The sequence below is a fragment of the Ailuropoda melanoleuca genome, chromosome 3, assembly GCF_002007445.2.
Source record: "Ailuropoda melanoleuca isolate Jingjing chromosome 3, ASM200744v2, whole genome shotgun sequence".
NCBI classification, from domain to species: domain Eukaryota; kingdom Metazoa; phylum Chordata; class Mammalia; order Carnivora; family Ursidae; genus Ailuropoda; species Ailuropoda melanoleuca.
In genome coordinates, this window is record NC_048220.1 from 106,567,996 (window position 1) to 106,639,932 (window position 71,937).

The window sequence follows — 71,937 nt, forward strand, 5'->3', positions numbered from 1 at the left end:
CACACATATTTGATAGATGCACCTAACACGCACACATACAATATGCATAGAAAAAGACTGGATAGTTATACACAGCAAAATATTAACATTTGGTGATTAAGTCTCAAGAGATTTTTGTTTTCTTTTTTTTCTGATTTATCTAAATTTTCTAAATTTTTCAAATAAATATTTGTCACTTATTAAAGTTTTTATTTATTTATTTAAAGAGCATGTGTAGGGGTAGTGGCAGGGGGAGAGGGAGAGAGAAAGAATCCTAAGCAGGCTCCAAGCTCAGCACAAAGCCTGATAGTGGGCCGATCTGTCGAACCTGAGATCATGACCTGACCTGAAATCAAGAGCCAGAGTTTTAACCAACTGAGCCACCCAGGTGCCCCAAATATTTGCCACTTATAAGAAAAAGAACAGTAAATGTTTTATATGTATATATGATTATTAAAAAGTCATTGGGTAGCATAAAATGAAACTTACCAATCTTCAGAATCTTGAAGCCACATGGGTGGAAAGCATAAATAAGTTCAAAGAATGAAATTAATTGAAATAAATTTATGTTTAATGACTCCATCGAAAGTACGAAATGTTCACAGAATGTCTCAAATGTGGTTGAGTAGCTATTGTAGATAACTACCGGAGACAGCTTCTTCATAGCTATCAGACGTGCAGCAAACCACTTGTACAAAACCTCATCAACAGGACATTTCTGATGGTCTTGCTTTCAACCAGTCCACTAAGTCACTTATCTTATACTGATTGTGCACAAGGCAGTAAAACAGTTGAACAACACCTAAGACAGTGGTTGACATCTTCTAAGACATTCCATTTTTTCTATCTATTTGTACCAAACAACTCCGAGATAGGCAGACCACCCTTGTTTTCATTTTCCTCCTTACAGCATTTTTCTATAATTGTTGTGCTTGTCTTTACCATTTTACTCAAAATGCACTCTGGTTACCAGTGATTTTTCCTTGGGTGAATACTGTGGCTTTACAAAAAATGTTTTCAATTCATCTTGACCTCTTTAAGAACATAGAAGTAATCACTAGGGTACGATTGTCCCAATTTTCATTCCACCCCTTTTTCTAATTCCTTTGGTTAGAGGTTGGGGTTCTTGCCCTTTTTTTGCTGCTAAGACCTGTGTGATCTTGGACAGACCTCTTGTGTCCCTGCAGACACAATTGGTATGTGCGAAGCCACTCTGTATATCGCAAAGCATTTAAAAATATGATTATTGAAGTAGATGATCTCTAAATTTCCCTCAAGTTCTAAAATTTTTAGTCTACATTTTTGGTTATATTTTTAGTGAATTCATGTGATCCAAGAATTGCATTTTGGCACATTTTAGAAGACTCCTTCCATTACACCAAAGCTGCTGCTGATTCAATAAGTACAGAATGATTTGTAGCTTTCATAGTAGCACCAAAAACAGGTAATTCTTCAATTGCTGAGGTTGAAAATTACCAGAAATGATGCATGATTTTAAGGAAAAGGCTGAGTCATAGTCAACGCCTAAAAACTTCATTTTCTACGTTAACCCCCCAACTTTTGCATTTCTTAAATCTGACAAATTTAAATCTCTCTCTCTTTTTTTTTTTTTTTGACAAATTTAAATCTTAAGATGGAAGCAACTGAAATCACATTTGAAAAGGGTACGACTACTCATACAGCAGTTGGAGCATTTTGCTGGGTATTATCGGTGGTGGAATAGTGAATAGTGACTACAAGAGGCAGGAAACAAATGAGGCAGCTCACCACATATATATATAAAATCATCATCAAGTCTTAGAGTTGGAAGGGCTTCTAAAAGTCATTTAGACTGGTGGTTCCCAGAGTGTTTGATTTCAAAAGCTTTTAAAAGTTCAAAATAGGGGCGCCTGGGTGGCACAGCGGTTGAGCGTCTGCCTTTGGCTCAGGGCGTGATGCCGGCGTTGTGGGATCGAGCCCCACGTCGGGCTCCTCTGCTGTGAGCCTGCTTCTTCCTCTCCCACTCCCCCTGCTGTGTTCCCTCTCTCGCTGGCTGTCTCTATCTCTGTCAAATAAATAAATAAAAATCTTTAAAAAAAAAAAAGGAGGGCAAACGTGAAAATGTCAGTGTTTAACTTTGACAAATACGGATATAAACAAAAGAACAAAACAACCATCTACCATCAGCACCATCTTATAAAAAAGGTCACTTTAATGACGTGTAGGATGATAAAAATCTCAGAATAAAGTACAATTTGAAATTAAATAAATGAAGAAAAAATGCATTACACTGCTTTTATTTTTCTAATATCTTTATGGAAAACTGTTAGACTTGCCCCTGTCCATACACAGACCTTTGTGAATCTCTAATACAGTCCATTCCATGCACACCTCTACCCCCTACCCCATCCCATCTCCCACAATGGAGCAATTGTACCTTCACCACACCAAAAAATCCCTTTAAATGTATACCCCACCTACTGTAGGGAACTCCTCAAGCTGCGGAATCCATTAAATTTTGGAGTCTGTGATAGAAAATCAGCAGAAGAGCTGCTGTCTCTGGGAACTTCAAGATGCTTACACTGGCTTTTTTTTTTTTTAGACCAGAATCCAACAGCAGAGAATTTTAAGTAGGCCAAACGTGCTTTACAGTCACTAAACGAAAATGTCTAATAGTGCCGATTTGGGAGTCAGGCAGCCCGAGTTTTGGTAATGTATCAGAACTTCATTCTAAACCTCAGGGGATCTGTTTTCATGTTCAACACACTTGGATTAGAGCTTTATGAATAGAAGTATTTAACTCGTAATTAGAGTAACATGGAGGAATTTTAGTTAAGATATCTTTCAGGATGAACTCCATTACTAATTACTTGATCAGCTTTCAAAGTTGCAGTTAATTCTAGATTTTTTTCCCGTTTTTATTTTAATGAAATTATTTTGAGAGATTTCGTTTAAATTTTTACAAATGAGGTTTGATTCATTCATCAGGGTTTGATTCATATCACAGATGACAGCATCAACCACGGAGCTTTCTTTTGTGCTCATTACTACCAAGTCGCTTCCTCAGGTCAAATTATGAAAACCAAAATGTGATCAAGATTTGATTTTTTAATCAATCTTTAGTAAAAATTCTACTGTATAAAGGTTAACAATAACATTAACGTTTACTATTTTGAACGCTATCAATTTTATTTTGTACTAGTGTCCACCCTGTGTTTTTTGGGTCAGTAGTGCAGTTTTCAACATGACCAAGATATGCCCATGGAGTTTTTTTGGGGGGGATAAACACTTCTATGTGCAATTTTTTCAGGGTTGTAAATATTCTCCGTTGACGCTTCTGCCACTATAATTATGAATCGGGTATTAGGTTTTTTTTTCCCCGTGGGGACCAAATGTATCAGTGGAGCAAGAATACAAAGACAGGATAATTCCTGCTTTCCCTCTTTTCCCTTCCTGTAAAACGAGATTCTCTAACAGTCCGTAGAGGGCAGAATCCTAATCCTTAAGACTTCATCAGGTAAAACGGGGAGTCCTGACCAAACCCAGCCCCGCCAGAGCTGCTTTTCTCTTCGTTTCCACCAGAGGCGATAGCCTCTCGCAAAACAGAATTGGGCAGGCATAGGCCGGAATGAGGGAGTGGCCGAGGGAAAGATCAAAGGTTAAAAAAAACCCCAAACCCTCCCCAAAGAGCAAAGGTCAAAACTCCCAAGGAAGACAGAAGTTCCGAACTTCCACGAAGAAAGAAGGTGACTCCACCCTAACACGTTCTCGGGCCCCGGGGCCGCGCGGCCTTTCAGAGACCAGGCGGGTCCGAAGTGACTAACAGGTAGCTAGATGTGAACAGCCAACAACCGGAAGTAGAAGTGAGCCCCGGGAGGGGGTGAGGAGAGGCCACCGCACGCCTGCGCAATCAGCAGGGTTGCAGTACGCATGCGTGGTTGGGCGGTGACGGGGTGACGCTCGGAGCGTGGGCCGCGACTCTCACGGATCCGGTTCCGCCCTCCCTCTCATCGCCGACCCTCCGGGGCTAGCGCCCGAGATCCCTTTCCCAGAGTGCTCTGCGCCGTGAAGAAGCGGCTCCCGGGGACTGGGGGCATTTTGTGTTGGCTGGAGCCGGAGTAACAAGATGGCGGCGTCGGCGGAGTGACAGGGGTCCTTCCGGGCGGGAGCCGGCGGCAGCGGTGGCAGCGGTATCGCCGCCCTAAACCACCGCGCCCCTTTTCCAGCCCGCGACGTCGCCGTGAAAGCGAGCCAGGGGCGGCCGCCCAGAAACAAGTGGCCCAGCCTGGTAACCGCGAGAACCCCCTCACAAACTGCGGCCTGGCGAAACGAAGCCTGATTGAGCGGCGGTGATCAGGCTCCCCTCGGCCGATTCTGGGCCGTGTAACGCCTTGAAAGAGCCAACGTTTTCCGTTTCCTGCCGCCCTCCTCCGCAGCCTTGTTCCGCGGACGAGCCCCAGAGGCCTCCGTCCTCCCCTCAGAGGTGTCGGGGCTTGGCCCCAGCCTCCATCTTCATCTCTCAGGATGGCGAGCAGCAGCGGCTCCAAGGCCGAATTCATTGTCGGAGGAAAATATAAACTGGTACGGAAGATCGGGTCTGGCTCCTTCGGGGACATTTATCTGGCGATCAACATTACCAACGGCGAGGTAATCAGTCGGGGTGGGGTTCACGACCACGCTGCGCCAGTCCTCACCCCCCGCCCCAACCCCCGAAGTGCTCGGGCTTTTCCCCACCACGCGCACGTACTGGGGAGGGGAGTCCAGAGAGAGGGAGCCAGTTTTCCTGGCTTTAGGAGCCTCCCCCGCTCTCTTTCCCTAAAAGGCAAAGAACCCGATAGAAGGGTTGGGAGAACCTATGAAGTTTCCCAGCTTGTTAAAAATGTACCTTAATCGAACTTTTTTAAGCCGTCGTTTAAGGCGAGATCGGCAAAATCGTGTATCTCTAATCCCCAGGTTTTCCCCACTCTATGGATTTATTCTATTGGGGTTCTTGCTTTCGATCGTCAGTTTCCTTCAAAACCTCTCATTACGTTTTCTGGATGAATCATTTTCCTGCACCTTCGAGGACGTGCCGATTTCGTCACTACCCCCTGAAGAGGCTTTTGAGGCTGGTTGCCTCGTTTTATAATTACAAAGAGAGCTTTCTCTTCTGAGCCTCACTCGCTTCACCTTCTAGTCTCGAGTTGGAGCTTTGCTAATGTCTTCCCTCCTCTCCCAAGTGACATTGAATCCTTAGGGATGTTGATGCCATCATCCCTTCTCTCCCCTGCAGGAAGTGGCAGTGAAGCTAGAATCTCAGAAGGCCAGGCATCCCCAGTTGCTGTACGAGAGCAAACTCTATAAGATTCTTCAAGGTGGGGTGGGCATCCCCCACATACGGTAAGAACCCGTGAGCAAACAGGCGGTTCACCGAGGGAAGTACGGCATGGGGCAGATGGGTAGAGGCAGGCAAGAGCACCAGCTGAATCCAGGCCTTGGTATCTGAGTTACCTGGGGTTACTGTGGCTGGTGGTTTCCTGAGAACCATAAGATACCACAGTCACTGAGTAAATTTTTAGTTTGCCAACTTCGTTTAGAATTTCTGTTTGTTAACACTCTGCTCCATTTAGCTTCCGTCATTCTTCTCGAGGCGTTCGTTTGCAGTTAAGTATGACGGTCATCTTTGATCCCTACGCGGCAGGGTTGTCTGCTGCTTTCTTTACGCCGGCACCTCTGATGTTCTTAGGGTTATCCAGTGAAGTGGATTTGAAGGTGCCAAGTGACCGGGTTCGGCCAGTTCGCGTTGCTATTGGAGCTGGCTTGGGAAATGGCTGCTCTTTTGTTGTGTTTTTGTTCCAACATGTCTTCCTCCTCCGCTTAGAAAATGGCGGAACGACGTGACTCAACCGCATATTCCTGCCCTTTTCCAGGCTTGGGTTCACAAGTTACTCTTCCTTGATACCCCTTTAGCAGCTCTGAGTGGATTAAACCTTTGAAAAGCCAAGAATAAAGGTGCGGGCGGCGGTGGGGTTCAAGGAAGGAGATGGCATAATGACAGTCGGTTTGTGATTCCTGCAGCAGATGCGACGGGAAATTGTTAAATTATGCTATGCAGAATCCCTCATAGACCCTTTAAAAGTGTTCATTATTCTTTCACGAAGGGTAGTGTTGGCTACATTTCAGCCTGTGTACTAAATTATTGTGAGTAATGGCCAAGGCAGTTTGACCACTACTGTGTTGAAATTGACTCAAAATCAGTTGTATTAAAAAGAAAGATTAATCACGTAACCACAGTGTGCTAAGTAACTTTAACCTGTTGAGTTACTTGGTCAGTAGCTCCTCACATCAGGGAAATTGTGGCCTTTTGGGGGGATGGGATATTGGTGAATGTAAACAGAAATAGTAATCGGGATAAAAGATGACCACATAAAGACATCCGGGTTTTTTAAATGGTTAGTTTTAAAGGTTGTTAGTTTGACTTTGAGGTTAAAAATCATCTTCCTTGAATAGAGGTTAAAACGCAGTGTAAAGCCAAGCCATTTTTCAAAACTCAAAAATAACATCTGTAAAAAAGAACCAGAGACAGTTAAGAATTAAGTGGAGTGATAGTAACGGTAATCTTTTTCTATTCCAGTTTATATTTCTTAAATCTTGAATTAAGGACTAAACTGCATACATTAATTCAGATGCGGAAACAACCAAAGTAATACTGTCCTTAAAAAATCTCCAGTGCTGATAGACATTTTTAATGGAGAAGTTGAATGATAAAGTATTCTATTGGTTCTAAGTGATAAATTATTTAGAAGAAACTTCCAGTTTTATTTTATAAGGTAGATTAATGTGAAATCCAAGATGATGGGAGATTTTAAATGATTCCTATCCCCTCCCCCCCAAAAAAACCCCTCCTACCAGGAAAATGAACGTTATTCTGGAAGAATGAAAAAAAAATTTTTTTGATCAAAGTCTTTATTAAAATGTCTAGCTGTTTATTCTCTCAAAATAAAAAGTATATTGCATTAGCCAAAAAATTTAAAATGCCTTTCCTTTTGCCTTTAAACATACCTCTCCACCCAGGCCCCACCAATTGGCTTTCCATCACTAGTCTTTCTTAGAATTACACGTAAATGCAATCATACAGCATGAGGTCATTTGTGTCTGACTTCTCTCGCTTACCATAATGCTCTTGAGATTCATTCATGTTGGGAGGTTTTAGAAATTTCACAAATTATGTCGAATATAATGTATTTGAAATAATTTTCAAAAAGATTAAGCATCTGGCATTTTCAGTGCTAAACCCTTTTATCTGATAGCTTTTATTTAAAGGCAGTGCTGATACAGACCAACAAGAGCCATAGTTAATATACTGAATAAGCACATAAATAAATGAAATTAACTTGTGAGCAAAATAATAGGCATCTGTTATAAGATGTTGAGCACAGAGAGAGTTGTAGTTATAAACTGTGGGTGGAGCTAAAGAGAGATTAACCTGGCTTTCAAATTAACGCTTCCTGGGAGATGAGATGGAATTTCAGCATCCAGCTGTAAGTAAGAAAGCTTGGTTGAACTGGTTGCGGAGGGCATCCAAGAATACATTGTGGCTTCTGGGAGTAGCCTCTAATGCAGAAGGTAGTAATTGGATGAGGGTGGGGAAAGAGTAAATTTGTTTTAGGAGTGGTAGTGTCTGGTACATAGAAACAATAGTGGTTCATTGGTTGTAAAGTGTGAGAGAACTCTTTCTCTGCTGAAGTAAAAAGGGTAAGAAAGACTTAATATAAGCATTCTTTATTTGGGTGGCAACGTCATCCTGCCCCCTTAGTGTATTCCCCACTATTTCCACATCACCTATATATAGCATATAGGTAAATACTTATTTGGTAACTATTGAACTAAATTGACTTTATCGAGATTAAATGAAGCAGTCTATGTGTTATCCATTGTTTCAGATGGATATAAATATAAAAAATTGAGATTTGGGGTGTCTGGTTGCCTCAGTTGAGGCATGGGGCTCTTAATCTCAGGGTCATGAGTTCAAGCCCCATGTTGGGTGTAGAGATTACTTTTAAAGAACAGATTGTGCTGTAATTACACTTGATTCCATCTTCTCCCCTACACCCCACAACCCCTTGAATTTACTAAGATACTTTGGGATATCCTAAAACAAGGACCATAAATGATCTAGCCCGCATAGCAGACCTGACTAATCTTTACTTAGTGAGGAATCTATTGTTATACAGAAGCATAGCATTCAGCGGAAAGAGCAAGATGAGGGTGGTGTTCAGTCTTCCTAATTTTAAGAAACTAGCATCATTCTTTAGTTAAGAAACTGAAATTGTTAATTGACTTCTGGAAGCTCAAAAATTACTGTATTTCTGTTATAACCTTCTCTGTCTTTGTGGTACTCAGTTTGAATTGAATTAACGTGATCTCTTAAAGAAGCATTTATGATACCAAGCTCTAGCTCTGTCATGTGGTATTGACAATGATCTTGGGTCATCAGTCCTTTAACCTCTTCGGGCCTATCAGTTAGTTTGCTCATCTGTGAAATGCAAAGAGGATTTTACCATGCTAGTAATTTTCTAATTCTTTTGGAATAGGAAAGAAGAATACTGGACAGAAAGGTTTAGGGTTTCCTACTCTTCTAGAAAAAGTTCTGCATACTGAGCTTTTGGGTAGGGTTTTATTTGAACAGAGTTCCCTACTTAAATAAGTCACTGGCCTGGTTGATCTCAGAATTCTAGCTCTGCAATTTTGAGACTTCTTTTTAGATGATAATAGCTAGAAAGCATTTCATCACAGTTTGGTGTTAGGGTCTAGATCTTACCTTTGAATCTTATTTTAGTACAGAGACCCCTCTCAAGACTCTTAAAAATTCCATCTGCTGGGGCGCCTGGGTGGCGCAGTCGTTAAGCGTCTGCCTTCCGCTCAGGGCGTGATCCTGGAGTTCTGGGATCAAGCCCCCACATCAGGCTCCTCCGCTGGGAGCCTGCTTCTTCTCCCACTCCCCCTGCTTGTGTTCCCTCTCTCACTGGCTGTCTCTGTCAAAAAAAAAAAAAAAATCCCATCTGCTTCCAGTAAACTATCAGTTACCATTTAGGAGGAAGTAAATTAACGGAATATATTTTTCTATGCAAATGAATAAAGAAGATGGGAGGGGGCATGGGAGAATTGTTGCCTTGCTCTCAGCCACTTTTTTGCCCTCTCTGAGTGTCAAGTATTATAGAAGATATAAAGTACTAGTTAATCCTTACTCTTCAGTGTTAAAAGTAGATTAAATTTTAATCTTAGCTTTTTGGCATTGAACATACATCTTTCAAATAAGTTCTGATGCTGTTATCAGAGAACAAAGATGAAATCTGCACTGGGTACATCTTTATTTTTACAGATCTCTGGGTGCATGAGAAATGTAATTTTTAACTCAGGGTAACTGAATCCACAATACACTAAAGGTGCTTTATATCGGCTTATAATGGATTTCTAGTTATGGAATAATGTAATGATGCTTAAGTAGCATTTGTGAGCTAAATGAAACCTGAATACGGCCTAGTATCTCACAAATGAGACTACTGAGTCTCTGAAGGGTTACTCGAGTCTCCTAACTCCTGTTATTCTGAGCCATTTTCACCTTTATGTCAAGGTCAACATGGCTGCTCACAATACCCCACACCTTTTCATTTGATGCTACAGAGCCATACTATTCCTCCTTCACTTTATGGCATTTGGCCTCATTCAGAGAAAGTGAAAAACTCTTCTATAAATGTAAGTAACTTATTGTTTGTGTTATTATTTAACTAGATGCTTACAATTTTTTTTTAAAGTTCATTTGTTTTTTGTTTTTTTTTTTTTAAAAGATCCGTTTATTTTACAGAGAGAGCAGGAAGGGGCAGAGGGAGAGGGAGAGAATCCCAATTAGACTCCCTGTTGAGCAGGAAGCCCAATGTGAGGCTCAGTCTCACAACCCCAAAGCCATGACCTGAGCTGAAACCAAGAGTCAGACACCTAACCGACTGAGCCACCCAGGTGCCTCACCTTAATAGTTTTCAAAATAAAAGTGAATACCTAGTTAAAGTGATGGGTTTTGTTACTTTTTTGTTTCCAAAACAATCTCAGGTGGCTCTTGAAATTTAAATGACCGGTAGTCACATGACACGGAATAATGCATGTTGTAATGTTTTTTTTTTAATGAGATGTAATTTATATAGAGTGAAATGCACAGCTTTCAATGTGCCATCAAATGAATTCTGACAAACGTATACAGTGGTATAGCCTACACTACCTACTGAGATGAAGAATATTGGAGTTTTTTGAATGCTGCTAATCCACGATAAGCTACATTTTGTGACAAGATAGGTTTTATTTTATCTTAAAATAAAAAGACCAACTTAAAATACCAAAATAAAAATACCAAAAATAAAATACCAAAATAAAAGACCAACTTAAAGTTGGTCTTTTGGATCATGTTTACATGTTTTTTTTTTTTTCTGGATACGATGTTGATTTGTCCTTATACAAGACTATAGGTTAATGTTTTTATCACCATAAAGTATACTATACAGCTTGCCTAATAAAATAATCAGAAGGGGATGGTGAAGAATGAGTGGCAGTTGAGATCTTTGCCTCATTCTCCTTTGAAGAACTGGAATACTGCCTTTTCATTGTCTAAACGTCCTCAGTGGGATATGTTTTAATGGGGACTTTGGAAGTGTTGTACAAAAAGATTGAGCTGGAGGGTACAGGAAGGAAATGGAAGGAGCATTATATGAGAGTCAGGAGTTAGGGGTCCATCTGCGATGTCATCTAGATTTCAATCTAAAATGAATTCTGTAATTTGTAATGTCAGCTTTCATTTATAAAGGGATTTCATAAGATTAATTAGTCTTAAAAGTGTTTTGGGTTTTTTTTAAAGATTTTATTTATTTATTTGAGAGAGATCACATAAGCGGGGAGTGGGAAAGGGAGAAGCAGGTTCCCCACCGAGCAGGGGACCCAACTCTGGACTCAATCCCAGGACCCCAGGATCATGACCCAAGCTGAAGGCAGACACTTAACCGGTTAACTGAGCCACTGAAGCGCCCCTTAAGAGTTAAAAAAAAAAATTTTTTTTTAACGCATTATATTAACTGATGAGATCAGGGGCAACTGGATGGCTCAGTCAGTTAAGCATATGCCTTCAGCTCAGGTCATGATCTTGGGGTCCTGGGATCGAGCTCTGCATCAGGCTCTCTGCTTGTTCAGCTGGGAGTCTGCCTCTCCCTCTCCCTCTGTGCTCTTTCCCGCTCTCTCACAGATAAATAAAGTGTTTTCTTGGGTTTTGGATTTTATTTATTTATTAGAGAGCATGCATACAAGCAGAGGGAGGGGGGATGCATGCTCCCCGCAGAGCAGGGAGCTGGATGTGGGACTTGATCCCAAGACCCTGGGATCATGACCTGAGCCGAAGGTAGACGCTTGACTGAGCCACCCAGGTGCCCCTCAAATAGATACAATCTTTAAAAAAGTAATAATAAATTGATGAGATCAGTAGGATAAACGGTGGCTCTTCCATTCTTTGATATGGTAGTAATTCGTTCTTACTTCAGTGTATAGTTAGTTGTCTTTTATTTATAATGTTAGTACATACTACTGAAATATGTGAGTGGTTGAATACAGTGTGGCTAAACATTCCTTTTCCGTGTTGTGCAAGAAAGAAAAGTAGAATTGACCATTACTCAGACATTGCACATTGTCTTATTTAATCATTACAGTAATTCTGTAAGTTGGGGTTTCATATAAAGCTTGAGAGTCAGAGTGGTTAATTTGCCTAAACTCAGCACATCTTAAATGTTTAAATAGATCTTACTGCATCTTCAGACTATGCTGGTGGTTCCCAAACTTTGCTGCCCATTGGAATAACATGGAGAAGTTTTAAAAATTTGACACTCGGCTCCTAACCTTTATATATTTTGATTTAATGGGTTTGGGGTATGCCTTAGGCGTCAAGAGTTACAAAAACTCCCCTGGTGATTCTGTTATGTGGTAGAGTTTAGGAACCATTTTACTGTGCCATATTTCAAGGTTCTTTCCTGCCCACACCCACCCACTCCCATCTTTTCTAGAACTACAATTTGGTAAGGCTGGTTTCTTAACTTACTCACCTCCTCCTATGAATTAGGTTAATTCAGAAAATCCTATACCAGGAAACATGGCACTGGAAAGTACACTGTAATCCCATATAATCAAATGCTTTGATTTCTGGAAAGTATCTAACACCAATATTTGAAACCATTTTTGTACTCCCATGTCCCAGATGCATTCCTGTAAGAAAGCATTCTAGAAATTCCTTGAGGGAAAGAAGAACCATGTCTTGCTGATAGAAGTATCTTTTATGTTTCTTAGCAGAGTGTTGGCTACAAAGGCACTAATGATTCGTAATAAGGAAATTCTGCCTTTATTTTATCTACATTTTATTTATGTATTCATTCTTTAGAGAGAGTGAGCAAGCAGGGGGAGAGGCAGAGAGAATCTTAAATAGACTCTTCCCAGAGTGGGGTTCCATCTCATGACCTGAGCCGAAACTAAGAGTTGGTCACTTAACTGACTGTGCCACCCAGGTGCCCCTATCTGTGTGCATTTACTTTTTCATGGAACCCGGTAGAGAGTTTGGCTTCTACACATTTATAGAAGTTTGGGAGTACCTGATGTATGCATAGTTCCTAATGAGAATATTTATCATCTCTGTAGTACTTAGTATTTCCTGAGTATTCAGCTGAACTGACTAGCTGGCAGCCAATTTACAAATGGAAATGTGGCTGTACTAGTTCCTTCTGCTTTGAAAGCTGGTGTAAAAATACAACTGTATCATTAAATGCTGATGTCCATTAATTTCACAGTGAAGCCTTGCTATTGTGGATATTATCAGCTGAATCTCTTAGTATCTCTTAGTAGTGTTGGCCTTTGGAATTTCTTTTGGTTCTTGTTCAGCAACATCAGGAAGTTACAACTTTTGTACTGGAGATTTTTTTCTTAAAAGAGACAAGATGGTGACAGTGGCTAAGCATACATATTCATCATCCATATGTTTCATTTGCTATCATTAAGTGTATAGTGGAGAGGTGTGCAGGTTACCTGAAATTGAGGTTATCCTGTGTTTCGCTCATCTGGACGCTGCTCTAAGTACTTATTTGTTAAATTGGCCTACTCTGCCAGACTATCCTGTCCTTAAGGTGACTTTTATGGAAAGGGGAGTGTGAGATCTGATTTATAAACTGCTTTGTTAGAAAGTAATAGCCTGAAATATTTATAAGTTTTAAGTTTCAAATTTTCCAAGTCTTAGTTATATTAGAAGTGTTCAATGTGTTGTTCTTGGTAACAACTAAAATAATGAAATTCTAAGGAATCTGGGATTTACACCGTTAAATATCATTCTTTTCCATTCCTTTACTATGCTGTTCATTATGTATTTAGGTTAGATTGTTTTCTTTTTGGCTGTTCTCACTTGATTAAAATTTTTTTTTTTTTTTTTTTTTTTTTTGAATAATTGATGTATTGGGCAGAGGCAGAGAGAGTCTTAAACACACTGCTGAGTGCAGAGCCTGACACGGGGCTTAGTCCCATGACCGCGAGATCACGACCTGAGCCGAAACCAGTACTTGGCCATGCAGCAGACTACGCTACTCAGGCGCTCCTTGATTAAAATTATTCTTAACTATCAGTCTCCACTTACTGAAGTCCTGGTGTTCCCATTTTTGAGCCTTCATAATACGAATACTTTGTATCTCTCTGAGAGAACAGAGTATTGTTAGCCTCTGCCCTTCAAATGAAAGCTCAGATGTTCAAAAGTGTCTTGGAAACTTAACGTACTTTACAGTACCTCCTACAGTACTTTCTAGAGGATAAGCAAGTATTTCTTTTATTCATTTAACAAACCTATATGAGTGTCTATTATGTGCCAGGCATAGTTAAGATCTGGGCATATTTCAGTGAACAGAGAAATTTTGAGAGATTTTGATTGTTTTTGAGCATATGCCATGCATCTGGCATATAGTTGTGATTTCGTCTCTCTTGCTAAAAATTAGGAGGAAACATGTATAAATCTCAGACAGCGTGAGGACATGTTTCCTTAACATCAAAGGGATGGTATCCTGAGTATAAGCCCTAAACAGTACCCTGAACCATCTAGAGACCATCTTAATTGGTCAGGTCAGTGGGACCCCATTATGGTTCCCTCTGAATCATACTTAGCATTTCTCAAATATTAACCATGCGTAATAATTACCTACAGAGCTTGTTAAAGGTGCCTGTAGCACTTATCTGCAGTTTCAGGGACATAGTAGGTTCAATAAATATTGAATCAGAGAGTGGAGAAACAGATTGTGGGAGAAGTTGTTTTGTTTTGTTTTTTGTTCTTAGATTTTGTTTTTGGAATGCCTGGGTGGCTCAGTTAGTTAGGCGGCCGCTTTCATCTCAGGTGATGATCCCAGGACCGGTCCTGGGATCAAGTCCCACATGAGGCTCCTTGTTCAGTGGGGAGCCTGCTTCTCCCACTGCTTAAGTGCACGCGCTCGCTCTCTTTCTGGCAAATAAATAAATACAGTCTTATGTTTTTAAGTAATCTCTGTACCCCCATGGGGCTTAAACTCAGAACCCTGAGATCAAGAGTCTCATACTCCACTGACTGAGCCAGCCAGATATCCCTGGAAAAGGATTTTTTTTTTAACAGCTTTAAGGAGATAATTGACATACATAAATTGTCACCTTTTTAAAATATACAGTTCATTGGTTTTTGTTTTTGTTTTTTTTTTTAAAGATTTTATTTAATTGACAGAGAAAGAGACAGCCAGAGAGAGAAGGAACACAAGCAGGGGGAGTGGGAGAGGAAGAAGCAGGCTCATAGCGGAGGAGCCTGATGTGGGGCTCGATCCCATAACGCCAGGATCACGCCCTGAGCCGAAGGCAGACGCCCAACCACTGTGCCACCCAGGCGCCCCACAGTTCATTGGTTTTTAGTGCGTGTACAGAGTTGTGCAACCATCACCATAATCTGATTTTAGAATATTTGTTAACTGGTAAACAAGAACCTAACGTGATCTTGTTTCACTGTCCCAACCATGCTGGCTTCTTTTAAGCTTGTTGTGAATACCAAACTTCAGGCACACTAACTCCCATCCAACCCTTTACCTGGCCATCTCCCATTTTATACTTCTAAGAATTAACCATGCTTCTTCATCAGAAAAGCTTTCCTTAATGACTCTCTAAAAGATAGATTGGGTTGTCATAATTGGACCCTCTCAGCACTGGTCTCTCCTTCCTCACTTCTGTTTGTTTGTTTTTAAATAGGCTCTATGCCCAGTGTGGAGCTGACTGTGGGGCTTGAATTGAGGACCCTGAGATTGAGACCTGAGTTGAGATCAAGAGTTGGACACTTAACCAGCTGAGCTACCTAGGCGCCCTCATCACGTGTTATTTATTTGCAGGCAGCCACCGTGCTGTAAGCTATGAGAGCAGGAATTATTTATTTAGTTTTGTCTTGTTAGATACCATAAATATTGAATGGATCGATAAATAGTAGCTTTAGTACTGGATAAGGTTATGCCCATATATAAAGCACATTATTTTGGTTTTGTGTTTTTATAATTTTTTGGGTTAAGGAACAGTTACATATCTTTGAAGGCAAAGGGCAAGAAACAAGGAGACCTAAAGAACTTGAAAATGTTACAAGCATTAATTCAAGGCTGTATTGTGGCAAAGGATTAGTAGTAGCAGTTTTGGAGGATTAGGGTGAAGAAGGAAAACAAATTTTATTAGTTGATGGTAGTATTGCTGAAGAAAACATATGTTTGTTGCCCAACTTTCATATCTTACTCTGTGGTCTCTTCACCTTAAAAATTAGTTTCGAGGATGGGTAAGTTGATGGGGATTAAAGAGAGTGCACTTACCATGATGAGCAATACACAGAATTGTTGAATCATATATTGTATACCTGAACCTAATACAGTATTGTATGGTAACTAACTGGAATTAAAATTAAAAACTTATTAAAAAAAACACAAAAAAAATTGGTTTCAAAGGAGGGATTCAATATCCCTGGTAGGGATATCCCCATTCTAACCTCCCAAGGGGGTATAGGGAAAAAATTACATCTTTTTTTTTTTTTTAAAGATTTTATTTATTTGATACAGAGAGCACAAGCAGCCAGAGTGGCAGGCAGAGAGAAAGGGAGAAGGAGAAGCAGGTTTGCTGCTGAGCAGTGACCCAGACGCGGGGCTCGATCCCAGGGTCCTGGGATCATGACCTGGGTTGAAGGCAGACGCTTAACCAACTGAGCCACCCAGGTGCCCCTACATCTTTATTTTTATGAATTTCTGAATGAATCTAGTAAGATGGTCCCAGACTTACTTAGGATGGTTCAATTTATGGTTTTTAGACTTTATGATACTGTGAAAGTGGTATGCATTCAATAGAAACCATACTTTGAATTTGGATCTTTTCCCAGACTAGCAGTATGCGATATGACACTCTCGTGATGTTGCTGGGCAGCAGCAGTGAGGCAGCTCCCAGTCAGTCAGGTGATCACAAGGATAAACAACTGGTGTATTTACAACCATTTTACACCCATACAGCCATTCTCTTTTTCCCTTTCAGTACTGTATTTAATAAATTACATGAAATATTGAGCACTTATTATAACATAGGCTTTGTGTTAGACGATTTCTCCCAACTGTAGTTTAAGTGTTCTAAGTACAATTAAGGTAGGCTAGGCTAAATAATGATGTTCAGTACATTATGAGTATTAAATGCATTTTTGATTTAGGATATTTTCAGTTTAGGATGTATTTAACAGGATATAACCCCATGGAAAGTTGAGGAAAATCTGTATTTCTATTATAAATGTACGCAACAAATCTCCACTAGTTGAGCAGTACCTATGGCTTTATCACTAGTAGAAATAAACAGATATTTCCATAACACACTATTGTTGCAGATACCTCAGAATATTGTTTACACTCATAACTACTTCATAATTAATAGTCCAATTAGATCTGCCCCTATATCTCATTAATTAAAGAACATGTACTTTACTGTGTCAAAATTAAATAATCTTAGTGTGGCTGAATTTCCCTGTAATTGTTTTCCTTTATAATGCTATGTGATCTGTGGCACCAAAAATATTTAGACATGTTGGTGTAGGAGTTACTCCACCTCCACTCCCCAAATCATTTAGACAAGTTCTTTGTCATTGTGGCTAAATACATTTGATGCAAGGTTGGTCAGCTACTCAGTAGATTTCCAATATTTATTTCCTTTTCCCTTCCTAGCCATGTTTAAGTCTCAGTTACTTCCATGCTTGTTAATGCCCCCCCCCAGGCATGTGAGATTGTAAAAGTGGGAAAATCAGCCAGTTAAAAAAAGTTGAACAGTTTGAGGAAAGAATTAAAAGTGAATTAAAAGATTGAATTAATGTATCTAAAATTTCTTGGTATCACATCAGCATTACTTTGATTGCCATCCCTACAGCTAAAATTGTGGTCTTTTCTCAGTTATTTCATGTCTGAAACAGTTGTCAGTGTGGAGAAATCAGTGTAGTCTGTGTTTGTGTTTATAGTTCTAGGTATTCCACGTGTCTGTTTATTAAACCTGATTCTCCTCTTCCTTACAGTAGCCAGATAGCATTGACTGTCTTGTCTTTAATGAAAATGCCCTGAATCTCAAACCATTTCAGAGGTATTTCTGCAAGTTATAAATCCAAAGGATTATGGATAAAAATCCTGTGTTACTGGCCTTTTAAAGTCTGAATTTTTTGCTTTTTATTTATTTTTTTTTAAGTAGGCTTCATGCCGAGCGTGGAGCCCACTGCGGGGCTTGAACTCGACACTGAGATCAAGAGTTGGATGCGTAACTGATTGAGCCACTCAGGCGCCCCTGAATTTGTATCTCAAGTGTGAAGTTGCAAGAGAAGAAAATAGATCGATGCTCTTAAATTTTTGATGGCAGGAGAAATCAAGTTTAGGTTATTAAATTCTAGGTACCTTGTATTCAAGTAAAATAGAGGCCACAAATCTAAGGAGCAATTATGGGCAAGAAAACTTAAGGAGAACGAGAGTTACACAGCAGTCTTGTTTATCAATAATTAATAGAAAACTAAGAGGTAATCCATTTTTAGTCCTGTGTCTCGTTCTCTTTCAAAGGGGCTGGAGATTTACAGTGAATCAGAATGTAGTTGAAAGTGTCTTGCATTACTGTTTTCGTAATGAATGCCATTAATAAGATGGAGCTTAATAAGTACTGACAGTTTTAGGTTAGAGGTTACAGTTAGATGTCTACAGCTTCCAGGAGTAATCAAATGAATGCAGTACCAGAAGGATTTGAGACTCAGGTATTTAAATTGAGAGTAGAGGGGTGTTTGAGAGTGCCCTTCTGTTAAAGTCTGGTAATTTAGGAGTTGGGGGGTGGGTTGCGGCGGGGATCAGCTAGATTGTACTAGACCAGATCTTATTTTCTACCCTCATAAAAAGGAACATAAAGATTGGATGATGATGGCTTGGCAAGTTTGAGAGACAGTGTCTTAAGAATGGAGGTGCTGTTAAAGCGCTGATTCAGTGCTCCTGATTTTTAGTTGTTCAGTGAAGACTTCGACATTAATGACCTAAAGATGGGAAGATAAGCGGCACAGGAAGAAACACATGCCTGTTAAGAATATCACTTGTAAACTTTCATAATTATTGGGCTAATTTGAATCAAAGATGAGTAGATGCTTCCTGATGATTTCATACTTGAAATACAGAGTGGTTTTGTTTTCCTTGTTTTGTTTTCCTTATGTGCCAAATCAAGCACTCCCCAGTTTGTTAGAGCCTCTAATCTGGCTTTTCATTCTTTTAATTCAGCAAATGTTACTGAGCATTTCCTGGGGGTAAGGCATTGTGCTGAATGCTGGGAATACAGAGTTGTGAACAAGACAAATACAGTGGCTGCCCATGTTGTATTAGTCAGGATTCTTCAGAGAAACAGAACCAATGGATGATTTAGAGATAAACAGAGATTTAATATGAGGCATTGGCTTATACCTGTAGAGGCAAAGAAGTACCACAGATTGAGGTGTGCAAGCTGGAGGCCTAGGAAAACCAGTGGTGTAGTTTTGGTCCCAAGCCTGAAGGCCTGAGAACCATAAGCATGGATAATTGAGGGCAGAAGATGGATGTCCCAGCTCTAGCAGACAGAGTTTTCCCTTTCTCTGCTTTTTAGTTTTATTCCCTTTTGTTCTATTCAAGCCCTCCACTTTGGGGAAGGTGATCTTCTTTATTTTGTCATTCAGGTGCTGATCTTGATTCAAATGCTAATCTCTGTAGACACCTTCACAGACAACCCCAAATAATGTTTTAGCAGCTATCCCAGCATCCCTTACCCCAATCAGTTTGATAGATAAGATTAACCATCACACTTCTCAAACTGACAGTCTGAGGGGGGACCTACATTAAACAAGTCTTCGTATTATTGTCCTAGTCATAGAAATGAAATACATTTGAGTGCTTTAATCTGAAGTGCATACTTACTATTTATTTACTTATTTATTTGTGAGAGAGAGAGAGAGAGCATGTGAGCACAGGCAGGAGGAGCAGCAGGGGAGAGGGAGAAGCAGGCTCCCCTCTGAGCTCAATCCCAGGACCCTGGGATCATGATCTGAGCCTAAGGCAGATGCTTAACCAGCTAAACCACCCAGGTGCCCCGAAGTGCATATTTATGATGATTATACTAATTTATGGTTCTTGGAAGTCCTTAGGTCTCATTAGCATTACTTAAAATATTTCAGTCATCTGTTGCTTTTCTAAGGTTTTTTTTATTTTCATAAAGAGATTCTCAGGGAAAAGAAATCCCTAGTGTCAAATTTCTAACTATAACACTTTAAAAAAATTATTTATTTGAGAGTTTGCAGAGCACTAGTAGGAGGGGAAGAGGGAGAGAATCTCAAGCAGACTCTGCTGAGCATGGAACCCGAAGCGAGGCTCCATCTCACAACCCTCAGATCACAACCTGAGCCAAAACCAACTTTGGACCACTCAGCTGACTGTGCCACCCAGCACCCCTCCAACCATGACACTTCTAATTGGTCACCATGTCATTGTCTCTTCCTTTGCCCACTCCCCGATTTCTACATTGCATATTGATGCCAAGGCTAATCTTAAAATGTTGATTGAACTATATCATGTCCCCCACCACACTCTACTGATAGTTTGCCCAGTTATTTATAGAATTTAAAGCTCTTTAGCCTGGCTTTCAAGAGTCTATAATACTGCCCTGAATTACAAGCCTCCTCGACTTTACTCTTAATAGGAGCCTGGAATTTATTCTTGCCCCTGTCTAGTGTGCCTTTGTCAGGATGTGACATTTCACAAGGCTTCTTTGGATAAATCTAATTACTGTTGATCTTTTGGTTTTCTGAATTCTTTTAGCCCTTTAGCGCTTTTCGTCAGCCCCAATGACTAGTGCATGTGTTATCTTACATTCTGCTTTTCATGTGTCTTAATTTTTTAACTAGGTTTATTTTGGATATGGGTTTAGAGGAAGGGGAATGAGAGCAAAGAGGTGGACCTTGCCTTCTCTTAGCATCTTCTTTAGAACTTAAGGTAGCTTTCTTATGCTTTAAGTAATGACAGTTACATAAATTTCAAACCCATTCTTCAACTTATGACTTACTTGATTGGTCAGGCATTGCTAGGTCTGAAAGCATTGATTTAAAACAAGTAAATGGAAAATGAGACCCTTGCACTTTTTTTTTTTTTTAACTTTCATCCATTAAATTACTTTCTTTTTCTGCTTGTTTTGAAACTTAGTAAGAGTAAGGTCCAAATCAGAGTTCTTTATTTAATCTCATAGATATTTGAGTACCTGCATTGTGTATGTACATTACTTTATCATTGTGTACTAGTATTACTAGCAACACCTATCATACTCAACATAAAAAAGGTCTAAAGATAATACATGAGTTTTTGTGTTGGTTGGTTTCAGATTGTCTGCAGATTTACATGATCTCAGAGCATCAGGTTAGTGCTTGCTCATTATCCAGGTTCTGTAAAGATATTTCAAACAAACAGTAAGGTCTGTCCTACTAGATGTAGAGACAGCACAAAGTGACAGCACCTGGATATTGTATTGTCAAGGGGTTTGATTGTGGATACAAGCAGTAGTCAGTGGCTGTAGGCATTCTGTGAAATGGACCGGTGTGGAACAGGCTACTTAAGGAAGATTTCTTTGGTGTCTGGGTATTAGGACTTTGGGGTTGAAAGTAGAGAGTTAGAAGCTCATTTGGAATAGAAGTGGAAAACACAGAGGTGAGGGTAGGATTTGGATAAGTAGTAGACTGTTCCTGGCTCCTAATCTGTGTGTACTAATGTCTGGATGAGTTTGAGAGATGGAACGCACAGATGGGGAGAGTGAGGTGTTAACTTTAGAGAAATAAGCTATATATTCCTTGAGACCAAAAGGAGGTATGAAAGATAGAAACACCTGTCACTTAGGTTTAAGGAGTTTTGGTACCAATCTCTATACAGCAGGAAGACCAAATTTAGAAATGCATGGTTTTTCTGTGGAGAAAAGTGGCTTTGAACATTTCTATTTTAGTTACTTTTTATGGACTGTTTATCTTTTTGATGTTGAGAATAGCAGATCTGTCTTAAACACTTACGCAATGACTCGATTCTTTTCTTTAGCGTGTATCTGAAATTCATCTAATTTTTTCCACTTTCTAATTATTATGGGAGTATTCTGTTAAAGGCTTATTTTGCAGATGACTTCTCAGAAAGTTCTTTATGAAGTCCTGTGTAATTGCATGAATATAGGAAGTACGAATTTGTGCCTTTTACATTTCAGGTTTGTATTTGGGTTTAGATGGATGGTTGTAAAATTTGCTCAGCTGTTACAGTTTTCTTAGTGAGGCATCCAGTGGAAATCTGTCCCTGGAGAGATGACATTTGGTCTGAGGAGAGTTGATTTTTGCTTTCCTTTTTTCACCTTTGACTTTTGGTGCTTTCTCACTGCCTTAGCTCTTTCTGGATTTGGTGGTTTTTTGAGTTTTGTTTTGTTTTTGGTTTAAAAAGATGGTTTATTAAAAGCATGGCGACAGGACCCGTGGGCAGAAAGACCTGCTGCCTGGATTTGGTGTTCTTGTATAGAATATTTCTTCTTCTTTAAAACCTAGATATATAAGGGATGCCTGGGTGGCTCGGTCGTTGACCATCTGCTTGAAGCTCAGGTCATCATCCCTGGGTCCTGGGATTGAGCCACACGTCGGGCTCCCATCTTGGCAGGAAGCCTGCTTCTCCTTCTCCCACTCCCCCCTGCTTGTGTTCCCTCCCTCTGTTTCTCTCTGTCAAATGAATGAATAAAAAATAAAAAAATAAAACCTAGATAAATTAGATGTATATCAAAAATCTCCTAATTTTTGTATTGGGTATTTATAATGGCAAGGATTGGTTTTGAAGTTCCTGAAAGCTCCCTAGCACAGAAGTACCTCTGCAGTTAAGAAGAAAAATGTGGGGCGCCTGGGCGGCTGAGTTGTTGTTAAGTGTCTGCCTTTGGCTCAGGTCATGATCCCAGGGTCCTGGGATCGAACCCTGCATCAGGGCTCCCTGCTCAGCGGGAAGCCTACTTCTCCCTCTTCCACTCCCCTTGTTTGTGTTCCCTCTCTCGCTGGCTCTCTCTCTGTCAAATAAATAAATAAAATCTTTAAAAAAAGAAGAGGGAAAATGCAAGAAAAAGAAAGTAAACAAAAAAGGAAAGAACATTATTACCTATTTATTTTGTTCATCTTTTATCTTTTGATATTATTATTTGTTATATTTATCCATCCCTTCCTATGCCTACCTCCAGCCCCAAAAACCCACCACTGTGAGTCTTTCTTTCAAGTAAATGCTTGAATGAAGGTGAGGGGTGTTAATTCCTATTAGATGGAAAACATAGGCTGGAAGAGAGAAAATAACAGCTGCTTTGTATACAGTTTAGGTACAGTAAGTTCTAGACCAACTCTGCCATTGGCATTTCTGTTTCTTAGGGTAGTGGGTAAGATCTCTGAAAGGTTAAGCAGAAAATTTTCCCATCAGGATACCTTTTTCTGCAAAAGGGTGTGAAAATTGATTCCTTTTTGTGTGTTTGGTGGCAGTTATTTGTTAATCGTGTTTGCAAAGTAGTTCTCAAGAACAGTTGGAACAGAAGTATAGGAAGGAGTAGGATTTTTTTTTTTTTTAAGATTTATTTATGTACTTCAGAGAGACAGAGTGAGCCTGGGGCAGGGCAAAGGGAGAGGGAGAATCTGAAGCAGACTCCACATGCTAAGTATGGAACCCGAAGCAGGGTCCATCTCAGAATCCTGAGATCCGGACCTGAGCTGAAACCAAGAGTCAGATGCTTAACCAACTTGACACCTAGGCGCCCCGAGGGTGAACTTTTTATACTAGTTCCTTTTTTTTTTTTTTTAATTTTTTAAAAGAATTTATTTATTTATTTGACAGAGACCACAAGCAGGAGGAGAGGCAGGCAGAGGAAGAGGGAAAAGCAGACTCCCTGGGCCCAACGTGGGGCTCAATCCCAGGACCCCGGGATCATGACCTGAGCTAAAGGGAGGTGCTCAACCTACTGAGGCACCTAGGCACCCCTGTACTAGTTCCTTTTTAATCTTTTACTCTCATAACATGATTTTAGAGAGCATATTCCTTGTATCTGAATATGGGATCACCTATGTAGTAGTTAACTTTGCATTTCCTAGAAAAATACTAAGTTTTAACCCCACATACTCTTTTTTTTTTAAGATTTTATTTATTTGAGGGAGAGGGAAAAGCAGACTCCCCACTGAGTGGGGAGCCCATCGCAGGGTCTATCCCACAACCCTGAGATCATGACCTGAGCCACCCAGGCGCCCTACACACACTCTAATTTTTTTTTTTTTAAGATTTTATTTATTTATTTGACAGAGATAGAGACAGCCAGCGAGAGAGGGAACACAAGCAGGGGGAGTGAGAGAGGAGGAAGCAGGCTCATAGCGGAGGAGCCTGATGTGGGGCTTGATCGTGGGGCTGGATCCTAGGACTCCGGGATCACGCCCTGAGCCAAAGGCAGACGCTTAACCGCTGTGCCACCCAGGCACCCCCACACACTCTAATTTTAATCTTGATTTTCTTTTAAGTAATTGGCTTATCAACAAAACAACATACTAGAGCAAAATTTTAAAAAAGAAGTAGCACTAAAGAGTTTCCCACTGGACTAATGATTGTTAATGCTTTTGCCACAGATTTTTTTAAGCCTTTTTCCCTTTTCTGAATATTTTTAAAACATAAAGTTGTCAAAAACTGGTAAATCTTGTATCAGTTTTTGTTGAAGTTAACAAAGAAATTACTCCACTGGCTTTTAAAATAACTTTTTCTTAAATTTTTTTTTTATTGGCCAATTTTATTATCAAGCAGAATCTAGTTAAGTTTGAAATTTAAATGGTAGTGGTTATTTTTAGGGAAGTACCCTTACCAGAATTTTAGGCATATAGAAACTTGAAGTCATTTATTATAGTGATTCCCAATCCTTGGAATGTCTAAAATTAAAAGTTAGCTATTCTTGAGTTTGGGGGGGGGGTTAAATAGTATATTTACCCACAGTAATAAAGCATTGGATAATTAAAACAGGGCTCCAATTAAAAGCACATGTCATCTTTGTAGTAATATTGGTTACTTTTGGTAGTCAAATTAAGCAAAACTGTGACTCCTTTTTTAAAAAAAGAACAAGTAATTATCGATTAAGTACAAGTTGGTAGTAAATGGGACAGGAGTTCTAATAAAAGGGGTCTTTGCTTTGTAAGATTAGTATAGTCTCCTTCATTTCTTCAGTTAGGAAGTGTAGTATCAGGTGAGATTAGGGAACTTGCCAGAGGTCATGGAATCAGTGGCAGATGGATATAGAATTCAGATGCTCTGGTAAGAGGAGTGTTAAGGTTACTGTGCAAGTTCTATTTTAATATGACAGTGGGGCCACTTGATAGAAGAAACTCTCCTTACCCTTATTTTATGTTGGGCATTATAGTCAGTCCGTGGATTCATCATCTGAATAGAGGAAGACTTAACCTTAAATAAAACCTAACTGGGGCACCTGGCTGGCTCAGTCAGTGGAGCATGCCAGTCTTTTTTTTTTTTTTTTAAGATTTTATTTATGTGACACAGAGTGAGGTGTAGCACAAATAGGCAGAGAGAGGGAGAAGCAGACTCCCCGCTGAGCAAGGAGCCTGATGTGGGGCTCGACCCCAGGACCCTGGGATCATGACCTGAGCCTAAGGCAACCACTTAACTGACTGAGCCACCCAGGCGTCTCGAGCATACTGCTCTTGATCTTGGGGTTGTGAGTTCCAGCCCCGTGTTGGGTGTAGAGATTACTTAAAATGTAGCTTAAAAAAAAAATGGTACCCTTATTTATTTATTTATTTTTAAAGATTTTCTTTATAAGTAATCTGTATACCCAGTGTGGGGCTCCAACTCATAACCCGGAGATCAAGAGTGGCATGCTCCACTGACTGGTCAGCCAGGTGCCCTTATGGTAACTTTGAAAAATAAATAGATTAGGAAAACTATTTCATTATTAGAGCTTAAGAATTTTAGAAATCTAGTGATAATTAAATGATAATAACCTTTTCATAAAGCTCTCCCTTTTCCCCTTTTATTCTGTTAGGTGGTATGGTCAGGAAAAAGACTACAATGTGCTAGTTATGGATCTTCTTGGACCCAGCCTTGAAGACCTCTTCAATTTCTGTTCAAGAAGGTTCACAATGAAAACTGTACTTATGTTAGCTGACCAGGTATGTGAAATTTTGATGAAAATAATAAATTAGGAATACTAATAATTCAGCTGTAATATAAATTTTTATAAACCAGAGTATATATAATCCTGTGCTATGTAACCTTATGTTCAGCAAAAATAAAAAAAGTATAATAGTAGGTTGTACTCGTTCAAGTGTATTACGTTAATACGACTTAATACAGGTTTTCCTGTGGCATAGGACAGAAATGGATTATATTGGTTAACTCACCTGTAGTCTAGTTTTCAAGTTGTTCATCAGATGGAGTCTGTTTTAGTGAAGAATATAGCAGGTTTATTTTTAAGATTTTTGAAGAAAGGCTCAATATATAAACATGCTATGGGAGAGAATAACATTTTAAAAATTTTGATTGGATGTCGAAATAAAATGAGATGATACACTGGCATTTGAGGTAGAATTTTTTAAAGTATAAATTCAAAGGGTTAGAAAACTCTTCATTCTCTGATCAGCACCTGATATTCTAGTAAGATTAACATAAAAACTGGCTCAAGCAAATATTAGCAAATCACACTGTTTTATTTGTGGTACGTTAAGAACTCAAACATTGAAGGTTAAGATCCTCCTAATATGTTTTAACTAACATGTGACTGAATCCTAATCAGAGTTCATATTCTGTAGATTCTGTAACACATAGGTACTCATAAGTGAACATTTACTCAGGGCCTTCTGCTTTACTAAGCACTGGAGGGTGCAAAGAATAAGGACTCTAGTCCCTTTCCTCTAAGAATGTACAGTTTAGTAGAGAAAAATGGAAAAAATACGAGGTGCAAGGTTTTGTGATAGAAGTCTATATTGGGTACACTGGTAACATAGAAAAAATGTAGTTCTGGGAGGGGGGTTGCGATAAAGCAGTGGTTTAAGGAGGTAGCAGCTAAGTCTTGGTGTTGTAGATGGTAACACTTGAAGGTAAGTAGTGTGTGCCATTTATTACCTTTTGCCACACCTTTTCCCAATGAATCGGTCCTGGTTTAATGATGGCTATCACTTAGCCTAGGACAAATAAGTACATTAAGTTAGAGAAATGTTTTGTTTTTCTTCCTTTACTAAAGTACAAGTTGCTGCTCTAACTAAAGGTGCTATTTGGACATCGTACACATCTACTTCCTTGAAAGTATAAATAGTTTAAGCTAGAGATTATAGATTTGGCTTCAAGAGACATTTGTCAAAGTTCAGAATCTGTATGGTAATATAAGCTCTAGGGAAAGTGGGGACAAATAAAAAATAGAATCCTGACACATACTACTGAGAAGAGCAAGAACATATGGGTAGAAAGATAAAGTTAGTCTCTGGATATTGAAAACATTTTCAGATACTTATAAGTATCTTATAGAAAAGATAGACATATTTGATAATTATAACTATTCAGGAAGTGATGGAAAAAAGTGATGCCATAGTAATGATGGTTTTTTAAAATTTGTTTACATAACAAATGACGTAATAATTGTTACATGCAAAGAATTCTTAAAATCGATAAGAAAAGGACAAGCCAAAAGAATAATGGACAGAGTACAATTGACAGTTCCAAAACAGTAAATGAGCAGACTTTTAAACTGTTAGTGAAGAAGTGAGGTCAGTACTTGTCATACTGGCAAAATTTAGAAGGAACTAATGTAAGTTTGCTAATAGGAAAAAAAAACTCTTCATGTACTGTTGGAAAATGAATTGTTAGAGCCTATTTTTAAAGACAATCTGGTGCCACCTATCAAAATGATAGCTGCTTCAACCCAGCCACTCTCCCTACAGTTGTATGGGGCTTATAGCCCATAAAAATCACTGTAGGTAAGGATGCGTTTAATTTAAATATGTTAATAGCATTATTGTTTACAGTGGGAAAATGTTGAGAACAGTGGGAATAATGGTTGGGGAAAACTTAATCTATACCATAGAAAATTTATGGCCATTAAAAGGAATGCTAAGACCTATACCATTTACTTGGCAGAATTTCCAAGAAATTAAGAAAATGTTGTTAGAATGACACATTTAACTAGTTAGGTTTTGAATGTGATTACTTGTGTGGAGAAAAAACATGGGAGACTAAAATAAAACCCAGCATGTGTATGTCCCCATGTTTTATGTTTATGTTGTATGCTATTAACTTTCAGGAATGTTTAGTTAAAAAGAAGCAAACAAGAATGAAATGAATTACGATGCTTTTATTCCAGTTTAAAACAGTAACGGCTTATATCTTTCAATTGGTCAGTATTCCCATTCCCAATTATATGTGTGTCTTGAGTTGATGAGTGTGTGTAAATAAGAGCATGGAAATGGGTAATGCCAGGCTGTTGTAACACAGGTTACCTTGGGCAGAGAATTGGGTGTGGAAAGTTGATGATTTAGCTCTAACTGAAACAGTTCTAAATTTACTACTTTTGTAATTGAAAAATTACGAACACCAGTTCTTCCTACCAGGTTAGATGTTGTTAGATTTATAATCAATACTAGATCATGCCAAAGAATGGGGCAGGTTTATGCTTCAGTATCCATCAAACTAGAGATAAATGGAGAGCCTGGTTGCCCTTTATATTTAATTTTGTCTAGCACTTGTCTTTGTGAACTCTAAATGAAGTTGTTAAAATATACCTGTGATCTTGAAAAATAATTGAGATGTTGAAATAATTGAGAAATAACTATATGTTGCTTTTTCTTGTGTCACAATTCAAATTACATAATTATCTCTCACCCCCTCCTTTTTCTTCCAGATGATCAGTAGAATTGAATATGTGCATACAAAGAATTTTATACACAGAGACATTAAGCCAGATAACTTCCTAATGGGTATTGGGCGTCACTGTAATAAGGTTAGTCAAATGTTTGCATGAAAGAGCAAAGAGTAAAAACTCCAAGAATTGCTTTGATAAACTTTCAGTCTTTAAAAAGTCATAGGAAATTGTATTTGCTGTTGATGATTGCTTTAAAAGATTGTGCTAGAAGGACAATCAGCTAACTCTATTAACTTAGTAACTTGAAATAAATTTTCTCCCAACTTACCCAACCAAGGTTAATTATAGTATATGGAAAAAGAAAATTCCCAAGGGCTTTATAATGAAATGTAGTCATCTGTTATTTAATTATTAAACAGTTGTATCTGTTTTTCACTCATTCAGGTAATAAAAAACCCCATGTACTTTTTCCCTGAATGCTAACATCAGATTTTAATCTTTGTCACTGAAGTGTGGGTTTTTGTAATATATGTGCTTGTGCCAGCGTGGGAACCACTGACCCATCTGTCACCATGGCGTTAACATTTGCTGACTGATCATGATCATAATGAAAATTCTTCAGTCCTTGGATTTGTGTATTCAAAAGGATAACTTTTGGGCCTGCTTCAAAAGTAGTTGACAGTTTCTTACTTGGGTGCCAAGTTGGGTGGATTTTGCACCCCTCCTTCCCCTTTCAAAGGAAAATAAATAGTCAAGTGAAATGAACATTCATACAACAAAATTAGTATTCATTGGGGTCTCAGAATGGTTAAAATACTATGGGGTGATTGGGTTTTAGATAGTGACGCATGACTGCAGTTAGAAACTAATTGTGTTGAAATTTTTTCTGCAATGATTAGTTTTATTGAGTGAATTGCTTTATTTATCGATTCAATGTTGAGCTCGGGCAGACAGGCAGCATTGGCAATGCACTAAGCATGTTATGATCTGATGATCTGATAGAAATTCTCAACTTCAGGACAACTTGGGGTTTTTTGGTTTTTGTGGTTTTTTGTTTTGTTTTGTTTTTGGAAGGAAGATTCCCATTTGTTTTATTAAATCATTAGGAAATGTTTGGTGTTTTTAGGTCTGGCTATAAATGTTTACCTTTGTTTGCCTGTATGAATGCCAACTTGTAGCCATTACCATTAGAACTGGTGTTACTTGTTAATGCGTGAGACATTAATGTTGGTCTGACCAAGTTTTAGGAAATTAAATTTTTTTGTTGAAAGCTAAACTTCAAATAATGAAAGGTGTGTATATCTACATATAACTTACCTTGCCATTCCCAAATTGCATCTTTTTTTTTTTTTAAATATTATATAGCTTCTCTCTCTGAAGCATCCAGGTTCTTAATTGTTATGCAAAACCTGGTAATTTAATTGAAAAAAAAATTACTGGTCTTAATTTTTTGGGCAGTTTTGTCAGTTTGACCCTGATCTTTTGGCCATTTCCCAGCCCTCCTTCCCCATTTTCTTCCTGCCAAAGACCCATTATCCTCTTGCGATCTGTGTTCTGCATGTCAACATTGCAGTACATGGTTTTTGTCTTAAAATTAAATGATGACCTAGATAATAGCTCTTTGCTCCCCCCTCCCTTTAAAAATAGCTTGTTCATTACGTAGTTGTGTTAGGATGTCCAGTTTGCCCTGTGATGAAACTTTTTTAGGATCTTGTGTCCTCTCTAGAGATAATAATAATAAAAACAAATAACTGTGGAGCTGCTTGCTGTTAATACAGTTCAGAGAGACCCTAGGGTAGAAGTGCAGTGTTTCACTTAAGATTCAAATTCTAAATGTTGTTCTTGAACATTTTAGATTAGTGTTTTGTTTATGTAGTTGGTTTTTAGTGTTTTCTTTCTGTATTGTAGTTTGAAAAAACGCCAGTTTTCTGAGACTGGATTCTTTGGTAGCTTGTTCTAGTAGTTTTCTATTCACGGGGAAAAAAGAGTGGGGGGGCTTTTGAGGTTTTCTTTTTTCTTTTTTTTTTTTTTTTTTTAAGTCAAATTTCTTACTTGGAAAATTGTTCTGAATTTGATATTTAGGAGTGACCACTCCAATCTTAGTGAATTTGTTCATCTCTTCCAGTAATCAGCCCTGCATGCTTATGAAAACCAATTTTGAGGTGACTAAATGCCTTCTACCTCTTCCTTACTGAAGATTTTTTTCCCCTGTACAGTCTTTCTTGGGGGAAGGGCAGATTGTGATACCAAATACTGCAGAGCCAAATTCCCCATTTTTGATATAAAAATTGAAGAGCCAAATGTCACCATTGCTATCCCTGATTCAGGCAGTGACACAATATAGTGGCATTAAAAACTTGAGTATTTTCCAGAATTCAAATGTTCTTGAGCATGTGATTCTTATTTGGAAAACTGAGAAGCTACAGTGCTTGGTGGAAGAAGGATGGCATTTGGCTACCCTGTTCTTTCTCTAATGCCTCGGTGTTGCCTGTCTGCGCCGGCCATTGTTGCAATGTAAGCAATACTGTTTGATGCACTGCCACCCTCTATTGTCTGTTTAGTGTTTAGAATCTCCAGTGGGGAAGAGGAAAAGAAGCATGACTGTTAGTACTTCTCAGGACCCATCTTTCTCAGGATTAAACCAGGTCTGAAACTGTCTCCTATTCCAACCTCAATCCCAAATTCATGTGCTTTTCTTTTTTATTGTTTTATTTTGATTATTTTTGTTCTGTTTTAATTCTGGAGAATGTAGATCTTGCTCGAGCATCTCTTACGTTGGCATTATTCAGACATACTTGGCAAACATGTAACATTACTAAGATGGGTTTTTTTGTGGCTTTTGCTTAAAATTTGTAAAGTTTAGAGAAAATCTAAATGAAAACAGGATTATGTTGAGATCTCTAACATCCACATGAGGAAATGATATGTTGGTCGAGTATTGAAATTCTTTGTCTAATGGTAAACTTGAGAATAGACTGTTTAGTTTTTAAAAATGTATTTGGAGTTGCAGAACTTAATGCATGAAATATATCTAAATTCAGTTGCATCAGCGCTGTATGATGAATATATTCTGCCTCAACTCTCTTCCCCTTCCCTAGTGAACTTCAGGTAAGTGTAGATCAGATTTGAGATCTAGTGTTTCTAGAATTGATTTTCCTCAATCTGTGAATTCTCCAGCTTCAACCAAACGGCATGAGATGCTGAAAGAGCATTGTTTGCTCTGGCACTAGAAGACATTGCAGTCTAACAATATAACATTAACATTGAAGCACTTACCAATTACCAATTAATAACACATTAGATAAATTAAAGGAATGCATAACCTGATGATTTAGTGTTTGGCAGGCTAATAAGTACCCCAGTAATTTTCTTAAAAAATTTTTTTGTGTAGGTGGAACTCTTCACGTTTTCTTTTACTTTCATAGAAGTTAGTGAGCTTCATTAAGCTCTTGAGCAAATAAATGAATCTTCATCATTCAATTTAGTATATACTGAAAAGGAAGTATTGGCATGAGTAATCAAGAGAGAAAAGTTGTATTTGGTGTATGAGCATACTTTGTAGTTTCAAAGTGTGTTCCATACTTTGTACCACATACATCATCTGGGTGATCAGTTGATCCTTTTCCATACTGCCCAGCAGTATTCCAGGTACCATCTTCTCCTGCTGTTAAATAGATTTCCGAAATTCAACCTTACTGAAGAAATAACAGTTGTAACTGATTCTTAGTTGGGGGGTGGGGAGGGGGGTTGCTGGGTGATTAGGTACATTATCAAGCATCTAGTGCCCCATTTTGCTTATCCATTCATTCACACATTTATATTTTGTAGCATAATCGTTTAATAATTTCCATAAATTTTCTCTACATAAAGGTTAGCTGGGTTGTGAAGAAAAGTGATGTTGTGAATTTTTTTGGAAGGGCAAAGAGATGTGGCCCCTGGTTAAGAGAAAAATTGCTAGATACACTAACAACTAAAATTAGTGATAGTGTTTCTGAGGGAAGTGCACCGCTGCTGGATGGAGTTACTACCCCAGTATGTCCCACATTAACTCATTCCCACATGCCTTTGAAGAACAGGCTGCATTCTGTGAAACAGGCACTAATTTTACATGGAACACAAGATACAGATCCACAGGAAAGCAGCTTGACCCACCAAAGAAATGAGACTTCTTTTTGCATATGCAAACCTATAAAAAATACATTATCTTATGACTAACTGAATATTGACTTTTCCTTGTTTGGTTCTTCCTTTATATATTTACAGCTGTTTGGTTGTATCTTTGGTATCCTGTGGTGTCATGTAAACACTTCCATTATGTTTATATTTTTAAATTCAAAGCAGAGAGGGCTACTACAGAAGCTTGATAGGTACCAGAAGATGATGAACTACCAAGAGATTTAGATTTTTTTTTTATTTTGAAAAATCTTCCTCTTCAGTTGTTTGCTCTTAAAATAAGGTAGCTTTGTTTAGCAGTGAAATTATCTTTCCTGACTCTGTTTTTATAAGAGAAAACTTAAGAGTTGATTTGTTTTGTAGTTTTTTGTTTTGATATTAAAGTTGGAGATATTCGAGAAGTTCGTTTTTGTTTTCTTAATAAACTAATTTCATCCCTTAGAGTTGTGGAAGGAAAGAACTCTAGTGAACACTGAGTTTTTATAAAATAAATCTTTTAAAAAGGTTGTGAGAAAATGTCTGGTTATTGAGTTGCACATGGAGCTACTGAATGTAGACTTAGACAGGAATGAAACTATCAGTTATAATCATGTCAGAGTTGTTCCTATCTTCTCTATTTTGAAGTATTAAAAGAAGCAATCCCAGAAAATACCCTTTAAAAGAGGAGAGTCTGTGTCCTAATCTCCTTTTATTTAAAACCCACATAATTCTTAGGGATGTTTTAAAAAATACTATGAAGCTGGGTGTCCTTTTATGTCTGTTTTTGCCTTGTTTTCTTTTCAGTGTGACTCAGATTTTTGGTTTGCTTAACAGAAATGTATATTGCTCATTTTAATATTTGTATGCTGAGCCCATTTTCATATCAAGAGAAACTTAAGAGTGTGAGCTTTATTTCTCTTTGTGTTTTATAAGACTAACTTTCTCATAGACGTATAATAATGTGATTGCTGAGGAAGTGAATTTAATCTTACTAGAGAGCTCTCATCCAGTTGCATTTTACAAAAAATTTGATCTTCATTCTTTCATAGTAGACCAGGTGAAAATAAGTTACCTCGTTGTTACGTTGGTGACACAAGCTCAAACCTCTATGTCTTTCCCATCCCATGTCCAGTTAAGGTTAGGGTACAGTGCCTCCCTGGTGATAAGTGTTTTTCTTTTTCTTTTTCTTTTCTTTTCTTTCCTTTTTTTTTTTCTTAAGTACTCTCTATGCCCAACATGGAGCTCTTAATTCACACCCTGAGTTTAAGAGTCTCATGCTCTTCATGCTCTTACGACTGAGCCAGCCAGGTACCCCTCGATAGAAGTGTTTATCCTCCTAAGAGAGGCATTTGATCACATCTTTTCACCTAAATCAGTCTATTTATTCTTATACAGACCCTAGTAGACTAGGTGACAGGTTTCCTAGGACATCACAGATTATAAACAGGGCAGAAGAGACCCAAAGTCTACTTAATGGAAAGAAGAACTACAAAATGTAGGCATAACGGGGAAAAAAGTCTAGGGCTAAATGCTGTAAGTCCACATAGACCTGCCTTGTTGGATAATCTTTGTAAACTTAACTTTAATAAGTGAATTTATGATCAAGACTAAAATTTGAAGATTATTTTGCTTTAGAAGGTAGGTAAATATGAATATATTTTGGATTTTTTTCTTTTTCTTTTTTTTTTTTTTTTAAGATTTTATTTATTTATTTGACAGATAGAGACGGCCAGCGAGAGAGGGAACACAAGCAGGGGGAGTGGGAGAGGAAGAAGCAGGCTCATAGCGGAGGAGCCTGATGTGGGGGCTCGATCCCATAACGCCGGGATCATGCCCTGAGCCGAAGGCAGATGCTTAACCGCTGTGCCACCCAGGCGCCCCTTTTTTCTTTTTTTGATCAGAAACAGGTTTTTCCTTCTTTTAAGTGTTAATCTTGGAGAATAAACCTCACTCACTTTTAAAAATTAGCTGCATTATAAATGAATATCTTATTCCCTGTGACAGCACTAAACAGTATTTTGTTCTAAAATACTAATCTGGTTTTTAGTTAGCTCCTTTGAACTGCTATTTTTAAGTTATCTTGATATAAATAAATACTTAGTACTTTTTAAAGATTTTTTATCAACTTACTGTATTTCCCAGAAGTTTAACCTGATACATGGATAAATGTTAGTGGGAAGTAGTAGAATGTAATGCATGCTTTTTTTAAAAAAAAAATCCTCCTTTTTTGTTAATAAAAATCTTGGTTTTGTTGTCAATATCAAACTCTCAGAGTTATTTTAAATAGTGAACATTCTGTTGGCATACTGAATGAAGAATGACCTTTGTAAAATGGAAGAATTCCAGATAGTTTGCTTAGTTTTTGAAACCTCATGCTTGTTTACCAACAGTAACAGGATGTCAGATTTCATCATGGCACACAGCACACTTGTCACCTCTTGCTATCAAGCATGTATATATTTCTCCACTACTTTTCTAAGGACAGGCTCCTGAGTGTATAGTAAACTGGGCCTGTGAAGTTGGTTCAGCTCACAAGGATCAACCACTCAACTGTATTTTTTTTTAACTTGATTTATTGATGAGGACTGGTAGAAGCTTATTAGAGTGTTAAGTTTGTTCATGTTTTCTGCCTATGATACTTTATTTTGATATAATTAAACAAGATAGTAGAAATGCCATTTAATGAATAAAAAGCAGTTCAGTTGAATAAGGTTGGAAACCTAATATCCCTTTATTTTCTTTTAAAGTTATTCCTTATTGATTTTGGTTTGGCCAAAAAGTACAGAGACAACAGGACAAGGCAACACATACCATACAGAGAAGATAAAAATCTCACTGGCACTGCCCGATATGCTAGCATCAATGCACATCTTGGTATTGAACAGAGGTGAGTTTGAAAAATGAATGTGTTTATCGGATCCATAGCAAGAGTCGCTAAAGGGTTTTTTATGATATATAAAGACCTCTCTTGGCTGAGGATTTGAAGGACACTTGTTAATCCTTTTACCTGTTGGCTTTAGTCAGTGCTGAGAAGCCAATTAAATGAGAGATCTTTTATTTTCTTTGTTGAAGGTTGTCTCTTGGGGAGAAAATACTGCATGATGGAAAGTTAGCATACATGCAGTTTTATCTTGATGTTTATTTTTTTGCAGCTGGAGACAGTACTTATTTTCTTAATGCTGATCTTGGACTTTTTATATTTTAGTAATTTAAGTTTTGGAGAAGAATGTATTAGTTATTTATTTTCACAAGGAAAATGGTGTCTGAGTCCTGATGGACCAAGAGGGGGTTGGTGGGCCATCTCATGTTCTACCCTTTCACTCCTACATGAATTAATAGGATCTGGATTGAGGTAAACATTGTCATGATCTTTTTTCTTTTTCTGTTTTCCATTTTTTCTGGTTTTTCGTCTTCCTTCATCTTTTATCAGTCTGTTTTTGCTCCATAAAACAGGCATAGAAATGATAAATGATATGGTTTCAGGTTAGGGAACTTCAAGAGAAGAATTTTTTTTTTTTTTAAAGATTTTATTTATTTATTTGACGGAGATAGAGACAGCCAGCGAGAGAGGGAACACAAGCAGGAGGAGTGGGAGAGGAAGAAGCAGGCTCCTAGCGGAGGAGCCTGATGTGGGGCTTGATCCCAGAACGCCGGGATCACGCCCTGAGCCGAAGGCAGACGCTTAACCGCTGTGCCACCCAGGCGCCCCTCAAGAGAAGAATTTTAAGCTTGGAAATGTTATAGATGTTTAATTAGCTTTAACATGTTAATATATTTCAGCATCCCTCAAGTTCTTTTTTTTTTTTTTTTTAAGATTTTATTTATTTGACAGAGAGAGAGAGAGAGACAGCGAGAGAGGGAACACAAGCAGGGGGAGTGGGAAAGGAAGAAGCAAGCACATAGAGGAAGAGCCCGATGTGGGGCTCGATCCCAGGACCCTGGGATTGTGACCTGAGCCGAAGGCAGACGCTTAATGACTGAGCCACCCAGGCACCTCCCCCCGCCCCCGCCATCAAGTTCTTTTATAAGCTTCTGCAAAACTTAAAAGTATCCTACTACTTTGTTCTTCCATCTTCATTAACTTCATTTAGAAAGTTGTTGAGCTAAATCCTTTTTGCTCTTTAGAAATTAAATTGCAGGACTGTGTTGAATTTTATAATTTCGTATTCTGGGAGAAATTTTTGTTTAGAAGTACAACTCTTTATGAACTTTTTTTTTTTTTGAACTTTAAGCACCTTTCACAAGCCACCAAATTGCTCTTTCCCCTCACTTGAGAAAACTTCTTGTGTACCTGCCTTTCTTTCACGTTTTCCATAATAATTCCAGCTCATAACTTTACATTTTCTTTTGTAGCCGCCGAGATGACATGGAATCATTAGGATATGTTTTGATGTATTTTAATAGAACCAGCCTGCCATGGCAAGGACTAAAGGTAAATGAGACTCCCGTTACCAGTGTTTTGTTTTAAGAATAAAAATACATATTGGAGATGAACTCCTAAGATCACTTTCAAATGAGGCTTTCTGAGAGTGAATTTATTTTATTTTTTACCTTTTTTTTTTTTTTAAAGCTTTTTATTTATTTATTCGACAGAGATAGAGACAGCCAGCGAGAAAGGGAACACAAGCAGGGCGAGTGGGAGAGGAAGAAGCAGGCTCACAGCAGAAGAGCCTGATGTGGGGCTCGATCCCATAACGCCGGGATCACACCCTGAGCCGAAGGCAGACGCTTAACCGCTGTGCCACCCAGGCACCCCATATTTTTTACCTTTTATTAGGGAAATAAAATCTGATCATTTTAGCAAGAATTAAGTTAATGGAATCCCATAGTCAGGCCTAAAGAACAATTTCCTTTGGGACACTAAGTAGGTACCCACTGTAACCAGTAGTTTTATCAGAATGGAAATTGACATGGGCTAATTAAAGGTGGAGGCTTTCTCAATTTGATGTATTGCCAGTATGTTGAAAATGTATACTTTTATGCTTAGTAAAACTGGTTCTTCTAGAAATACTAGCTATCTTACTTAATTATCCTAACATTCGTTTCTATTAGGAGTTTCACCTTGACTTTTGTGTCTGTTAATGATAACTCACCTGTTAATGATAACTCACCGTCCTAGAATTTAAAGGCTATTTTGATACTTTATTGGTCCTTTAATGGAAAATGGTCCCTGTATTTATTATCTGTGAACTAGACAGTTGCTCGGTGCTTGTGTGGATAGCTCTATCCAGTATGAATTATTTTTACATTGGAAAAATTTTGACTTCCCTTAATAATGTTACTAAATGATGCACACTGTTTTTGGTATTGATCTACTTACACCTTTGCGCTTGTGTCGAATATGAGTTGTGAAAACTCATTTTAAATTTAACTTGACCCATTTTTACTTAAATCATGTTCTTGATAGACTCACCCATTCCTAACAGGTGAACATGTTTTTAAAGTAGAAACTCATATAAAAAGCTAACAGTTTGAGGGCGGGTATATTTTGGTATATTGTACTTTGATTTATTTTAGGTTATGATTTCTCTTGAATCTCAAGTTTACATTTATGACTGGTGGGTTAAACTAACGAGGTTCTTCTCGGTAGTATTGAATATGTCTATGTGGTTTGATTCTTATTTTCTACAGGCTGCAACAAAAAAGCAAAAATACGAAAAGATTAGTGAAAAGAAGATGTCCACTCCTGTTGAAGTTTTATGTAAGGTGAGTGTGCATGATGGCTTTTTTTTTTTTTCAATATAAATAATCCAAGAAGTTTGGAACTTTTTAAACATCCTGTTAGTTAGCTATTTACCATTTTAAATGTATGTTTTGATAATTCTAAGTATCTTTAAGAGTGGCTTGAACTTATGGGTCATTTTAAATAAGCATTTTATGTTTCTGGTTTGTTCGGGCCCTATAATTTGTTAAAACTTAGAGGAAGAAGAAGAGGGCAGGTAAAGTTTTCTAGTGGAGCCTTACCAACTCATGAAAAAATTAGGAAATATTCTCCTTATCCTGAAACTGGTGCTGGTAAAGAAAGGATATTGACAGTTGTCAGATCACAGCTAATCCAAAATAACCAAAATAACCAATGTCCAACAATATAGATGACAGTTTGAGTCAGGCTCATTTCCCTGAAATCTCAAATGTTGTTCAAGAAGCCTGTAAGTTGAGAATGGAGAAGTAGCCGTGTCATGATGGATAACAATGGTCTTTTCCATTGAAAGAAAACCACACGGTCATCTCTGAGACAATTGTGTACTTGAAATTATTAGGAAACAATATATAATTATATAGTTGGGTGTTAGAAGAGGGAAGTGAACATGGTGTTGAAATAGTACTTTGTGGAAGGGGGAGAGGTGATGTTTTTATGTCTCCCTGTCACAGATTAGATCTACAGTAAAGGAGGGTTTGGGTTGGGTAAGAGACTATCATCTTTTCTGAGACTCTCTGGGGACTCGTTTTAAAATACAAAATACATTTTAGGTCAATGAATAAAATGTTTATGTGTTGTAGTGTACCCAAATAACTTTAAAATCTGTATACTTCAGGAAGTAAAACATGTTTTCTATACACTACTATATCCATGCACCATAATGGTTCATTTGGATTACTGGAAAAGTCAGCCATTTTTACAGGAAAGGAAAGGGAGGGTTAGTACATTGTCTGCTTTGTGGTCATGTCTTAATTTTGACCTAGAAATAATGAACTAGGTCTTTCTGGATTAGCCATATATAATTGATCGAGGATGTAGTGAACAAGGAATATTAGTATTACTATAAGGTAGTGAGATTGTGTCTAGTCACCATGGTCCACTGGTAACTACTTACTTGATATCTGTAATACTCATGATATTGGTAGTTTTCTTTTGTTAATAAGGTTTTGCCTGTTCTCATAAGGTAGCCATTCATGAAGTAAGCTATTTGACTTTTAGTTGTAGTTGTTTAGCTCCATTTGTAATACACATAAAAGCAAGTTCATTTTGGTATATGCTGTTTACTATTACTACAGACCATGAATGTATATTAAAAATTTTAAAGTTGTGTTAAGCATTTAACTAAAATGTATAGTGTATTTATCACTTAAAAGGTTTTAGCTGTCCACTCTTGAACAGTGAAGTAGCATGAAAATTAAATCTGTTTTTATCTGTGCAGTGAGTAAAAATAAATTTTGCAAGTATGTCAATTCTATCCCACCTTAACCTCCTGCATGTGAGAAATTCCTCAAAATTTGAAGGTTGTGGGAAGAGACTATTTCTTATAACCCTTCACATTCATATATACTCGAGGCAGTGTATAGGGGTTTTTGTTAAAATTTTTTGCATTTCTACATTTTTGCTGGCAAAATCTTTTGGTGGTTAATATCTGTAGGCTTAAAGATGTTTTATATATAGTTTTGAGAATCTTTCCTAAGAAACTAAGCATGTAAAAAGTTTATGCCCACAGGTGTACTTACTAATATTGTTTATGAAAGAAAAATTTTAAACGCTTTAATGTCCAGTTATAGGGAACAGGTTAATATGGTGTATTCACTGGTCTGGATATTATCCAGCCATTCAGAAGCTTATGAAGAGGTTGGAAATAATACAGAGGGATAATTGCAATATAATGTTAGTGGAAGAGCAGAATACGTTAATATGCAGTATAGTAACAGTTACAGAAAAAAGAAAAGGCAAACTCTGTTCGTAGGACAAACCATTGGATTGATCTGTATCACAACAGCGGTTGCACTGTATGTTTGTACTCTTGGTGATTTTACTTTTCTGTTTGAATAGGTATATTCTCTTACCCCAAAAAAAGTAATTACAGAGTTGGGGGAGAAAGTGTCAGTTCACTGTCCTGTTGCGGTAAAGAACCTTACTGGCCTCCATTTGGTCATTTGTTCATTGTTGCCATTGAATTATTTGCCATTGATAAAATGATAACAGGTTGGATATCCAGATTATTTAAGAATATAGTGCTGTAGGGAGAGGATCCACGTTTCCTCTGCCAATATTAAAAAATATACATGATGAGGTGGTCAGGATTTATGAGGATACTAAGTCATATTATACTTAGTTGAGTTCTCAGATCTTATGGCAAAGTAGTGAAACACTCTTCTCAGAAACAATTTTTACTTGTATTTAAATACATTTATTTTTCTGCCTTAAATAAATTTTTTTGTTTTTTTACTTTGTGTTTTAACTCTTGAACTTGTAGGGGTTTCCTGCAGAATTTGCCATGTACTTAAACTATTGTCGTGGGCTGCGCTTTGAGGAAGCCCCGGATTACATGTATCTGAGGCAGCTATTCCGCATTCTTTTCAGGTCAGTTCTTCAGGTGTTTTTAAGACTGTAGTCTCTAATGAGGGAAATTGGTTAAATCCATCCAACACATCTGTTCTGACAAGTAGCAAATAAAAGCAGGTCTAACCCATATGAATAACATATTAAGAAACTGAGTTTGGAAAAAAAATAATATAAAGAAAGAAAGAAACTTGAGTTTGGCATGTTTTCATTGTGGTGCAAATGTGCTTGAAATTATTTTAATTTGGGATGGAGAAACAGTTGACTCAGACTCCAAGTGGAATCTAACTTTTCCACGATAGTTGCCATTCATATTAGATAGAAATGATTATTGGTGGCACTTGTAACTCTCCAGCTTTGCTACAGAACCCTATTTAATAACAAAATTAACAGCAGTTAAAATTGATAGTTATGGGATCTGTGATTGTGTGGAGGCAGGCCTCAGGCTCTAGGGTTCCCAAGGTGCAACCCAGAATTGGTCTCGAACAGAGGGGAAATAAAGTACATGTGGCCCAAAATCTTAGTTGGAAGAGGATACAAATTGGGGGTAATTCTCTAACCCCAGAAAAGTCTTCCTTTCCAAGCCACCAGCTTACACATCTCCCCCACAGGCTTTCGTTCATATGCTTACTCTGATTTGTTCTTAGAAGGTACCTCCTATTTGGATGGTTCCCTAAATAATTGACCACTTGACACTTCATTGTTTTTGTTGTTCATGCTGCCGTTCATTCCCACTCCCCTGCCTCTTTCAAGAAAGTATTAAAAGCAGCTTCTTTCTGAAAGATGAGAATATTGATTCTTAATGAATATATCAGACTGAAGTGGTGACACCATTTTCCTTCAGTTGTGACTTGTAAAAAGTGGAATTAATGAACTGAACAGTTAAAAAGTCATGTATATGGAATGAAGTCTTTTAGAAGCTACATACTTATGAGAAAATACTATCATGTTCTTAAAAAGTGTCCGTACTGTCTTGAAAGCTCAGTAGAGTATTTAACTAGACTCTATTATTAAAGGATTAACATATCATTTTATGTTTTCCAGGACCCTGAACCACCAATATGACTACACATTTGATTGGACAATGTTAAAGCAGAAAGCAGCACAGCAGGCAGCCTCTTCAAGTGGGCAGGGTCAGCAGGCCCAAACCCCCACAGGCAAGCAAACTGACAAAACCAAGAGTAACATGAAAGGTTAGTAGCCAAGAACCAAGTGACGTTACAGGGAACAAATTGAACACAAAATTGGGTAATTCATTCATTTCTAACAGTGTTAGATCGAGGAGGTGGTTTTAAAATAAGTAAAAATTTGGCTCTGTGTTTTTAAAAAAAGACGTCCTTGGAAAATTTGACTACTAACTTTAAACCCAAATGTCCTTGTTCATATATATATGTATATGTATTTGTATATACATATATGTGTGTATATATATATATATATATATTATATCATTTCTCTTGGGATTTTGGGTCATTTTTAACAACTGCATCTTTTTTACTCATTCATTAACCTTTCCAAAATAAACATTTGGTGTTGGGAATATGGTATAATCAATCAATCCAAAATCCTAGACCTAACACTTGTTGATTTTCAATAATGAATCTGGTTAGCCATGGTATTTGGACTTTCTTTCAGACTAACAGTGTTAAGTTTTTTTTTTTTTTTTGCATGTTAATGCTTTAGCATTTAAAGTAGAAAATTGTGAACATGATCTAATTTCCAGAGGTGAGTCTGGCATTGCCCCCGAAGTGTCTATCTTCTCAGTTGCAGAGCATCTCATTTGCGCTCTTAAATGCTCAAATAACTGAAAAGCTCGACACATCTTTCCTACTCAAAAACCAGATCTCTCTTTTTTAGTTGCTATTTAACTATGTAAGGTTCTTAATTTCAAAACCGTTCTTTTGTTTTGGGCTTTATTTTATAAAATCTTGCAAATACTCAGGGTCTGGGGGTTCATTGTGGAATTGAATCCTGCAATTAGGCTTTGCAAATTGAAAAGAAAACTGGGGCAAATGCCACTGAACTGCTAGTCTATTTCCTTTCTCCCTGTGGCACTCTTGGTGCTACTGAGGAGTAGAACTGTTAGGGCACAGCTCCATTCTTGTCACTGTTGCCATACAGTTCGACTCCAGTGTTTCATGGTTTTTGTATGTTTTTCTTTCTCCCCTTTCTGGGGCTTACCTCCTGATACCTGCCTACTTTCTGGAAGTGGTGGGCAGGTAAAGTTTGGTCTTTGGTTTCTAATTATTTAATTTCTGAATGACTGCTCTAGTCTGAATTTAGTCTTCTTTGGTCTATATTTTTAGGATTGTATTTTAAAAATTTTGTAATTTAAAAATAGACCCTAATTTGAGGATACTTTTCAAGAAGTATAATTCACCGATGTCATCCTCATCCCAGCAGCTCATCTATTAGGAATGAAGTTGAGATTCTTCTCTTCCATGTTTCTGTATTTGGGAAGGATTCATAGTTGAAGGCTTAATGTAATGGGGTTCCTTAGATGATGAAATTTCAGCTCAGGGTAGCAAACACTAATGCTTGCCTTTGCATCTCAGTTGGGACTTAGTTGTCCCTTTTGAGTGTTTTAATCATTGTATGGACTAATCACAGTGCCAGGCTCTTAATGAGGTAGGTTGCTAGCTGGTGTTTCTAAGAAATGGTCCTACCAATGTAATGTTCTAAACTTAGCACTTGATATACCTGACATCTATAGAGTATTTGCCTTTTTCATAAAATGAAACCAATTTTTGCCTATAGCTAGCTGGGATAATAGGATCATCATGAGTTGTAGTTTCTAGAACTAAAATTAGATTGAAATCTCATCTGACCTAGAACATTTCACTTCAGGCATTCAGCAGCTTTCAGAAAGAATTCCCTAATTTTGAGTTAGTTCCATTGTTAGTTTACTGTGTGTCTCTTTCTCAATAAACAAGCAGAATTTTTATCCTGCCTTATCTAGGTCTTAAAGATGAGAAGTTGGATCCACTGAGTTAGTATGTTTCCTTGGAAAGAAATTGTAATTAAACTTAAGTTTAATCCTTAATTTTGTATTGTAATATTTTTCATAAAAGCAAGTTAAAAATCTTACAAGATGTTTGGGGTACCTGGCTGGCTCAGTCAGTAGAGCATGTGGCTCTTAATCTCAAGGTCATGAGTTCAAGCCCCACATTGGCGGTAGAGTTTACTTGGGGGGTGGGGGAAGGAAGAAGAAAGAAAAGAAAGTCTTACAAAATTTTCATAGCAGTGTTAGACCCAAGTTTTATACAAATTATTACATAAACACCAACTTGTAAAATAAGAATTGGACTTTCCACAAAACGTGTCACTTACCATTGATTACTTTCAGAGAAACATTTTGAGGTAGTATAATTTGATTCCAAGTGAACTACTGCTTGCTACTAAAATGTGCCGTGCCACAGAATACAGACAACAAAGTTGTATTTGATCTTTGACTTCAGGAAAACATTTATTTTGGTTATAGAGCTTAGTGCTCCGAGCAAATATTACATGAAACCCCCTATGTGTAAAGCTATGAAAGTATATAGCAGGTTTGAGCGTGGCATGAAATGAGTATGGGGAGCCTATTTCCCTAACACCAACCCCATTATCTGTGCCATCTGTTAAGAAATCTTCTATGAAGTCTGGAGTTTGAAGACAGTCGCTCTAGGTTACTTTTTTCCTGATTACAGTCTCTACTAAGGGTGTTTAAAAGCATATTCTCTCAGGGTTCACTACAGTCGTTTTTTTATTCAAGGAAGAGGTGATGTAGCTCAGTGCTTTGCTGTTTCCAAGAAATCCTTTCAGTGATGATATCCTAGTACATTTTTCTAATTAAAATTTTAGAAGATGCTTTTTAAATACATTCACGGAGTAATACTCTGAGGTTTTCCACAGAGAACTGAGTTTCTTAAATGAATCTTCAGCAAGTAGAGCTATATAATGCAGGAATATCTATTCCTGAAAAACCCCCAAATGGTGATATCGACTAACCTATTTTATATTATTATTTCTATTTTTTGAAAAATTTATATCAAGTGTTCCTTCCATGGAAAAGTGTAAGTTGTTTCAGCAGTTCACTAAGAATGTCCAAAGACTCTTTAAAGTCTGCCTTACTCGGCTAAGATGGGCTTATTACATGTGATAGACTTCTTTCCTAATTATTTTTCTAAAGAAAAGATTTTTGAAATATTCCATTCCAAAGCCCATCAGAAGACTAAGAAACAAGGCATTTCTCGTAAAGCACACTATGATCTGCATTAATTTGCAGTGCTCATGTGCCACAAGATTATAATTACTGTTTTTTTAAAGATTTTATTTATTTATTTGACAGAGATAGAGACAGCCAGCGATAGAGGGAACACAAGCAGGGGGAGTGGGAGAGGAAGAAGCAGGCTCATAGCAGAGGAGCCTGACGTGGGGCTCGATCCCATAACGCCGGGATCACGCCCTGAGCCGAAGGCAGACGCTTAACCGCTGTGCCACCCAGGCGCCCCTATAATTACTGTTTTTATACATATTAAAAACGAGAAAAATAAAAGATTCACATCTAAGGCACTTTGAAATTCATTTCACATTCTTGTCTTCAACTATATGTAATTAACAGGAAAGTACTTTTCAAGACACTTAAGAAGTACTAAAGGAAAAGGAAATATTTTTTAGGATGTTGAGAATGCAGTTAAGTTCACCATTTCCTTAGTTGAGGTGAGAGATGGGGAGAATTTTGGAAGGTAGTGAAGCCAAAGTTGGATCCTCACATTCCTTTTCTCATCATCTTAATCCATCTGTTTACTATTCCAGCCATTGATACTAAGTGTAGTTTTATCATAATATATGTGGATGTCAGATTGTTGACAATCAAAAGATAGAAATATTTTCCATCACATCCTCCTACCATGTCCATGGTCTTCCTTGAATTACCTTCCAGTATTTACTGGGATTCACTTACCATTTATGTCTAGCTTAACTTTTTCTGACTTCACCAATTGCTGCTAGGAACGTGGCTGGTCACTCAGCAACGTAACCCAAATCACAGGGGAAGACCTTGAAATATCTGGAGACTGATCTTCTCTGAACACGCTCAATCTAAAGAAGTGCCAGGGACCTGCATCTGCTTGCTGAAATTTTTGTCAGCTTTTTTCACTTTGGACAGTACAACTGGAGAGAAGAGAGTTCAGTCACCCGACAGGAAGTGAAGAGGAGTGTGCAAGAATTGATTTGTGGTGATCTGAAGCCCACATCTCCAAGGCTTGCTGGACCCATCAGAAACTTCAGCTTGTCAGATTGGATGAAGGAATACCACACAGAAGACCTAGAAGAGTACAGTGTTGCTGTGACTCAGTGGTGTATAATGCAGACCATCTACCAGTTGGGGAAGGAATCAATTTTAACAGGTATTTTAAAGTTCAATCTCAGAATTCATTAATAGGGAAGACAAAAGAAATCAGGTCCTTAATCTGGTTTTTTAAAAGGCAGTTTAGCAGTAATACGTATCTTATATACTTAAGTTGTCATTTATTCATAGTGATAAAAATAAAACCTATTTTCTTTCCTTCCCAACTTTTAATACATTTTTAGTTTAGTTAGATAGGAAAAGTTGTAGTTGTTTTTGTTTTTCTTCTTTAACTTTTATAGTGCCAGTCCGTTTCAGAATTGTCCAAGCTTGATTCTGATTTTTTATGCAACCAAAAAACCCACACAGGCATGCTGTAGAAAAGTTGACTGATAAATGACATTGCATTGTGAAGATGAATTTTGTCTTCAAACTACTTTTAAAAAGTTACGTTTTCTACTCTGAAAGAATCCAAAAATTTCAAAAGCCCATCACAAACTTGCAAGCCATACTATTATAGCCCTTTGAACTAGTTTGTGGTTCTATTTAAAAAAAAAAAAAAAAATCAGGGACATCTGAAGTGAATTCACAAATAAGAGCCAGTATATACTCTTCAGATTTTGGTGGAGTAAAGGGGTAGAATCTCATTAATTAAATAAATACAAACATTTTTTCCCTTTTGAAGATTTGAAAAGAAACTTAAATGTTGCTATTAACTCAATGGTCCTAGTGATCGTCCAACTCTGTTTTAACTTTGTTTTTTCCTCTTTTTTAGGAGCAAGGGGATCCATTCCTTATTTTAACTGTTGTTGCAGTGAAGATGGATTTTGGGACTTTTAGAAGCCAGAAGCCAGGAGAGACCACCTAAATACAAGATAAAAATCAAGGACTCATGCACACTGGGAAAAAGCATGCTTAGTACTTGAAGATTGAATGTTGAATACCTGCTGAATGCTCCCATTGAGATTTTTCTTAAACTTGCAGTAACATCTTAGGATAATTCACTGGAGAAACATTGATCCCTGGGTGGAGAATCCTACCATTGGCCAATCTGAAGAGTTAAATCTGGATTTGACTGCTCTTTTCTACCAGGAATATTTTTAGGCTAGCCTTTATCTGATCCCTAAGCAATTGTAATCATTAACTGACCCAGTAATTTCTAAAATATCAGATTAAAAGATGAACATATACAATTCTTATCTAGATATAATTTTTATCCGTATTAAAGACAAGAGTTTTCTAATATTTTGAGTGACAATATAACAAGTTTTCTTTTTAGTTAGTGACAGCGGTTTCCATTTTAAAGTTGTTTGGATATTCAACATAGTAATTAAATTGTTCAGTGTAATGTAATTGCATAGCAAGCTATGATAAATCATTGTAGTGTAAACATTTTTCTTTATCATATTTAAGAATAATTGCGGGACTTCAAATGGTCATCAGGGTAAGGGTTATTTCTCTTTAGCTAATTCATAGTTTTAATCTGCTTTATAATACTCTGTATTTTAACATTGGAATTAGATTACAGAATATGGTCTTTAAATTTTATTCAGGTTTGGTTTGACGGCCTTTTCTTTTTATAGCTTACCCCTTGGTATTTCTGTTCAGTAATACACACCAAATAGGTAATACTCCTTGTGGTGAAGTACATTTTCAGAAAGCTTCATTGTTCTTCGTTTTTGACATTTGCTTTATGAATTTAGTATGTGGGTAGGCAACAAGGTCTATTTTGTCCCTACTCCGTTAGTGTGGGGGGAGAGAGAAGTGTACGACACTTACTTGTTTGTCCTCAGGTCTTTAGCCCGATATATTTTTAAATGGATGAAGATGACTTTCTGCCCTCAAATGGAAAAACTCCTGGTTAACAAGTGAGACAGTATTAACCAAGAAATGATGCATAAATGTCTGGTATTATCCTGGAAAAGGGGGGAATACGTGTATGCAAAGTAAATTATAGAAGCATATTATTTATCCCACAAAGCCCATTGGAGATGGTCCAACAAATATTTGAGAAGCACAAAAAAGGGAAAAGTTTATGATTAACAAAAACATGGTTTCAGTGCTAAATAAGTGAGAGATGGGAGTGAGCTAGAAAGAGCTAAAATGAGGCAGGTGTAAGAGTTGGCAAGGGAGCGCACCAAGGGTCATGGACACCTCGAAGGATGGCTGTTGGTGAGAGGAGGAGGTACTGATGGGATTTTCACATTGTTGAGAAGTAGGCATATTTCCTTTCTGCCTTTAGCAATAGATAAAGCTTGTAGGTAATAAAGATCAGCATTTCCTCTAGTGGTCTTTAGCCACAGTTGAAACATGCAGCTATTATTACCTGAAGCTGTTTTCTATTCAAATCTGCTTGGATGTGGAAGTCTTAGAGTCTAGTTACATGGAAGGAGGGTAGTGTTCATAGGGTGGGAAGGCTTAAGAAGTAAATAAAGCCAAAAAAAAAAAAAAAGAAGGCCTCACTTGTTTATATTTTCAAATCTGGGGCAAAGCCTCACCTTTTTAATGTAATTGATGGAAGTAAAGAATTTTGAAAGGTATATGGTTTCTGTATAAAAATCATATACTTACCAGGTTTGTGTTCTGTGGAATAATTCAGTTATATGTTGAATACATTTATCATTAAAGCGTGTTGTTCCTTACTTGTATCAGAAATAATGTGCAGAAAGGTTCCTGCACATAGTATGATTAAAACATACATACTTTCTTAGTTTTTAAGGCAAAGCAATCTATTTTCCATTCTTTTGCTAAATATTTGAACACATAAGATGCTCTGGGTACTAGAGATACGGAAGTAAACAAAACAGGCTCATTGGAATCACCAGTAATTCTCTAGCTTGAGAATTGTATGCTGACTGGGAAGACTGATTTCACTGTATACTACTCCTACCTAAAGGCATCCAGAACAGAAAAGGTTTTTGTTTGGAAAAATTGAGCTAGTCCTTTTCAAATAGATGAAAATAACATGAGTCACCATTCTAAAGTAATTATTAGCTCAGTTTCACCCAGTTTCCCGATTTTGGGTGTAGTTTTTAAAAAATATTTTTTAACTTGGAATTTTAACATTCTTTCTCTTTTGATTTTTTTTTTTTAAACAGGTTTCTAAGCATGAATCAAGGAACAGAAGAAGCAGAGCAGATGATCGGAGCAGCATTTGTTTCTCCCCAAATCTAGGAATTTTAGTTCATATGTACACTAGCCAGTGGTTGTGAACAACCATTTACTTGGTGTAAAGAACTTAATTTCAGTATAAACTGGCTCTGGGCAGCATTGGTGATGCCGTGTCCGAGTTGTAGCCGCTGTAATTGTGAATATTAACTGAGATAGTGAAACATGGTGTCCAGTTTTCTATTGCATTTTTTCAAGTGGAAAAGTTAACTAAATGGTTGACACACACAAATTGGTGGAGAAATTGTGCATATGCCAATTTTTTTGTTAAAATCTTTTATTTTGAACTATACTGCTTTGAGATCTCATTTCAGAAGAACGGCATGAACAGTCTTCAGCCACAGTTGTGATGGTTGTAAATGCTCACAATTGTGCATTCTTAGGGTTTATCCATCCCTGGGGTTTGCAAGTTGTTCACTTAAAACATTCTTAAAATGGTTGGCTTCTTGTTTGCAAGCCAGCTGATATGGTAGCAACCAAAGATTCCAGTGTTTGAGCATAACGAAAGACTCTGCCTGCTTACCTGTGCTAGAAATAACAGCATCTAAAGTGAAGACTTAAGAAAAACTTAGTGACTACTAGATTATCCTTAGGACTCTGCATTAACTCTATAATGTTCTTGGTATTAAAAAAAAAAAGCATATTTGTCACAGAAATTTAGTTAACATCTTACAACTGAACATGTATGTATGTTGCTTAGATAAATGTAATCACTGTAAACATCTATATGATCTGGGATTTTGTTTTTATTTTGAAATGGGAGCTTTTTTTGTTTACAAGTTCATTAAAAACTAAAAACTGTTTCTGTAAGGAAATGAGATTTTTTTTTAAACAACAACAAAAATGCCTTGCTGACTCACTATGAAATCAAAATCTCCCCAATTTTTTAATAGACTACTTCAAGCCATTTGTTACATACTATTCCTTTGCAAATCATTTTAGATTTAGTGTTAGAACTTTTCCTCAGATTTTTTTATTTAAAAATTTTTTTTTTTTTTTGGTCTGAAGGGGAAAGGCATTCTTTTCATTTTTCCTTTTTTAGTGACTTGCAGGCACAGTACGTAGTGCTGCAGCTGCGGGGCCTGGCGGTGGGACTCCTGCAGCCTCAGACTACACAGCTGGACTGATTCTGAATAGGAATGAAAGCGTTAAAGGGTTTAACTACCATTTTGTAGTTTTTCTTTAAATTCCTTGTTAATTGGAGTTGAGCAGATGGATTCTTAACCTTGGAGAGCATCCCACCGGGTGAGGTTCATAGGATTGCTGACCCTCCCTAAGCCCCTGTTTTTTCCCTCAGTTATCTGCGCTTCCTCTCAGTCTTAAATGCACTCTTTTCTTGCCTCTCTTTGACCCAAGAGAAAGAAAAACTTAATTGACAGTAATTCTTTCAATAGTGTAATTTATTCATTTATAGCATGTCAGGATAAATTAAAAGAACCTTTGTCTGAAAATGCTGCCAGACGCCTGTTGTGTAAATGTAGGTATTTTGTAAAAAATAACCTTGAAACTGTACATTGACACATGTTTGGTCAGATTGTGTCAGGTTTAAGTTGTTTTATTTCTTTTTTTTCTTTTTTAAAACTACTTTAGCAATAATTAATCCCGTGATTACCACATTCTGCTATTAAAGGATCTGTTAGCACCATCACGCTGCAGAAATCTTAATGAGTGCGAAACTTTTGGGGTAGGCAGCTTATTTGTTTCTTTTCTATCCACCCATGTCAGTTAAGGTATTTGTTTCTTGACTAATAAACCCTTTGATACTTTTAGCCAGAAATCAGTCTCATAAAGCTATTTTTGAGTATAGTTTGTGTAAAATAAAAATGTTTAGCTTTGGTAATAACTTTTCCAAGCTGAACTCCCTCTAGCAAGATATTTTTCAGTGCTTTTATTTACTATGCACTTAGACTATGCACTTTTTCTGAAATATTTTTGTAACACTTAACTTTTTTGTATTTTTGCCATTTGAAAAGGTTGTGGTGTAGTTGGTCTGTAATTAAGTTGCAGATTTAAAACTGCTGTTAGCTTTGTAAATCAAAATATAGGTGTTTTTGTCCTGGTATATCTTCATTCCATCTGCAGCTGGAGCTGGAATCCCATTGATCTTCTAGCTACCATTCATTTTCTTCACAGTTCACAAAAGAAGAATGTGAAATTCAGTGAATGCTGTTACTAATCCTGTCGGGAGATGAATCTCATTTCACCAAAATTAAATTATGTTTTTCCACTAAAATGATGATACAAGTTGAAGACACATCACTCTGAAATTGGAAGACCTCACCACTTAAGGCTCCGCAGTGGCTTACCCAGCTGAACTCTAGGTTACTACTCTACTTTGTTCACCCATTGGGGGGTGCAGTTTTTTTTTAAATGTTGGGAGATGGCCATTCTAACTACTGTTGAATGTCTCTGTTTTGGGAAGGTATAACAAGAAAATAAAAAAATATATATGAAGGGAGAGACTGGATATCTCCTCCCATATGGTTGTGCTCATGCTACTCTGGCCTGCAAATGACGCTTTGGAGGTTTGTGTTTACTGTTTTTTCCATCAACAAATAGCAAGAGATTTTCCTATTTCTACTAGGCCTTGCAACACAATTAAAATGTTTCAAGCAGAGAATACTGTAATGATTATAAACTTAATTCCATTGTAATAAAAATACCGAACAAGATTTTAGAACCCAAGGCAATAAGCTAGTGTTTCCTAACATTTGCTGAAATACAGAGAATGGGTTCTTCTAGCTTGAGTAGAGTGAACCGTGGGACTTGTAAGAAGGGTGCCCTAAACTCCCTGGTCCTGAAAATTCAGTAGTATGATACAGCCTCTTTTGGAGCAAATGGATATGTAGCAATATTTTAGGTTTTCTCTGTTAAATGGATAACCATTTGATCAAAATGTGAGTTAGGTGTGTATGAGGTGTAGCAAGGTGTCAACAGTTTATCTCAGATACGTGGTCCCCTTTAAAGTGAGACTGTGACTATACCTTGACAGAGTTGGTTTATGTACTTAATTTTTGAAATGGCCAGAGGTGGTGATGAATCAAGTAAGTTGATCTAATCAGGCTGTGCATTACCAAACAGTACGTTGTTGAAGTAAAATGACTGGTTTTCTGAAATGGCTTGTTAGACCAGTTTTGAGGACATAGGCAAAAGAAAATGTTCAGACTTAGCTGGCCGAAGCACATTTCAAGTTGTGGTCAAGCAGCATTGTGTCTTGCTGAGACTGTGGACCCACAGTGACTAGAATTTCACAATGAGAAGGAAAACTTGGCAAGTTGGAGAGACCTGGGAATTCACACTTGATTCGGTGGTTTTGGTCTCAGCTCCTCTTCAGCCTGGCAGGGTGGACTGGTTCATTCTACCTTCTCCCTTTACCAAACCAGATCCCTTGAAGAGGTTTTTTGAGGAACTGCTAATGTTGGCTACTATGTACACTTATCTGGATCAAAAATTATAAAGACATGTTGTAATGGTTTTAAGTACTAGGAGCAGTTCATTGGTGTCCGTACAACCCAAAGCTGGAGCCAGAGCACCTGACTCCTTAAATGACTGAATGGAAAGAAGAGCAAGGTGGAGATGGATGAAGCGTTCAAGTGACCAGTAGGTTAGATCCATGTCCTTCACAGGCCAACCGGAGTATGTATGAGTTATAGTTAGAAGTGTAGACAACTGTAGGAGCAGCAAATGAAAAATCTGAAAGATAGGACGAAGTATGGAAGGTAGAAAACAGCTGCAGGACCTTTAGGGATGGATACAATTCAAGTGCTCTTTGGAAGGATCAGAAAGCACTCTGACGCATCAAATGGAGGTTGGCAACGCGTTTAAGCTCTGGGGAGACCAGGGCCATTCTGTGAAAGCAAAAGGGCGTGGGAAACCTGTGAATAGGAAACTAACCTATTCAGAGAAGTCCAGGTGAAGAGGCCTTTACAGTTCACTTTAGCATAGAGAATCCCCTTCCCTGGGGGAGGATTAGATTATCCATTGGTAGTGAAAAAAGTATAGTGTGGAATCTGCAGGTTATGCTCTATTCTGTCAAAATCATGAAAAATACTGAAGCATCTTACTGAAGGAGACATTTGAGAGGAATTTATGCTTCAGGTCCAGATCTCAGTTCTCCCATCATAGTGTCTTATTTGGAAGAAATGGGGAGAGATTCCATATTAGGATGAAATTTAGCGGCTGTATGAAACTGCATTGTTACGCCTCAAAGCCACTTTGTCTATAATAAAATTTAGGGGTTTGTATATGCATTTCTTTGAAGCCGTTAAAGATTTGTTAGACTAGGAGGGAGTGAGTCTAAAGTAGAGGCTGAGTGTGTGGAGCCTGATGCTAGACTCAATCTCCAGACCCTGAGATCAGAATCTCAGCCGAAACCAAGAGTCAGATGTTAACGTGCTCCACCTAGGCGCCTCTTCGATGCTACTAAAGATGTTAATACAGGGGCCCCTGGCTGGCATAGTCGGTAGAGCATGTGACTATTGATCTCCAGATTGAGTTTAAGTCCCACGTTGGGCATAAAGCTTCAAGAAAGTTAATACAGGTTGTTTTAGCTTTATTCTTGATTTAAGAAAATTTTTGTCCGTTTTCATTGATAAGACCATGACTTAAACAGTTACCCCCTAAGTATCATGGTTCAAACATCCACAAGGCCAGAACTAGGTCCTCTCAGTGAACTGAGTCAATACTGGCAGAAATAGCCTGTGCTTTAGGTGGGCCTCTCGTCTACAAGGTGCTGTTTAAGCTTTTTGTTTCTGTTACTTTGGTATCATTTAAGGAGCACCTGGCTGGCTTGGTCCTAGAGCACGCTACTCTCCATCACAGTTGTGTGCCTTCAAGCCCCAGGCTGGGCATAGAATTCACTTAAATTGCAAGAATAGTGCAGTGATTCCCCATTGTGCTCAACATTGTTTGCAGCGTGCCCCTTTATTGTTTGTGTATCTTCTCTTTAAACGTGCACTTTTAACATTTTAATTTTTTTAGAAGGCAGGGGGGTGGTATCCTAAGTAGGCTCTGTGCCCAACACAGGGCTCCATCTCACAATCCTAAAATCATGCCCGGACTGGAAATCAAGAGTCAGAGGCTTACCTGACAGCCACCGAGGCACCCCTGTACCTAAATATTTTAATGTAGATTTGTTTAGGAACAGACATGCTCATATTAACCTTGGTACAATTATCAAAATCAGTACATTTTAAGATGGACCCAGTTTTCTTGTCCAGCCTATTTTTCAGTTATCCCAAGTGTTTTTTGTAACACTTATTCAAATTGTCCAGGATCAAACATAAAGGCCATTTATTGTACTTAGCTTTGTCTGTGTAGTGTTTTTTAATTTGGAACAGTTCCTCACCCTTTTGTCTGTCATGACTTTCATATTTCATGTGTTTTATTTTCCAGCTCTGTTCACTGAGGGCCTGGAGCCCATGCTACTACAGTAGCAGTGAGCACACTGAGTACCCAGACCTTGATTTCTAAATACTGAACGGAACCATGGCTCCTTAGAAAAATGTCCAACTTGAGGGCTGGGGTAGAGAAAATACAAGATGAATCTGGAACATTCTGTTTTGCCAGAAAGGAAATCTCAAAAAATGATGAGTGCATGTCAACACTAGAGCCACTCAAAAGGTTCTTACTGGCCAACTGTGTATCAAGTAGATGATGAAAGTATTGATTACAGTATAACATGAAATATGATTTCTATATTCACATAAAAATGGGGAGAAGGGAAAGCTTTTAGAATATCAGCTAAGAAAACTAACGCATTTGAAAAATCATTTTACGAAAGGGAGAAAGTGCAAGTTTGATGAGAAGGAACATTTACATTGTCCTAAAAGTATTACTTGCCATGTAATAATATGCGTTATCTGCCAGGGGACATTCTAAAAAATACATAACCTGGACATTGAGTTGGAAAGGTGGTGTGATCGTCCCCATTTTAAAGATTGAAATACTAAGTTTAATAGAGTGTCTTGTAGAATTAAGGAATTTGAATCCATATAGAACTTTACAGCTGTCAAAATAATGTGCAGCATCTGACTTCATCCTTCTAACAATCATGAAACAGTCACTATTCTTCCCATTAGAAAAAAATTGAGTAGGGATGCCTGGGTGGCTTAGTTAACCGTCTGCCTTTGGCTTGGGTTGTGATCTGAAGGTCCTGGGATCGAGTCCCACGTCGGGCTCCTTGCTTAGCGGGGAGCCTGCTTCTCCTGCTTGCCACTCCCCCTGCTTGTGTCCTCTCTCTCTGACAAATCTTTAAAAATTTTTAAAAAAGGATTGAGAAGAGGTTTACTCAAGATGTGGCATCTGTTAAGTTTTACAGAGCCAGGCCCAAAATCTGATTTCCTTTAGTTTTTATATGGTTAGACCTGGTGTCTTTTCCTTTTTAAATTTTATCACCATTTGAAAACCAAAGGCTGCTAATATTAACCATCATTTATTGAATGCTATATGCCAGGCACCTTTCCAAGTATGTTACATGTATTAATTTGCCCAATTGTCACAGCTTCCCAGTGACTTAAGTCCTGTCTCCCTTTTATACTTTTGTGGGTCCTGAAGTACATGGCTGCAGGGGGTACTTCCATTCTCTTGGATTCTCAAACAAGAACTTCCCCCTTTAAAATAACTTACTATGTATCTTTAAATTAGTATCAAATAGGATGGCAGCCTAGGAGTTTAAAAAGCCCAAAACGATGTCGTAGAAGGTTTTCATAAGTCATCTCTCAACTTGGAGTGTTTAAGTAGCGTTTGCATTTAGGACCAAATAACTAGATCTTGTTTTCTTCAGTCTCTTAGCAATCAGTTGATGGAATTGAATCTAAGAAAATGTACAGTTGTGCTGAAATTACACAACCAAGACTAGAACCCAGGCCAAAATTTTTTTTTCCGTAGTGGCACTCGCTATTAAACCAGAGCAATTCTTTTATATATTGCATTTATCAACCAGCTTTTACCTAGTTATCACCAAGTACCTCATCCGCGTGCTAATGATAGCAGGAAGAAAATGGCAGCCAGTTTTGCTACTCACCAGTCTTAACTGAAAATTGAAATTGGTTTTTTGAGTCACTTTAAAATGATTAAAATTTAAAATTAAGTATCAGTGTTGGATAGTGTAGATACGCTATCCATGTCTAGGGAAGAGTGGAATGCATTAATAAAATTGCATTCTGTTAGAGAAATTTGGTCAAGTTATTTTTCTTTGAGATTGTGAATGTTTCCTGTATGTTTTGGGGGCATTTTCATGTAACCAGGTTTGTGTAGGTTATTCTCCCCGCAGTACTGTAGTGCTTTTACAGCCTGATAAAGGCATTTATAGAGTATAACGTCTTAGGTAGAAGAAATGTAGCCTTTTCTCAACATTACCATATTAAGCCTGCAATGTTGCTGATCCAGAGAAGTAAATAGTTTGAATAAGCGCTGGAAACAATTTCTGTGGGGTGTCAGGCAGCCGTACACTGGCTCTCTGCCAGTGGACAGTGGCACAAATCTGGATGGTGGTGAAGCGCTGCATTAGATACTTAGGATTGGGAGAAAGGGGGAGGGGGGTATTTTTAGAAACTGCTCTCAACGTTGCTAAGTAAATATTTTTTATTAATTGCAGAACTGGTGTGCACTGTGGCAACATGCAACTCCATTAAGACTAATGTTTTAGTCTAGGTTTAGAAGCACAGTAAAACTAAGCCTCTAGATGGTGGGTGTACGTGCGCGCATGTGCGAGTGTGAGGATAAAGACCAAAAAACATGAAAATATTCTTGACTATTAACATTTTTGACCATCCCAGCCCCTGCAAAATGGTGAAGAAAGTGTAAATTGCTGCTGCTTTATCTTGAATTTTATATAACAACCGTGTATGGGTTTTTTTAAAAGCCTGTGTACAAAAGTGCAAGTTGTGCACAAACAGTAATAGGGATTAATTTTACTCACAAATAGATTAGCAGCTAAAGAGTATTTACTGAGTCTCTTAAGTGCCAGGCACTGTGCTACTCCCTGGGAATCCAGGAGCAGGAGCAACAGTTCATGAGGCTACCCAATACGGGATGTTACCAGAATGAGTGCAATACCAGTGAAGCAGATGGAAGTCAGAGGAGATAATCTCTGCATTGCATTTTCAGGGATGAGTAAGATTTCATCAAGCGCAGGAGACTCCTCACTTTGAGACTTATCCTGGAGAAATGGTAGCCAAACGCCCCCACGTGAATAACCTAACCTGGCTAAATACTCCTTCAGCAGAGAGCCAGCAGTGTGCTTGCTAGAGGCTCACCTCTCATAATGAGATTACCTGAGTGATACATAAGCTGCACGTAGGTTTTTACAAAACAGTTGAAATAATTCAAAACTAAAGACAGTTGAACTGGAGTGCAAGCCCTTGCATTGCAGTTGAGGGGGAAATCTGAGCACAGTATTAATGAGAAAATGACCTCATGTGGTAGGGGCAGAGGAGGAAGACGCGGTGTGGGCGAGTCCAAGCAGCAAGCATTAACTGAACCTTAAGGATAAAGGTGTTGAGCAGGGGATGGTGGGGGTGGGGCGGAGATAAGGTGGTTTTCCGAGCAGACAGCAGACTATCCTCAACCCCTTGCATCAATCCCACGCCTGTCTACAATGTCATGTGCATGGTGCCAATAGTTGCTACGATAACCTGAATTGGTGGAGAGGGTTAGGAGTCCTTGGGTCCTGCTCCATACTGAAGCAAGTCTTGTTGGGTTTTAAGGCTGATAATCTGCCCCAGTGGGATGAATGTATTCAATGTCTTCTTAAGTGCCATTTGTCTATCTTCAATTTCTATCTTTAGAGGAGAATATACTGTGTTTATAACTGAACATCAGGAAAGACAATATCGTACATTAATTTTATTCTGAGTGTGTACTGTCACCCAGGAGAATATTAAGCTGAATGGGGGATTTTGCTGCTTGCAAAATCTGGAGATACCCAATGCTCTGCTTTTTTGTCTCCAGATACTATATATGGAACGGTAACAGACTAAGATGGATAAGCAGAATAACAATACATGGAAAGTAAAATCATTGAAGCTTGAAGTTGTGATCTTCCTTTGGAATAATACCCTGTTCGAGATCACGGAGCTGATTAGCAGCGGGTCTAGGAAAGAATCCAGCTGGACCCCTTTTGCCACTAAACTGCTACTCCAGGCACAGAGCAGTGATTGTCATTAGTATAGTTCTGGGGACCAATAGCAGTATGTGGGAACTTGTTAGAAATACAAATTCTCATGCCCTGCTCCAGACTGACTGAATAGAACTCAGGATGCAGCCCAGCAATCTGTGTGTTAAGACTCCTCAAGGGATTCTCCTGCTCACTGAAGTTTGAGCAACACCGGCAAAGGAGAATGAGACCGAATGGGAAGCTAGGAAACCTGGGAAGGCACCTGGGTGTAAGACCTATGATTCGTTTCCGTTTCCTCACCTATAAAAAGGGAGTAACCCCTGGATAGTCACCCTGCTGGTGGCTGTGAGTATGGAATGAAGTCAGAGACACCGTGTAGGTAAAAAGACTTGCCCCGGACAAGGGAAAGCGGAAGCATTCTCTTCTTAGTTCTTAGTTCACAAAAACCGATTATGTGCGTCTCCTCCCAACTCTGATTTGATGGCGTGTTGGTAGCTAGAAATGAGCTGTGGTGGGAAACTGGAAAACCTGGTATCCCAGGACTTTCCTGTTTATCTACAACAGGTTCCGGATGACAAATCTCATCACGTTTCTTTGTCCTAGTTTGTAACACTCAGAACTTGAGTTAAAATTACTTATTAAATGATTGACATAAAATCCCTCTAAGTTGCAAACTTCTAAAAAATGTTAATTTGGGGGGAAACCTGAATTATATGTCTTAATAGGACTTCATTTTCTATCAAAACCCGTTATCCGTGAACCCTGTGCAGCCCCACATTTTGTGTAACTTGAAGGCATAGGGTCAGAAGTACCCCAAGCCAGAGATGTAGATTTGGAAGTTGTCACCATAGTGACCATAGCGATCGTTGAAATCCCAGGACTAGGTGAGCTTTTCCAGACTCCATTTTAATCTGCAGGTGAAGAGTGTTGAACACACAACCCCGGGGCACACAAAGGGAAAGGATAATGAACACCAAAGAATAGGAGTCCTCACAAAGAGGGGCACCCTGAACGTCAGCAATGCCATAGTGAGAAGTCAAGGAAGCTGCATGGTTTATTAGTCAAGAGACTTCATGCCGACTGCTGCAATGGCCAAACTTGAGAATAACAGATTTATGCAAGATGGATCTCTCTCATTAAGGAGAAATACATCTGGCCATCCAGGCTGATGTAGGAGGGAAAGATGCTGGAGACGCGTCAACAATGAACAGCCTCAGAGGGAGTGGTGTGTATCACTTTTTTTTTTTCTTTCATCAACCAGAACCAGTCAGGCCCACTCTATCTGCAAAGGAGGCTTACAAATGTAGGGGGGAGGATAGGTGTTTAGATAGTTCTAATTTTCTTGGTCACAGATTGTTTGCATGTACTGTTGTGGAGAAAGACATGTCAGAAAACGGCCTCTGGTTGTTTGTACCATCAGGTATCCAGGCTAGGTTTTCCAGGAAGGCAGAGCCCGGAGCCAGTAAGCTCCCATGGCTCTGGCATGGATTCCTTGCCTCTCTTTCAGGGCTTGTCACATAGGAAAACAAGCATGCAGTCCCCGTTGCTAGGAAATCTATAAACACAGCAAGAAATAATCTGCCTATCTGCTGAGGGTTTAGCATTGCAACTCTCCCATAAATGACCAACAGTTGTTTGACCTTTGGGGGGGCTATATCTCTGTGTTGGCATAGAAATAAGACAGGAGATGGGGTGCCTGGGTGGCACAGCGGTTAAGCGTCTGCCTTCTGCTCAGGGTGTGATCCCGGCCTTGTGGGATCAAGCCCCACATCAGGCTCCTCCGCTATGAGGCTGCTTCTTCCTCTCCCACTCCCCCTGCTTGTGTTCCCTCTCTCGCTGGCTGTCTCTGTCTCTGTCAAATAAATAAATAAAATCTTAAAAAAAAAAAAAAAAGAAAGAAAGAAATAAGAAAGGAGAGCGTGTGCGTGTCCCCTGCTGGAAGAGGAGTTTCTTTTAGGGTAGAAGTGTAATTATTTTTTTCCTTTGTATTCAGAGAGTCTAGCACAAGAAGGTGACCAGGTAAACTATGGTAGAATATTCACGCAGACCTGGGTAGTAGTAGCTTGCTTTCAGCAGTGGTATGCTGTTGATTCATTGGATTTGGGGTCCATTAAAATCCTGAATTACCTCTTCTTTAAGATCTGTTGCTAGGACATCTATCTTGAACCTATGCAAATAATAACAACAATAAAAAAAACAAAGTAAATTTTTTGTCTATATGATTTTATACATTTTTTTCTAAGTGAGCTCTACGCCCAACATGGAAGTTGAACCCACAACCCTGAGATCAAGAGTCCCACGCTCTACCGACTGAGCCACCCAGGTGCCCTGTCTACGTGCTGATTTTAGATTCAGAGCTTTTAAATGGTTCTCCTTTCAATCAGTACTACCCCCAAAAGGGATCAACCAAAGCTCCCCAGTTTCGGCTTCTTGAAAATAGAATTGTAATTCTCTCCCTAACTGTAAAAGGGATTTTATCAATACTTGCTCCAGGGTGTGTGTGTGTGTGTGTGTGTGTGTGTTGCACTGTGTTTAAACATGTTCCCAAAAGGTCAGTGTTGTAGGCCTACCTAAATCTGACAACTTTAATTCTTTTCCTTCCTCCAAACTGTGCTGATCCTTCCAGAAGACTCTGAAACTGAAGTACTTTCTTACGCTTGCCTATTGCTTCAGAACCTGCCATCTCTTCTGCTTCCCCAAAATCCATGGAGTTGATTTGAACATTTACTTAAACCTGGTTAATAGCTGGCCTTGGAGCCCACACTTGAGGTGGCTTGTTACTTTGGTTACACTGAGTGCCCTGTGATTAGCCACAGTCGGCGCGTGATAAAGTCCCCCTCTGGCCGCCGTGCCCCTTGAGCTCCAAGGCCCACGCGTTACAGTGGCTCGCTGAGCATCAGGACTGACTCACCTTGTCTCCACAGGAGTCTAGTCGTCTGCTTCCCCAAACCTGCTCTTCCTCCTATAATTAACTCTCTCTTGAGGAATGGAACTCCCAAGCCCAACACCTGAGAGCGATCCTTGACTCTCTCTCAAAGTCCAGCTCCTCACTCTCCTTCCTGGTTCTGCCTTCATTGGGCCTTTATCATCTCTTATCTGAACCACACCAGTAGCCTCTGATCCAGGCTCCTTGCCTTGGATCTAATCTTTCCAGTCCATTCGCGACATCATTTTTCCTGGATGTGCCACGCCCCCTTCTGCCTCCTTTCAGGATAATGACCAGACTCCACCATCCGTCTCCTGCTTCCCCAACCTAGCCCAGCTCCACTCTTGATTTCTATCCTCAGCCCCAATCTCCAGCCCAACACTCTGTCCTCCAGATGCACCCGCAGTTCCCAGGACTCACTGTGTCATCGTGTCTTATCCACTTCTCTGTGCTAAAAATGCCTTCCGCTCTCTTCTCCAATCTGCTCACTAGTTCAATTCAAATATATTTCTAGAAAGTTTCACCAATCCCACCAGAAGGGTTGACAACTCCCTCCCTCTGTGCCCTCACCGCAGCACCTTCCTGTGTTTGCCGTTGTATTTCTGCGATTACTCAGACATACATTCCTCCCTCACCAGACCGAGAGCTCCTCAAAACCTGGGACTCTCGTTTCCGTCTGTAGTCTTCGTGCTTGAGGAATGGCACGTGAGTAGTAGACGCTTCCTGAATAGTTCTTACTGATGGACTCCTGGACAACACCAGCTCAGTTAGAGCTAAGATAAGACTGTCTTGGAAATAGGGGACAGAAACTAAAAAATCTACAGGACGCAGGGTCTCAAAACGGGCGTATGTTTCACCCAGAGATGTGTTTGTTCTTCTCCAGGAGCATAGTAGGGAGATGGGGAGAGAACACAGGGTTTAAATATTAAAAAATAGCTAAGATTCTAAAAATGTTATTACATTTTTTTGATGAAGGGATATTCATAATCATAAACCATTCGTATAAGATTGTGCCTTTAAAGCGTACATTTAAAAATATGATCCTGAGGTGCCTCAGTGCCTCAGTTGGTTAAATGTCTGATCTTGGTTTTGGCTAGGTCATGATTTCAGGGTCCTGAGATCGAGCCCCACATCAGGCTCTGTGCTCAGCCGGGAGTCTGCTTGTCCCTCTGCTCCTCCCTCCACCCTCTGTCTCCAAAATAAATTTAAAAAATATATATATGATCCAGTACTCTTTGTAGGGGGCAAACTGAGGACTAGAAAGGCGGGACTGGGGTACCTGACTGGCTCAGTCAGTGGAGCCTGTGACGCTTGATCTTGGGGTCATGAGTTCAAGCCTCATGCTGGGTGTAGAGATCACTTAAAAAAAAAAAAAGAAAGAGGGAGCTGACCACACTGAGGCCACAAAGCAAGTTAGTGGCACAGTGGGTTCTTCCCTCTTAATTCTGTTTTCTGGTCACACTGTAACAGTTCTTGTGCGAATTGGGTTTAGGTCAGAAAAGGGGGAGAGCAAATGGTTCTTCTCACTTCTCCGAAGATAAGGAGCTGGGAGTTAGGTAAAAGTTAGCTCCTTCCTTCCTTCCTCCCTTTCTCCCTCCATCCTCCCTCCCTCCCTCCTCCCTCCCTCCCTCCCTCCCTCCCTTCTTTCTCTTTCTTTCTCTCTCTCTCCACCCAACGTGGGGCTTGAACTCACAGCCCCAAGATGAAGAGTCGCATGCTCCACCAACTGAGACAGCCAGGTGCCCCTTAGGTAAGTTTCTTGCGAAAAGTGCAGTGTGGATGGACATCTTAGTTGCCCCTGCTGACTTTTATCTTTATACTCTTTAGCTCACATGTCTCCTGAAAGACATTTGAAAGGTGGTGTATCCCTTTGTACGCTTTTAAGCTGACATTTTTTTTTTAAACTACAACCATACGTAGTTGCAAAGGGCGTACTTGGAGGGTTTTTTCAAGGGGCTGCACGTCAGCTCCTCTTTCTTGAGCACCAGTAGAAAGCAATTTTGACATTTTTATGTTCAATTATATCCCAAAAGGGTGTCAATAAAAGGCATCTACAACGTGGCCCCTTTCACGTACAGCTATGTCGGGCTGGGGCATTCGCTGAGGACCTGGAGCCACACCTTTCAGGGGGAGCCTTGCTCGCCATCATCCTTGGAAAAAGTACATGGACAAATTCTGGTCAGAAATTTTACGTTATTCTTTTCTCTCCTTCCAACTCCTATCTCCATCCCACTGTCACCACAAGATTTTATTATACATGCTATTCATTTTCATGCCCTACTGTCTTTTAATGACCACCATATTATACTTTTTTGAAATAAAAATATGCACTTAAATTCCAATGTCAATTTTTTTTGAAGTAGGTTCTACGCCCCACGTGGGGCTTGAACTCATGACGCTGAGATCAAGAGCAGCACGCTCTACCGACTGAGCCAGCCAGGCGCCCCTCCCATTTTAATTTTATTTTTTTGTGACTATAAACTTGGAAGTGTTCTTTCTTCTGGCTAGAGATGTCATTGCAGTAATTACACCTCATTGATCAAAGCCACACAAGTGCCCCACAAATACTGAGAGCAGTTAGGGAGAGTTAAATTTATTTAGATGGATTTTTTAAATGCACATTCACATATACATTCATCAGTGTTATTTATTCCTAGATGGAGACAGGAATCACCAGCAGTACTACCCCTAGTACATTTTAATCCATGCATGAGTTTTGAAGCCTTGCTTACATAATCGGAGCTGGAAGGGGTTTGGTTATCGCGATGCCACTCAATTCTTCGAATCCTTTCCAAGATATATGCCAAAAATTCCTTAGGGATCTTTTATAAGAAATTAGTGAAAAATTCCATTAGATCTTCCTTCCATGGTGTGCCATGGCAACCTCTTCTCTAAAGCTGTTTCCCTGAAGGAGCTTCCAGAACAAGGTAGAGCAGTTGACAATAGGCCCCCTGGCTGGAGGGCCCCCCCCCCCAGAGCAGAAGCTGCCACAGGCCTCACAGTCCTAAGCCCGCCAGGAGCCACCGACAGCTCTCTTCCAGCTCCCACCTACCCCTTCCCCTTCCAGGTCTGAGTCTCTGGGTCTGGTGCCTGAAACTCCCTGGAGCTGAAAGCCAGGATTGTTTCCTGCCTCCCACTCTTAACAGCTCCTCTCCCTGAGCTGACCATGTCCCCAGGATGAACGCTCACCCTGTGTAATTAGCCACTCAATCTGGTGATCTAAAATGACAGGGCTGCCCTTACAACCAGCATCAGCAAGGAGATGGCCTCTGCAAGCTGGCCCGCCACATTCCCGTCCCAGGTTCAGCAGGATGCGCTTTTTAAAAGGCACGTTTGCTGAAAGCTTTCGGTGTCAGCTTTTGAGCCATTTACAATGAGCTGTTATACAATGTAGGCAACTAGCAGGCTCTACCCGATTCACTAAACCACTCCAGAAAATTGTGTGGCGCTGGCCTCAACTCACCTCCGTTAGCATTTTAGTTCAGGGCATTCACTTTGCTTTTGTATCTGGGCCTGCCTGGCTCCCTGCCTCTCTCTGACCGCATTCATTGTCTCAGGTTTCACCAGGACCCTCTCCCTGCCTTGCTCCCGTTTCTAATAAAGACGAAGTCGCAACATCAGAGCTGTGTACGTCTGTAACTTCTTGCATTATTAACCTTTGCTCTGAAACAGAAACAGAATCCTCTTCGCTCCTGGAAGGCAGCTTGACGCCTTGGAAACAGAGCACAGGAGCTGAAGGAGGCAGATGCCGGGGTGACCCGACTTCACTCTCCCTCTGACAGTGAGCCAGCGTCGCTGTCTTCTCCACCAGTGACACTCCGTCCTGCCACCTACACAAGTGGATGCGAATGTTTGCTCTGTCTTATCCTCCTACCCAGGATCACGGGGAAATTCAAAAGCTTTGTTATGTTAGCCGGCGCCAAGCATACAGTTACTCGTTGATGGATGTTAGTGGCCCTTGTTAATATCCAGGAAGACGATAGTCCCCGGAATCACAGGCCTGTTTCATGAGTAAATCTTTCTCATGATTTCAGGGAGCATGGTAGAACAGGCAGATTTTTTTTTAAGGTTTTATTTATTTATTTGAGAGAGAGCAAAAGCTAGAGAGCGAGCGAGTGAGCACACGCAGAGGCAGAGGGAGAAGCAGGCTCCCGGCTGAGCAGAGAGCCTGACACGGGACTCGACTCCAGGACCCTGGGATCATGACCTGAGCAGAAGGCAGACGCTTCACCAACTGAGCCCCCTAGGAGCCCCGGGATCAGGTAGATTTTGATGCAGGACAGCTCGAATTGGTAAGCAGACCCGGAGATTTGAAGGGTTATCTCCTGAAGCCCATCGTCCTGGTGGGAAAAGCAAGGGTCACGCTGTTGGGGCCTGGGCTGGCAGGGTAAGCGGGTGGAAGGGCTGCTTTGCCAGCTCGGACCCACCCAGCTGGTTTGCAGGGCGCTTCTCAGGGCGAGTGGGGCGGTGCCCAGGCTGCGGGTGAGTCACGGCAGCTGCGTGTCCGGGCAGCAGTGAGCCCTCCCTGCCTAGTGGCGGGAGCGCTGGGGCACCTGGGACAGCCCGCCCTGCCCCGCGGTGGCTCCTGTGATGAGCCCCCTCCCCCAGCCCTGAGCGGGGCCATAGGAAATGCTCCCCAAGGAGCAGGGGACAGAGCACGTGCTAGACAGCCCGGCCCACTTCGGGGAGGCTGAGGAGGCCCGGGCCCGCCATCTGATGGCGATGGTCCACCCGGAGCAGAGAGACCCACGTGGAGACCCGGCGGAGAGAAGCCCTGGGAGCGAGCCAGGCCGCAGCGGGGGAGCTTCAGAAGCTCTGGGGGTGGTTTCTGGCCACCCTTACTCGCTGAGTGACTCGAGTCAAATCACCCAACTGGGCTCCAGAGGGGGGGACAGTGCCTGCTCCATGGGGTTTTTATAAACATTCAATAATGTTTCCTAAAACACAGGTCAGTGTAAAGAACTGTGCAGCTGCCTGGCTGACAGACGGGAGGGTAAGCTAGGCAGAACCCAGGCCAGGGCCTGGGCGGGAAAGTGATGTCCCTCTGAGGTCAGGGGAGGCTGTGGAGTCGTCCCAAGGGCAGAGTACAGGCAGGAGAGGGGGTGCCTCGACTATGGGGGGGTCACAAAGAGCAGACTATAGAAGTAGGCTTTGGCTCCTTAAGTCCCGGGAGCCTGTGCCTGTGTCCAAAGCAGGAGGGGTGACTTCAGGTCTCCGGAGGGAGGAGCTATACTGTGTCTTCAAACATAAGGTTTGGCAGGGCTTGGGGGGTAAAAAACAAAAACCAATAAAAACAGCAGCAACAAAAACACAAAAACAAAATATAAGGCTTGGCATGTTTCCTTGGTGAGGTGACACGGGCAAGAAAGACAAGGCGGAACGTCAGCCCATCTGGGACACACTGGCACTCATCCCTGGGGAGTTAAGAAGCCAGTGAGTGACCTGATGCTCAGCTCAGAGACCCCTGGCCTGAGCGCCTCGAGGCCCAGGCCCCAGTGTGGAGTCCAGGTGTGCGGAATCTCTGGCTGCCGTCGCAGAATGAAAGAAAAGTCAGGAAGGGCGCCTGCCTGGCCCAGTCGGTAAAGCATGTGACTCTTGATCTCGGGGTTGTGAGTTTGAGCCCCACCTTGGGTGTAGAGCTTACTTAAAAATAAAATCTTAGGGGTACATGGGTGGCTCAGTCAGTTAAGTGTCCAACTCTTGATCTCAGCTCAGGTCTTGATCTCAGGGTCGTGAGTTCAAGCCCTGTGTGCGTTGGGCTCCACGCTGGGCTTGGAACCCACTTAAGAAGAAAAACAAATCTTAAAAAAAAAAAAAATTGGGAGACTCTGGCCCAGTCCCTTATTTTACAGGCGGGAGAACAGCCCAGAGTGGGAGCTTGATGTTTGTAAGTCACACAGCCTACAAATGTCACTCCTCCTTTCACGCCCACCCCTTTTCAGAAAGAGCCTTGTGGCACAGAAGGAGACCTTTGTCTGGCCCCAGTAGGGCCCTCTGCACCTCCCCCAGGTCCAAGGATGAGCTCCCTTGTCAGGGAGAGATGAGGTCAGCAGTTCTCAGAGAAGAGAGAAGGTGCCACCTTGCCCAGGATGGTGTGGTCTCCACCTCACCTCTCCCTCTCTGGCTCCAGGCAGGAGCTTCTAACGAACCTGGCTGGGCAGCCTTTGCCTCCTTGGAAAGCTTCCAGAGGAATTACAAGGAAACAGTCCTTGTCTGCAGTCTGCATTCGCCAAAGGCCCTGGCACTCCCTGTCCAGAAGGGCTTGGGGCTGCTTCTCACCCTGTCCCAGGACGCCAGGCCCCTTCCCCTTCTCTCCACAGCAGAGGTGCTCGGGTGGGAGAGCAGACGCACAGCGCCCCCAGGGACTGGCAGAAACAGCTCCTGCCAAGGCATCCTTTACAAAATTGCTGCCCGGTTATGGCAGTCCTCCGACTAAAACCCCTCCTCAGTCCAGTAAAGCCCAAGTCTGAACAAGCCCTGACTCTCGAGCCCTTGTCACCTCCCAGACTGCAGCTCTGTGGCTCTCCCTCCATCACCCCTCCAGCCAGCCTGACCCCTCACTTCTTCCCTCTCACCAGACGCGGCAGCCCAGCGGCCTAGGGACGTTTGCACTTGCAGCTACGCCCCAGAGTCCTGATCTTTGCTGAAATGTCACCTTCTCAGGGAGGCCTTCCAGGATCACCCTGTTTGAAGATGCTGCCTGCCCGTCACTCCTCACCTCTTTCCTGGTTTTATTTTTCTCCACCTAACATTCACTGTTACTTTCAAGTCACAGTCCTCTCGGCCCCATCAGGACGAGCACAACACGACAGCAGATGTTGTTGTCCCTCCGTTTATTCGCGGCTGGATCCTTGGGATGTCGCATGGCGCTGGGCACATAGCAGGCCCCCCCCAAACCCTGGGTGAACACTGAGTGGATAAATGAGGGCATGACTGAACAGGTGAAGAGAGCAGCAGAAACCATCCGGCCCTCCCTGGGCAGAGGATGTGCCCGCTCCCTGCTCTGGAACGCCTGAGATGTGCCCGACTCTCCAGACTTTGTAAAGAGGGAACAGACCAAACTGGGGTCCAGCGCTTGGCTGTTAACACCCCCCGGGGCGATCACCACCTCAACCCCACTCCTCCAAGTCCATCTTTTATTTTTCAGACAGCTTCGTCTGCCCCTTTTACCCCAATCAAAACTCTCTGGTTTCTTCGCAGCTGTTTGATTTGCTGGAGGTGGAAATTAGATAAAAGGCACACATCTGAAGCCTGCAGCTTGATGACTTTTTACATCTACGGCCACCTGGGCCACCCCCCGGCCGCCATCCAAGATGAGGCTTCCCAAAGCTAGCTCCCCTCCTGACTTGATCACCGCAGGACTGGCTGCGACGGTGTCAGAACTTCACCTAAATGCGACGCACGGTCTGTGTGCTGCCGTATCTGGCTTTTCTTGCCCAGCACTGTGTCCGTGAAGCTTCCACACGTGGCCCCAATTAGCAGGCTTTTGCTCTTTTTTACTGCTGTATCGATTCCTTTGCACATCTTCTTGAGTCGGGATTAGGTGATGGGGGCCGGGTCCTTCATCAGGCCTAACAGGGAACACAGGGAGCCCCTCCACTCGCTCAGCCCCCTGGTTTCTGGCTTTCCGTGGACACACTGGCTGGAGAGGGACTCACGGGCTCTGCTCCAGGCTTGGGGAAGCGGACCAGCCCTCGGAAGCCAGACCGGCCCTCGGAAGCCGGACCGGCATCCTGGGCAAGGACTAGAATCAGGCTGGGGCTCAAACTGCTCATCTCGCCACTTTTCGGCGAGGCGACCTCGGGCAAGCCAGTGAGCCTTTACTTCTTTTCTTCGACTATAAACTGAGTACACGCTGTTAGGGCTTACACCACCAGACGCTCGTCCATCGTTGTCTTCATGGTGATCTTTGCCTGAGAGGCCAATTCATAGCTCTTTCCTGGCCATCTCCCCTCACCCCCACGGCGCTGCCTGCTCAGGCCTCAATTTCCTCAACTTGCACAACACTTTATAATGAGCCCAGAAGAAATACAAGGAAGCACAGCTATACGGGGACCATTTACAAGCACCGTAATGAAAGCTTTGTATCCTCATTAGATAGCATTCATTAAGAGACCTTCGTTCAGGACTTTGAACTTGAGCGTCATAAAGTGCTGAGTGAAGAAGGAGTTTTAAGTGCAGAACGCAGGCACCAATTCGAGATGCAATCTGCTCTCCCCGATGCAGGGGCCTGAACCACTCACGCCCACTCATCACGGTCTGCTGCCTCCCAGCTAGAAAGCCGCCACCCCCACAACGAGGCCACACATGAGACACAGCCCCACCGAGGGGGCCTGGCACATTATGGGGACACCGGTGTCACCCCATGACTCAGCCCCTCAAGACGACCGGCTGCAGTGACGCGGCCCATGTGGTGACTGTATCAAGGGGCGCCTTGGGAGCACTCGTGACCCCCGTGATGACCATCACTTCTCCTTCAAAACATCACAAAGCATTGATAACCGCAGTAATAGCATCCGATATGGATGGGCAATCGACAGTTTGTTGGTCACACATTAAATGGGACAATGGGTGTCTGGGGAACCACAGCTGCCTTGTTGATGGGTGAGGCGAGGTCTCGGGACCCAGGGGAGCGCCACGGCCTCCACCTCAGTGTCTCCTGACACTGGCCACATTCCGGGGATGCACCATCCCCGTGGCAGTCCCCCCACACGACAGGCTGCGACACTCCAGCAGCCACCTTGCCGGGAGATCACGGTATGCCCGTGAGGACATTTGTTGAGGGGTTACTCTGTGGCAGGTGCCTCACCCATGAGCCCATTTAATCCACTCAAGTCTAGGCAGTGGTGTTACGGGTGGAATTGTGTGTCCCCCCAGAAGAAGTCGAAGTCCTCAGCCCAGGACCTACGAATGGGACCTTCCTTGGAAATAGAGTCTCTATAGTTGATCAAGTTCAGAGGAGGTCATTAGGGTGGGCCCCCATCCAGCAGGACCTGTGTCCTTACGCAAAGGGGAAATCTGGAAGCTGAGCCACGCACGCACGCGGGGAAACTGGGATGATGGAGTAGCTGAGGTGGGCCTAGAAGGGTCCCCGAGAGGCTGCTTGCTCCCTGACCGGTGGGCAGGGGCCCTCCCTGCTGCGGGTGTCCACACCCACTCACACCCACTGCAGCCTGGCGGCTTCCCCTGGAAAAGGAAGTGCTGAGTCAGTGGCTGGGGGAAGGAGATGCCAACACAGGCCCCAGGCTGCGGTGGGGAGCATGGGGGCCTGCACGCATGGAGGAGAGAGGGTGTGCTAGCTTGAAGATGGGGGAGTCTGTGCTGGAAGTGCCCAGAAGTGGTGCCCACCTTCCCTCGTGGGCCCTTTCCTCCTCCATGTCCTGCCAGACCCTTGGCAGGGGTGGGGACCCCGTCAAGGCCACAGAGTGGAGCAGCCCGGGGCCAGCCCGGAAAGGAAGGGGTGGCCACGGGCAGAGGGGCTGAAGACGGGGTCAAGAGAGGGTAAGGGCGCTGGTAGCAGGTGGACCTGGGGTCCCACTCCATTTTCTTCACTCACTGGCTGGGAGCATTTGGTCTGACCTCCCTTGGCCTCAGTCTCCCCATGTGTAAATCGGAAATAACAATAACATGGCCTTCCCTTATAAAGTAGAGGCAATTTAAAAAATCCCTCCCTCAGCACAGTCCCTAATATATAGTAAGGACTCCATAAACGTTCGTGGTCATCATTGTTATGCGACTGCCCCTGGACCATCCCGAGAATAAACACGGTGTGGAGGGAACAAGGTCTGGTGTGTCCTAGACAGAGAGGTGCAGCATGAGGCAGCCAGCGGCCAGGCCAGGGTCCCCACCTGGCTCTGCACGACTTCCTCGGGTGCCCTCGAGCGAGCACAGGGGAGCCAGTGTGTGACTCTTGCAGACCCCCTAGCAGGAGGCTGGGAGAAGAACAGGACCACACTGGGAATGTGGCTTGAACCAAGTGGAGGGACCCATTCGGTGGCTCTCTTTTTTTCTTTTTTTGTAAGATTTTATTTATTCTTTTGAGAGAGAGAGAGAGAGAGCCCAAGCAGGGGGAGGGGCAGAGGCAGAGGGAAAAGCAAGTTCCGTACTGAGTAGGGAGCCTGATTTGAGATGCTTAACTGACTGAGCCACCCAGGCCACCCCTCTCTTTTTTTCTTTTCACTTTTCTTTTTTTTTTTTTTTTTACAGCAGCAGAACTGCCTGTCTAAAAGAAATCTTGGGGGGCGCCTGGGTGGCACAGCGGTTAAGCGTCTGCCTTCAGCTCAGGGCGTGATCCCGGCGTTATGGGATCAAGCCCCACATCAGGCTCCTCTGCTGTGAGCCTGCTTCTTCCTCTCCCACTCCCCCTGCTTGTGTTCCCTCTCTCGCTGGCTGTCTCTATCTCTGTCAAATAAATAAATAAAAAAAATCTTTAAAAAAAAAAATAAAAGAAATCTTGGGCAGAAAGCCAGCAGATGACACAGATGCAGGCAGCAGGCCAAGTGGCCGTGGCCTCGGGCTCCAGAGTCCCACCCTGTCAGGCTCTCCCACCGCCCCCCACTCGA

The 71,937-nt window shown here is 40.4% G+C and overlaps 1 protein-coding gene across 6 annotated transcripts; it reads left to right on the forward strand.

The window, feature by feature from the left end:
- The first annotated feature begins 3,919 nt into the window (after positions 1 to 3,919).
- On the forward strand, positions 3,920 to 51,948 carry CSNK1A1 (casein kinase 1 alpha 1). Of its 6 annotated transcripts, XR_004624275.1 has the most exons (12): positions 3,920 to 4,605; positions 5,231 to 5,337; positions 25,606 to 25,732; positions 28,453 to 28,551; positions 30,975 to 31,058; positions 35,313 to 35,452; positions 36,919 to 36,997; positions 38,197 to 38,271; positions 40,749 to 40,855; positions 41,879 to 42,027; positions 45,827 to 46,224; positions 46,939 to 49,246. XR_004624275.1 is itself a non-coding variant. In XM_011223552.3 (11 exons), the coding sequence occupies exons 1-11, from the start codon at positions 4,483 to 4,485 to the stop codon at positions 49,267 to 49,269; spliced, it is 1,062 nt and encodes a 353-aa protein (XP_011221854.1). In that variant the 5' UTR covers positions 3,921 to 4,482; the 3' UTR covers positions 49,270 to 51,948. The 6 variants fall into 6 exon arrangements, 4 of the variants coding, with proteins under 4 accessions (XP_011221854.1, XP_011221853.1, XP_011221852.1 ...); XM_011223552.3 differs by lacking the exons at positions 45,827 to 46,224; positions 46,939 to 49,246 and adding an exon at positions 49,262 to 51,948 and having other exon boundaries at positions 3,921 to 4,605; positions 41,879 to 41,991; XM_011223550.3 differs by lacking the exons at positions 45,827 to 46,224; positions 46,939 to 49,246 and adding an exon at positions 49,262 to 51,948 and having other exon boundaries at positions 3,922 to 4,605.
- Positions 51,949 to 71,937: the final 19,989 nt, after the last annotated feature.

What these genes read in the sequence shown, in the direction of transcription:
- CSNK1A1 (XM_011223550.3), top strand. Translation starts at nt 4,483, where the DNA reads ATGGCGAGCAGCAGCGGCTCCAAGGCCGAATTCATTGTCGGAGGAAAA. An exon ending in TACTTATGTTAGCTGACCAG is followed by an intron (nt 25,733 to 28,452) that starts GTATGTGAAATT and finishes TTTTTCTTCCAG; the next exon opens with ATGATCAGTAGAATTGAATA. An exon ending in TTGGGCGTCACTGTAATAAG is followed by an intron (nt 28,552 to 30,974) that starts GTTAGTCAAATG and finishes TTGTCTGTTTAG; the next exon opens with TGTTTAGAATCTCCAGTGGG.